General features: G+C 35.5%; 4 protein-coding genes across 4 annotated transcripts; 2 read left to right on the forward strand and 2 right to left on the reverse strand.

Moving 5' to 3' along the window:
* The first annotated feature begins 15,411 nt into the window (after positions 1–15,411).
* Positions 15,412–18,778, forward strand: LOC111918260 (purple acid phosphatase). The gene is made up of 8 exons (XM_023913951.3): positions 15,412–15,802; positions 16,333–16,533; positions 16,684–16,795; positions 16,880–17,109; positions 17,461–17,599; positions 17,688–17,908; positions 18,178–18,299; positions 18,391–18,778. Exons 1-8 carry the CDS (start codon positions 15,623–15,625, stop codon positions 18,584–18,586), a joined length of 1,401 nt encoding a protein of 466 aa, XP_023769719.1. The 5' UTR covers positions 15,412–15,622; the 3' UTR covers positions 18,587–18,778.
* Positions 18,779–33,446: 14,668 nt separating this feature from the next.
* Positions 33,447–35,128, reverse strand: LOC111918198 (uncharacterized). The gene is made up of 4 exons (XM_023913855.2): positions 34,527–35,128; positions 33,736–34,171; positions 33,560–33,673; positions 33,447–33,485 (listed from the first exon to the last, which is right to left on the reverse strand). Exons 1-4 carry the CDS (start codon positions 35,126–35,128, stop codon positions 33,447–33,449), a joined length of 1,191 nt encoding a protein of 396 aa, XP_023769623.2.
* Positions 35,129–35,594: 466 nt separating this feature from the next.
* Positions 35,595–36,284, reverse strand: LOC111918196 (uncharacterized). Its single transcript, XM_023913854.1, has one exon. The coding sequence runs from the start codon at positions 36,282–36,284 to the stop codon at positions 35,595–35,597; it is 690 nt and encodes a 229-aa protein (XP_023769622.1).
* A 15,585-nt stretch (positions 36,285–51,869) lies between these two features.
* Positions 51,870–56,068, forward strand: LOC111918259 (uncharacterized). The gene is made up of 13 exons (XM_023913950.2): positions 51,870–52,009; positions 52,117–52,342; positions 52,631–52,740; positions 53,018–53,087; positions 53,181–53,322; positions 53,409–53,546; positions 53,660–53,799; positions 54,265–54,312; positions 54,574–54,684; positions 54,784–54,965; positions 55,142–55,263; positions 55,371–55,447; positions 55,778–56,068. The coding sequence occupies exons 2-13, from the start codon at positions 52,142–52,144 to the stop codon at positions 55,895–55,897; spliced, it is 1,461 nt and encodes a 486-aa protein (XP_023769718.1). The 5' UTR covers positions 51,870–52,009; positions 52,117–52,141; the 3' UTR covers positions 55,898–56,068.
* Positions 56,069–72,089: the final 16,021 nt, after the last annotated feature.

A 72,089-nucleotide genomic window follows, 5' to 3' on the forward strand; every position in this document is an offset into this window, starting at 1 on the left:
GCTAAATTAAATAATCCAAAAAGTTACTTATCGGTTTGGGTTATCATCTAATTAACGACTTGGATGAATAAAGCCATTAAACCAAAAAATGCATTGATTTTTAGTTTTATTGTCACACAGTCAGATTACAAGTAAGCGTACCAAGTTTATAATTAGTAAAAATGATTTAAAAGAGTAAAAGTATTAAAATTGTATAAAAAGATCGTTGATTTTTTTTTTGTACACCTATTACCAACCAATTTAGTTTTTATATTTATATGACGGTTGAACTTTACCTTTTGTTCAAAAAAATATTATTATGTTACCGATAATAATAGGTTACAACCTCATGGTTGTTGGCGAATTTTAATGTTTATTATGTACACATTTAATAATTAAAAATTTTTCCTACACATTTTACCATAAACATTTTTATATACATGTTATCATTAATCTTATATAATTTATATAAAGATATATCATTTACGAATAAGCTCGAAGTGTTTCAATATACAAATATATATTTTTACATACATATAATATATATTTATAATAAATGTGTTTTTTATGTATAAAGAGAAATTACAATGTTTATATATATATATATATATATATATATATATATATATATATATATATATATATATATATATATATATATATATATATATATTGACATTTGAAAATCATAGTATGCTCATGTAATATACACTATTACATTTAAATGTATAAATACATATATATACTCAGTTATCCATTATTTTAATTGAAATTAAAATGTTAATCTAGTTCATAAATATAAAACCTCCATAGTTTGGATAATTAAGTATTTATATATTTATACATTTAAGTATAATAATATATATACTACATGACCATATATGGTTTTCAAATATATATATATATATATATATATATATATATATATATATATATATATATATATATATATATTTTGAAATGTCTATTTATATACAAAAACATATATTTATTGTAAAAATATTCTATATGCATGTAAAAATATGTATTTATATGTTGAAACATTTTGCTCTTATTTTGTAAAATATTGTATATGAATGTAATAATATGTATTTTTTGAACAATTTATATAAGATTAATGGTAAAATATATACCAAAAAGTTTAAAAGTAAAAATGTGTACAAACTTTTTTAATGATACAACATGTACATAATAAACTAGTAAAATTCATGTCGGCACCCATATGACATGTCAAATGACTAGCAACCTGCTATTACTGGTAACATAAGAAAATATAAAGTTTAACGATCATATATGTATAAAAGCTATAATTGGTTGGTAATATGAGTACATACAAACGTTCAATGATATTCTCTTTACATTTTTAACAGTTTGTTACCTTTATAAGTTATTTTTATAGTTAATTTGATAGGTTGGTCACATAGTTTAATTAATGTCTTAAACTCTTTGTTATATTTTTTCACCTATCAGTCGTGCCAAAATCTCTTAATATATTACACCATTAGGTTATAACCCGTGGACACCACAGATATGAAAGGAAAAAAATTATAAATAAATCATAAGCTAATTATTAATCAATGATAATAAAATATTTATTAATTTATAAAGATATGTGTTTTGAATATCCAATCGATGTTTTTTATTTGTAGATATTTTAGAAAATTTGACTTTTGTAAAACACAATATAAATATGAATAGAGTAAAAAAACATAATAAATATAAAAAATCAATTCAATGAAAAAACATTTGGTATTTGTCTTTGTTAAAGAACGATTTAAGGGACACTTTTAGTGCAACCTTTACTCTTAATAAATATAAAAAAACAGTTTAGTTGAATTATAATGAATTAAATAGATAAGAAGAATAATAATGAAAAATAAAAAGTATATTAATAAGATCTATCCAAAAAAAATATCATTAAATGAAAAACACTATAAACAATACTAATTGTGCATTATTTCCTAATTGATCAAAACTTATGGTTGTAAACAAAATAAGCATAAATGCCTCTGTTTATTTCATAAAGTAAAATAAAAATTCAGCAACAACAGTACATGTTTAATCATAAATTTGCAAACAGTTGAGAAGATACAACAATAATAATGAAAATGAAAAACACAAAGTTAGTATATTACACGAATAGTTCATGTCAAAAATACATGAATGGTCAATTTATCAATTATATCCTTCATCAATTCAAAAAGAAAGAAAGTAAGTTGCTATTAACCTCCATGTTAATCAATAGTAGCAAATAAACAATAAGATTACACCATCCCCTTATATTTATAACCTGCATTTTAATCAAAAGTAAAAATAAGTGATAATATCATACCCCCTACCCGATAGCCACAGTAACATACAAACACACGAACAGAAACACACATACACATGCATACATTGACATGCACATCTTAAAACAAAAGGCAAAAATGACATTATTTAAAAGATTCTTTTTACAGTAATGGTTCAATTCTTTTTCGATTTTGATGTACATTTAAAATGGTCATTTTGAGCATTTTTAACGTCTTGGAGTTATTTTACTAAACATATTCCATTTTACTTATAATAGCATCATATGTTTAAAGTAGATTGTTATTTATTGCATTTAAGTTTATCATTCACAAGTAATGGTCCATGCTATATAACAGTTACAAAAATGGTCCCTATTTAGCGGAGCTTACTAAATTAAAAAAAGACAGAAATAAGTAAGTTGATATTAACATGTGTAGTAATCAAAAGTTGGTTGCTATTACTTGTAATTTTCTTCTTGGTTGTACAACTTGAGTATTGTTGTTCGGAACATATTCACATAACTTTTTAATATTGTAAATTATTAAAATATATTTATTATTTTATTTTCATATTTTGTATATTTTGGAAATATATGTGATTGTGTTTACAGCTACATAAAGTTCAACAAAAAAAATTACTATTATATGATAATAGTTAATTTGCATATTTTGTTATGTTATTTCTCTTTATCCACGTTATAATAAAAAAACATGTATATACATTTATACTAAAATAATATTGGATTTAAAAATTTCGTTGTATTGAAGAAAAATGGATGCTTAAATGGTAAACTTTTGAATTCACTTTCATTTCTCACTCATTTGAAATAATATTATAATCCTTAGATTATTATGTTTTTATCTATTAAAGTTACAGATTGAAACATACGAGCACATTTGAACAGATTGCTGCTACCATTTGAGCACATTTCCAACAAAGATCTTTAATATAAAAGCATATACAACAACCAGCGAACACTTAGATTTCTAAAACTTCATCTGAAATAAAGAAATAAATATGTATATAATTATGATTTTCATAATTTAAGTATGTGACTAACACACGCAGCAGTACCCACACATCAATTATTAAGTAAAAAAAAAGGAACAATCGCTTACTTCAATCTCAACACGTGGAGTAACAGTCAACATATAGTCGAAGCAAATGAGATCAATCGCCCCAGATCTACATACACGGTCTGCAATCCGAGGAAAAAATATTTTTTATTAATAAAAAAAGTTCTTTATTAGTAGCGTCTAGGTTTTCCACATGAAATCCACATAAAATTAAAGAAAATAATAACGCATAGACAAACATACATTCAAATAAGCATTTTCATATACCAACCTGAAGCTACAAAACACAAAATTGAAACCTAAAATCAAAATACAGTATGGATGACTTACCTCACAATAATCAACGTCATAATTAAAACCTAATCGGATCATAAGGAGCAGCACACGAATCACAAATCACAAAGTAAACTAATAAAACCCAACGATCGAAGTTGATTTGGGAAATCGGTAAAAGATGCAATCGGTTGGAGGTGTAATTGCGATCTCATAAAAACTATAATACAGAGGTTTAAATTTGGATAATATTACGATTGCTTAAATTTTGTGACAATCAATATCAAAATTATGGTAGTTGATATATCGAAATCAAGGGATATTCCTGATTTTATGGGATCGTGATTTGATTTAAATGAAATTTAAAATTGAGTTTGAATGTATTGACTTTTGACTTAGACTCTTAGACTTCCGTTAATAATGCTTTAGGCGAGAATTAGTTTCTGAGAAAAGAGGAGGAAATGACAAGTGGATTGTTATGGGTTATTAGAGGGACATGTGGCATCTTAGGGAGGTTTTTATTAGGTAGAGAGATTCTAAGGGAGCTTGGTATTGGTCACGGAGGATCTTGCGTGGACACAACATAACACTGATAATGTTTGGATGCATTTGACCATTCCAAATGGTCACATTGGAATAAAAAGGTTTATGTTTTTCTATAAATATTTACTTAACCACATTAATTTTTCACACACATCTTTCTTGTATTTTTATACAAATTTCCAACAAAACTTTTTATGGATCCGTTTGATTGGTCATCCGATGATGATGATGTGTTCATCAATATTATGTATGTTTTCGGTCTTGTGACTTCTTTTTTCACTTTAAATGATATGTTTTTTAATAAATTTAATTTATTTTTATTATTGAAAAAATAAAAAATAAAGAAAAAACTTAACACTCCATAAAAAAAAAAGAAAAAAAATATGAGAAGAAAATTGAAGTTGCTTAGAGATATGATTGTCATTTCTTACCTAAAATGATATGGTATGGAGAATGATATGAAATGTAAAATAAAAAAAATTGTTAAAACATGAACTCATACCCATTGGTCTAAAAAAACAATCAAATGGCGTGTAATAAGATTGCACCAACAAGGATGTCAAAACTTTGTGCTATAAAACTTGACATTGATGTATAAGATCATATAATCGGAGTTTATATTTAACCTTGCCTTCTATTTAAAAACTTGAAATATAAAGTTGTTTATGAAGTAGTCAACTCATTTGTTCGTATCTACCACCGGGGACAATCTATTAATTGAGGTGAGCCCCTCCTCGTGTACCTTCCTTGCTGACTTTTGATGTAGCTTTTTGGGGGTTGACTTGGTAGATAAAAGAGTACCGTTTTTAATCAGGAATATAGGATTGCAAGTATCACAAGTTCAGAATTTTTATGAAGTTTTGAATAGAATTTAATCAGGTTTGAGAGTAAATTTCAAATTCGAAACAGTCACGACTTATGTATGTTGAGAAAAACTGATTTCCGAATAAGTCGACCGACCCGTTTGTGATTTAGATAGATCGGATCAAGTTAATCGGGTTTTGGGTATGAAAAAATGGGTAATCGGTTTAGCCGTATCATTTTCGATTCATGTATGATATGAAATTTTAAATTTTGGTTTACCTGAATATCCTATTTATTTTCTAAAAAACTCACGTTGGCATGGTATTTAACCATTCCTAAAACCCATACACAGTATTCATTGGATCTCATTAATTTTTAGTTATTATATTAAAAGAAAATAACAAATTTAGCTATTTTTCAATTATTGGAAAATGACTTACAAGCCCAACTAAGTTTTTAAACCGTTTAAAAAACTTCAATCATTTTTTGTCTGTTCAAAAAAACCCAACAAACTTAACATTTGTCTAGAAAAACCCAACAAAGTTTCCAAATCGTTCAAAAAATTTCAATCATTTTTTGTCTATTCAAAATGTTAAATTCATTGGGTTTTTTTTAACAGACAAAACTTGATTGAAGTTTTTTGAATGGTTTTAAAACTTCGTTCGTCTTACAAGTCATTTTCCAAATCTAGAGACTTTCATATAATTGAATAAAAATGTAACATAAATTCAGTTTTTTTAGACAAATGTTAAATTTGTTGGGTTTTGACAAAAATGATTGAGGTTTTTTGAACGGTTTGAAAACTACTTTGGGCTCGTAAGTCATTTTCCCAAATATTAAAATAACTAGTTAGTTTCCAAGTAAAAATGGTGATCTAGGCGTAAGCTTTTGTGGTTAAGGGACAAAATTGTCAATTGAACATACTTAAAGGATTCCCTTGAATTAATCAAGACTATATTGTTAGGGGTAGGAAATTAAAGAAAAAATGTGTGAATATAATAAGCTCTGTTAAAAAGACCGTTAAACGGTGTCTAAACTGCAAAACTTAAAAATCTAGGAGCCACATATTAAGGTAAGATCCATAAAACCCACTAGACTCTACTTTCCCTCTTATTATCCATGGTGGACGATTTGAGAGCTAAGGAAATGATTCCATGGGTGGTTTTCAACCTTTTAAGCAAGATTTAGAGCTAGATTTTGAAGACGAAGAAGGTTAGTGAAGCTAGAAATCGTTCCCTATTGGTTTGAGGTATAACTTTGTCTCTTCCAGCTTAAATCTCAATCTAGGGTTTGGTAGTTTCACCAAATCCTAACTTTCTAGTCACTATATGTTTATAATTTGACTTTCTTCTCATTTTGAAGTATACTCCATATTTTCAACTTGAATCATCATCTCCTTTGACGTATTTGAGTTTGGGATTGTTTGAATCATAAATCCTAAATATGGAGAAACAATGATTTTATCGAATTACCATTTGGACATGTGATAGCAACTAAGATCATTTTACATGCCTAACATTTACTAACAGGTTAATTTTGACTTCTGCAGTGTATCTAGTTGTATGCCGAACTTATACGGTGAATCCCCAGTTGCCTTATCAATGAGAATTACCAAACGATGTACCGGTCGTTTTACTCCCATTGTAACTGAATAATTTTATTGAATCAAGTTTAAAGCTTAATATTATGCTAATTTTACTTTTTATGCCCTTATTTCAACAATGCATAGAAGAAGTACGGCATCCTGATATCCATATGAAAAAAATGTGATGTTTGAAAAAAAAAATCAAAAAACATCAATTATCATACTTTGAAGCCCCTATTACAGATGAGACAACGAAAAAAGTATGTCAAATGGAATTCGTATGCAAAGATTATGAAGATTCAAAGTTGGGCCGTTTTTTATGTGTATTGATAGCCCTTGTTACAAAGAACATAATGAACAAAAACCATTTCTAATAGAGCTCGTGTAAAAGAGTTATGAATATTTAAAGTTGGACAAAATACATGATTACATGGAAAAATCTTATATTTTAGCAGGTGTTGCGAAAATACCATGGTTGAGGTTTTTTGATCAGTTTGAAAACTTAGTTAGGCTTGTAAGTCATTTTCCCTTAATATTTACATAACTAAGCCATTCTCGTGACATTCAAGTCTTATTTGTTCAACAATAGTCAAATCTCAACTTTTATGAATTAAAAACTTTGGCCCCTACATCTTAACTTTCTCAAATTGAGTCTATTATACTTCTAGTTTATTTATATCATCATATTTTTCATATATTATTTTTTAAATTTTAATTATTTATATTATATTTTATTTTCTCAAAAGTTTTAAGAAGAAAAAAAAAAACTTCTAAGCCCATTTTAAAGATGTCACACAAAGTACCCTAAAACTGTAGATGATCACCTATTGAAATAACATGGATCTAGACACATTGAGCATATATCTATGCCTCCTCTCGTCAATACTATTTTAAGGGTATAGTTGTATCAATGAGTGTACCTTGAATTAAAACCTTCATTACAATGAAATTGTTTCTAGTAACAAAGTTCCAATGGAATATTCAGTAATATCAAAGACTCAATCTTTGAGACTTTGGAATATTGATATCATAGGAGATTAATACATTTTAAGTTGGAATTCCATCACATCTTGGATAGTGATAAGAATTTGGAAATGTGAAATGAGCATCATTGATATCTACTTGATCTGTTCACAAAGGAAGGACCATAGAGGCATAGTATGCATGTTCATAACATGACATGACTTATGTTTAATTCAAGTGGTTAGTTGATTACTCGAAAAATTATACAATGAATAAAGTTGTATTATCATGGTGATTAAATAATAGAGATTATTTATATTCAATAGTTTTGAAACCATAGCTAATCAGTTTATTATTGTGTTTCACTTTGCATGTTTTACTTCCTGAATGATTTGATTATTCGAAATTCCACAGTTGCTCATACTTTTGGAAGTAAGTAGTGAATTAAGGTTGTCATGAATTTGATTGTAGATTGTGTAAGGAGATTAGACATAGCAAATTGTGTTGCCACAATATTCATAAGTTGTAACATCCCAAAAATTGAGGCCAAAAATTTCATTTTTAAATTAAGTAAATCATAAAATATGTTACCAAAACATTGTCAATATTACATCAGGTTTAAACCACAATGCCGTGTCTCAAAATCATAACATCATAAGTGATGGAAATCAGAGTACAATCCCAGAAGCTCATTTGCAGTAATCATGTGTGACTGTGTGATGCGTTGCTACACCGCCGACTCTTTCCCCTTAGACAAAGAGGTACCTGAAACCAAAACTGAAACTATAAGCACAAAGCTTAGTGAGTTTCCCCATCATACCACATACCATATAATATCATTGGTATCTTTCAACCGGTAACTGTCATCGGTATCTTTCAAGGGTAACTGGGGACTATTTCAACCCTACCACTATCATACAATAATAAGATATAATCATACAGTCAGGCATAGCTGGGTACTGACCTACCCCTCAATCCTAAAGACCGATGCCAGGGAAAAACTAATCCCTACCACTACCATTAACACACATAACATATCACACATGCATATCTCATGACCAAAGTATATCACCATACCAAGATAATTATCACAAAGATAATTATCTACCAAATACCCTTGTCGGTGGGCCGTCATTGTGGCCTTAGACCCACCCCTACTGGAAGGTAACTCACCTCGAACGAGTAGCTGCTGATAATCTGCGCGGGAAATCTCTGTCTGCTGCTGCTCCGGAAATCCTCTGGCTATAATCCCCACAAAACATTTAATCAGAGTTTGATATCTATTCTTAGGGTAAAATGACCATTTTACCCCTGACCAAGTCCAAGTCAAAGTCAAAGTCAACTTCCAGTTGACCAGACTCGCCGAGTTGGGCCGCCAACTCGTTGAGTCCCTATCCCTTTAACTGTCCTCATCCACGTCTCTACTCGTCGAGTTTAGCAATGACTCGACGATTTCTCCTTCTATATAAATCATCGAAGGATCCTTCATCCGACTCGCCGAGTTGTATGAACAACTCGTCGAGTTTATCCTTATCCTATGAACCAGTCCTGTCCTAGACTCGCCGAGTTGTAAGAACAACTCGTCGAGTTCATCTTCAAATGTTGGGAAATTGCCTTGGACTCGCCGAGTCGGCTCATGCACTCGCCAAGTCCTATGAACTCCAGGACTATGGCTTAGCCCAATACGTTGGGTCACTCCCCTGGACCCTCTAAAACCTTTCCAACACTCAATTGGGTCTCTTTGACCCATAACAGAAAAGGGGAGTCTAACCTCAGACTCGCCGAGTCCCAAGAACGACTGGCCGAGTCGATACTGTCTAAGTCTATTTCTTCGATTTTTGGTGTACAACTTTTGTCCAAATGATAGATCTAGGTCCCTAAACTCGATCTAGCATGTAAACTTACGAACTTTATGTGCATGCATGGGACTTCGAGCCTAAAAGTCTCTAAAAGAGACTCTTAAGTTGCATGGGGGCTTCCATGGGTGCAAAAGCAGCCCTTTTCTGCTTTGTAACTCCTCATGGACCTAGATCTGAAGCCTCAACCCCCAACCATGCTTGCAATCATGGTTGGTCTCCAAGAATGGCTTATAAAAGCCCTAAATCTCCCCAAAAAGGGATCTAGCAAATGAACAAGCAAGGTATCGACTTTATACCTTCTGCGAACTGCAAATGATGCACAAACTTGAACTCCCTTGGTCTTCTCTTGATCCCTCTAGGCCCTTCCTTTTTTCTTGTGATCAAAATCACCAAAAATCACCACAAATGCTATGACATCCCCAAAATCACGGCCAGAAAAGACCGATTTTGTTTATGCTTTATAAAAATCAGAGTACTTCATTTTATAAAAATGTTGCGGAATTTGTTCCCAGAAAAACACGATAAATACGTTATTAAAACATTTTCGAAGAAACGTATTTATTTCATTTTAAAACGTTTGGGATGTCATTGTTAATACAGAAACATAAGCATAAACAGAACTTACAATTATTTACACTAGTGATCTATATCTCTTTAAATCTCTCAGTGTAATGTCACTTCATATCGTCACCTGTGATGTAAATAAACTGAGTGGGTTAGGTTGGGAAACCTGGTGAGTACATAGGGTTTTCAACCCACAATAATATAATTATTATGTTCAATCAAACAATCAACCCAATTACCCATCCCCATTATCTTCTTTACTCTTTAAGGATTTAACCTAAGAGTCATCTATCCTGCATTCGTTTATTCCGAAGTCCCTTACTTCCAGGGTTATGGGACTGGCACTAAATCCATAGCTGCCAATGTTCGTTCATAAAGCACTAATTCCATAGCTGCTATAGTCTATTCATCGGGTACTAAATCCATAGCTACCAGTCTTTATCTAATAGGTACTAAGTCCATAGCTACCAATGTTCACCAGATACTAAGTCCATAGCTACCAATTCCTACAGGTACTAAATCCTTAGCTACCAACGTCTAACTAATAGGTACTAAGTCCATAGCTACCAATTCCCAACAGGTACTAAATCCATAGCTACCAACGTCTAAAAGGTACTAAGTCCATAGCTACCGATGTTTGTCCCATAGGCACTAAGTCTATAGCTGCCAATGTATACTCACGTCATCTTCTATCTCTCATCATTCATCTACCCATCTCATACCCAACATTTTTGTATATATAAAATACGTATACAGTTTAAGTCCTTTAAAACATGTATAAAACGTTCAACCAACATAGACAGCAAGTATTCAGATAATGTGCACACATAGCACGTAGTTTATATAAAATACTTCATATCTATGTGTAAGATGAAAGGGACTATGCACTCACAACACATAATATATATTAAATACTTCATATCTATGTGTAAGATGAAAGGGACTATGCACTCACCTGAGTAGGTGGTGAGTCGGCACTCGGATAGCACTTCGTTACTCTTAAAACAATTATCCCTTGACGAAACCTAGTATCATTACCACTAGAGTTTAGTCTAACGCTTGACGAGACTAATTTAATAGTCTAGCTATTATTACTATTATATAAGCGTTAAATAACACTCAATATAACTCATAATAATAGCCTAAATAATTATTTTAAGGTCCTAACAATGTTACTATAATTAAATAAAATCTATATTAAATATACTATAGGCGTAGCTCACTTACAGCGGGTTTTTATTAAAAACCGGGCTTTGCTGGAGCAACGTTTCCAAGCCGAAAGCTTTTCTTCTCGGAGCCGTCGGGCGCTCCGGGGCTTTCTTCTCGTGCTAGGGAGGTTCCGTAGACTTGGGAGGGGTTTAGGGAGGCTAGAGAGAAGTTAGAGAGAGAAAGAAAGGCTTATGGTGTGAAGAAAATATGAGGAGTTCACCCTTGTATTTATAGGAGTTTTATAGTAAAGTAGTCTCTAAGCTTCGTCCGTAACTTTTGCATACAAGCTCCGTTTTTGTCTGTCTTTTTACCGTTGAGTTCCTATTAATGAGATCTTCAACTTTCATTTAGACCTCGTTGGCTAATTCTCATTCTATCTCGGATTTACAAAACTGTATCGAATTCGCCGCGCTCGAAAAGTAGGGACTAAGCTTCGTCCATAACTTTTGCATACGAGCTCTATTATTGACGTTCTTTATATCCACGCGTTGGTATTTACGAGTACTATAACTTTCATTTAGATCCCGTCGGCTAAAAATCGACCGATCTAAAATTCAGATTTCGGGCTGTGCACTGCTATGCTAAATCTTAGAAAAATCATAACTTCCTCATACGAAGTCAGATTTGGGCGTTCTTTTTATCGATGTTCTTAGTTTAACATATTCTACGACTTTCGTTTAGATCGCTAAGGCTAAATCTCGCTCTATCGTAAATTCACTATTTACGCTTCCCGGTATCGTGCCGGTTCCGTCGCGAAACTTCAACGGGTCATAACTTCTTCGTTATAACTCGGATTTTGGCGTTCTTTATATGTACGAAAACCTTGTAACATACTCTACAACTTGGTTAAGATTATTTATTCTAAATAATCTTTTGTCAAAAAGTCGTTTTCGACCCCTAATGCCTCTAATTTGACTAGCCCGGATTTGCGGGCGTTACAAATGCCTTTAGATCTTCACACACACAGTTAGGGTTTGCTATGGGGGGTTTCTAGAAGCAATAGGGACGAAGGTTGGCTGAATGAGATGCTTAAATAGGGTGCAAACCCTTAGATTAGGGTTTTGTCTAGTCAGAGTCTACTTGTCGAGTCTGGAAGCCGACTCGACGAGTCCGTCATTTAAACCTCGTATCCAATCTGCTTCTACTCGACGAATTGGGCCTTCAACTTGCCGAGTCACAGTCCAAAAAATGCAAAATACTTAAATAAAATACATACCAGGAACCAGGTGCTAAAAATCTCCCCCACTTATTTTAGACTTCGTCCTCGAAGTCTGCTGCTCGTTCCTGGAAAAGCTATGGGTAATGCTCCATCATCTCATCCACCGGTTCCCAAGTCCATTCCGAGCCCTTCCGGTGCTTCCATTGCACCTTCACCAACTCGACCCTCTTGTTCCTCAGATCCTTCGACTTCCGGTCGAGGATCGCTACAGGTCGCTCGATGTAATTCAGGCTGTCATCGACCTGAATATCCTCTAAAGGTACCACTGCCGAATCGTCCACCAAACATTTCTGTAACTGGGAGACGTGAAAAGTGCTATGAATCTGACTGAATTCTGCTGGTAGGTCCAGCCTATACGCCACTTTGCCCACCCGGGCTATAACCCTGAAGGGTCCGATATACCTGGGGCCCAGCTTGCCCCACTTCCTGAATCGAATGATGCCCTTCCAAGGCGACACCATGTCCCCGACCTGGAACTCCAGGTCCGACCGACGCTTGTCAGCATAACTTTTCTACCGACTCTGAGCCGTCTGAAGCCTGCTCCGGACCTATTGGATCCTCTTCGTAGTCTTGAGTACCACTTCGGTACTCCCCATGACCCTCTGCCCAACCTCTCCCCAGCATATCGGGGTCCTGCACTTCCTCCCATACAACATCTCGAAAGGAGGACAGTCGATGCTTGCATGATAACTATTGTTATAGGAGAACTCTGCCAATGGAAGGTAAGTATCCCAACTACCTCTGAAGTCTAGAACACATGCCCGCAACATGTCCTCCAAGGTCTAGATGGTCCGCTCACTCTGCCCATCTGTCTGCGGGTGAAAGACGGTGCTAAAATGCATACGAGTACCCAGCTCGTCATGAAACTTCTTCCAAAACCTGGAAGTGAACCGCACATCTCTGTCTGAAATCACCTAAACTGGCACCCCGTGCCTCGCCACCACCTCCCTGATATAGATATCAGCCAACCTTTTGGCCGAAATACTCTCCTGAATCGGAATAAAATGGGCGCTCTTGGTCAATCGATCGACGATGACCCAAATCGAATCTAAGCCTCGCGCGGTCCTGGGAAGCTTCGTGATAAAATTCATCGTAATATCTTCCTATTTCCACAGCGGGATGTCCAATGGCTGGACCTTGCCGTAAGGTCTTTGGTGCTCAGCCTTAAACAATTTTATATACAAAGTGAGAAACCCTTTTTACCTTAAACTATTTATAAACAATTTTACAAATATGCAACTTCTTTTAAATTGTTAAGTATTAATATTCTGAATTGAAAACAATAATAACAAATATGAAATGACCATATGCAAAGTAAAAATATACAAGGAGACATTTAGGATTTTAATGCTAAAAGCATTACCATCTCCTCCACCTCCACCCTTAAACAATGTCGTTAATATTATTTTTTCATTTAAATGCATTTATATGTATTAGTAACAATATTAATAATAACAAGTTCAAACAATAGTATTCTTATTTATATTTTTAATAATAATAATAATAATAATAATAATAATAATAATAATAATAATAATAATAATAATAATGTTTGTAGAAAAGTCCTAATATGTTTGTTTACAGAAAAGCCATATTATTTTTTATTTACAGAAAAGTCATAATATTTTTGGTTAGTTTACGAAATAGTTCCAAATTAATTTGGTACTAGTTTCAACCGGTCAAAAATGGTCAAACTGCAAAATTTTGCTGGTTTTCAGAACTTTTTCTTTCAAAAAAAAATATTAGGACTTAAGTGTAACTTTTCCGTAAATATTGGGACTTTTCTGAAGATTTCCGTATTTATTACTTAATCTAGGATTTAGTCAATCGCCAGCTCTAGCAATTTAGGATTCATAAACAACTAGGTAAACAAGTTCATGCAATCAAAGTGATCATCTAACCACACTAAACTTGAAATCTAAGCAACAAAGATTAAAATTTTTAACATAATAGGTATTGATCTATCAAACACAAGCTAAACCAACTTCAATAAGTCTATGAAAATAGAAACTAACACATAATATTAGGGTACATCATCACTAAACGAAAATATATGGTTTTAGGCTTTTAGCTCATGATTACAAAAGAAAAACACACAAAATCTGATTTAACTAGATAAGACATGGTAAAAACTAGTAAACCGAATGATTTATGTGGAAATCTTGCTTCAATCTCTTAATCTCTCAATCTATAATCTTCTTCTGCCTTCCAAGGGTAATTAGAATGTATTTTTTTTTCGCTTTTCAATCGTAGCTATTTGCTCTCACTCTTCTGATTTCAATTAAAAGATTGATATTTATACTTTCCAAAATTCAGCTCTTGCGGCGTGACAATAAGAGTTTCACGTCGTGATAAACGTAGTAATCTCGTATGCGCTAAGGAAATTGTGCAAGTCTGTAGATGATTCTTTTGTTGACACGTGGTTACATTGTGACCAATAGATGGTCATGTCGTGAGAAGGGTTTAATGTAGGGATCAAGAAGATTCTTTATGCCGGGCCATGGGAATCAAATGTCCAAGTCATGGGAGTTTCCATTTTCTTGATTTCTTCTTCATTCTTCTCCTAATTTCAGCTCTAGCCCTTACAAGTATCTAGCTTTTTTTTTTTTTTTTTCAATTTCAATCTTTTTTCCTTAAGAATGTCATTTTTGGCTGCAAAATAGAATTCAAACATTATAAGTACCAAATATTTTTACATTTCACCAGAATACAGCTCAAATGTATTAAAATAATATATAAATAAATGTATAAATACCAAACTATCAATAAATCAATTATATATATATATATATATATATATATATATATATATATATATATATATATATATATATATATATATATATATATATATATATATATATAGCCATATAAAATGGAGTATGGACAAAATCATTAAAAACTTCAAAAAAAGAAAGACCAAAATTGCAACATGATTCTTTAGGAACCAAAATTAAAAAATGTACTAAACTCATGGATCAAAGTTGTATAACTTAAATTGATTTTCTTTTAAACGTGTTTCAAGATTATACACTGTCTAGATTTAAGTGTCTGATCCTCCTTAAAGTTAGCTAGTTAGTACCTATCGAGATCCCGGGTTAATAGAAAAAATCGGGGGTTTTAGTTGCAATCTAGAACCCGTTGACAAATTATGGAATATCTTGTTTGCATATTCCTATTCGTTTTCTAATTCTCACTCTATAAATATATATATCTTGGTTACTCTCTAAAGAAAGAGTGTGGTGCGTAGGGTAAAATGGGTGTCTACTCGTGCTCTGTTTTTGCTTATGTTCTTGGTGTTTTGGTGTTCGCATCTACTCTGTATGTTGATGGTGGATCAACCAGCAGTTTCGTAAGAAAAGTTGAAAAAACCATTGATATGCCTCTCGATGCTGATGTCTTCATCACGCCACCTGGCTATAATGCGCCTCAACAGGTCTGGTTTTTATATCATATTTTCTTTCTTCTTCTTCTTTCTCATTTGCCATGTTCCTAGGTTTCACCGTTTCAGAATCTGGTTTTCTTTTTTTCTTTATTTTTCTAAAAGATCTTTGTGATTAATATCGATGGGTTTTTATCAATTTTCAAAACCCATTTTGTAAAAACAACATTTCTTTGTTAGTTTGTATTGATTTAAGGAATCCATTTGTAATTTTCTCAGATTTTGCGATACATCTTGATAACCCTTTCTGCAAATTTTCTTTTATTTTAAATTTTTGAGATAAGTCTTGATGGGTTTTGGACTTTTATTAATCCACATGCAGTTTTCATTGATGGGTTTTGTTCTTTTGTGGTTTCTATTAATTTTGGGTTTGAAAAATTAGGAGCCAACTCGGCCGGCAAGAATCTTGTGAACCGGTTGAACAAAAACCCTTTATATACCATTTAAAAAAAAAAAAAACAAAACTATCTTTATAATTGTCTTTTTCTTACTTTTTTTTAATATAGTTTTTTTTGTCTTTTTAGGTTCATATAACACAAGGCGATCATGTTGGAAAAGCCATGCTTGTAACATGGGTGACAATGGATGAACCCGGTTCAAATACTGTTATCTATTGGCCTCAAAACAGCAAAAAAAAGAGAAAAGCCGAAGGCATGCTTACTAAATATTCATTCTTCAATTACACTTCGGGTTTCATCCATCATTGCAATCTCACTCATTTGAGGGTAATTTTTTCAACAAAATTCTTAACTTTTATAATAATTTTTATGGCAAATATCACAAAAAAACATTATAATAAAAGACTGAAAATATAATAGTAAAAACTTTGAAATCCAGTCAAAATTTGACTAACGGTTTTCGGATGAATATGGCAGCATGATACGAAATACTTCTATTCTATTGGGCTTGACCACACAAAACGGACTTTCTGGTTCACAACTCCACCCGAAGTTGGACCCGATGTTCCTTACACTTTCGGCCTAATTGGTATTGTGTTTCTTTACAGAATTTCTACGATGCAACTTGAAAAAGATGGAAATTTGATTCGTGTTTTTGTGTTATAATTTGCAGGGGATTTGGGGCAGAGTTATGATTCGAACATTACACTTACGCATTATGAGATGAATCCAACGAAAGGTGAAACTGTGTTGTTTGTCGGAGACCTTTCCTACGCTGATAACTATCCGAATCACGATAACCGGAGATGGGATTCGTGGGGAAGGTTTACGGAGAGAAGTACGGCGTATCAACCGTGGATTTGGACTGCCGGAAATCATGAAATCGATTTTGTTCCTGAAATCGTAAGTTTTTTCCCCCTTTATGTGAAAGATTGCGTTATTAATTTATGAAATTGATGTTGATTAAATTGTGCATTTGAAATTAAAAAAAAAAAAATTAACTAGTTTGTTGTAATGTTATCCACTACCTTCTTTCTCATCTCATTTTGACTTCTAAGGTCATTAAAAGATTTTCAAAATTCAAAATTTAGATTTGATATTATCCCAAATTCCAAACAAAATTAATACATTGCACTTATTTGTCAATTGTTTCCAAAATTGTACAAAAGACAAATTCATTTGACTCAAAAAGTCAAAGTTGACATTGTTGACCTTCTTAAAATCTCAATTCCATGTTTGATGAATATTTTGTAGGGAGAGGATGAACCTTTCAAGCCTTACACTCACCGGTATCCTGTCCCTTATAAATCATCACAAAGCACCGCTCCTTTTTGGTACTCCATCAAGAGAGCTTCATCTTACATCATTATTTTGGCTTCATATTCCGCATATGGTAACACCCCAAAATTCCATATTTACTTTCTTCAATTATATTAAATCATAAAAATGCAATATATTTGAAATCCAACATATTTTGTTAGGTAAATACACCCCTCAATACAAATGGCTCGAAAAAGAACTACCAAAAGTCAACCGAACCGAGACTCCATGGTTGATTGTTGTAATGCACTCTCCATGGTATAATAGCTACAATTATCACTACATGGAAGGTGAAACCATGAGGGTTATGTATGAACCATGGTTTATTAAATATAAAGTTGATGTTGTGTTTGCGGGCCATGTTCATGCCTATGAACGCTCGGTAAGTCATCTTTTATATCTGTATTATAGCATCATACTTTCATTTCTCTGTATTACAACATTGTACTTATTAAAAAATTCTACTTTGAAAAATCTACCCAGTTATTAACAAGACGTTATGTTTTAATTCGGTAGATTTTTTGAAGTACAATGTTAATGTAACACGAAAAAAAAAAGTAGGGTGTTATAATAAAAAAAAAACAATGAAAATATGTTGCTCTAGATGACATTGCTATATATATAATAACATTTGTTTTTGCATTTGTGTAGGAACGTATATCGAACGTTGCTTACAACATTGTCAATGGTATCTGCAAACCTATAAAAGACCAATCCGCCCCCGTGTACATAACCATTGGAGATGGAGGAAACCTCGAGGGTTTAGCAACTAAGTAATGTTTTTTTTTTTTTTTTTTAAATTTATATAATACATATTTGACACTTTTATAAAAAATTGTGATTTTATTTTATGGTGGTGTGTAGCATGACTGAGCCACAACCAGATTATTCAGCATTTAGGGAAGCTAGTTTTGGGCATGCTACTTTTGACATTAAGAACCGAACGCATGCATACTACGCGTGGCATAGGAATCAAGATGGATATTCAGTGACGGCTGATACGATGTGGTTTTTCAACAGATATTGGAATGCGAAAGATGAATCGATAACTGGTGCTTAAATGCTAAAAAGATTTTTTGTTGATGCAAAAACAAAACTCTATTTATTATGCATTCGTAGGTGAGATTTAGATTTTTTTTTTTTTTTTTTCTTTTTGTTGGTAATTTAGATTGTGTTCTTTTTTTTATATGTGTGAAAAAAAAAAATAATGAAAACGTTGATTAGGTTTTCAAGTTTCATTTTATTTGAGCAATTATGGTATGTGGACTAAAAAGTTTTCGTTATTTACTTTAAGAAATGTATACTCTAATATCTATATTTGACAACTAGCTTTTACAAACTTATACTTTAGCATTTAAAAAAAATTAATTAAAGAAAAAGGTCCGTTCGAAAGTATGAATTTAAAACTTTTATTTTAAACAAAAAAGTTTAGGAATTTTGGGTTTTATGTTTTATGTCAATATTTCGTTGCTTTTGTTGAAAGTATAGAGTTTAGTTTTAATAAACTTTTGATAATAGAAGACTTCTTTTTAGAGAGAAAAGTAGGTTATTTTTTTATTCTATGAAAACGTTTACTAACATTGATTTAATTTCGAGCCATTTTAAATTTTTTGAGATACAATATTGTCAAAGTGATAATTATGTCGGTTAATTTTACAGAAAATTACAAAATTAGTGCTAGAGGTTTGTTGTTTTCTTTGGCTTTTGTGAGGATAGTCTAAAAGTCGTAAATTTTGTCTTTTGAGTAGTGTGTGGATTTGATTCCCATCAAACTTGAAATGACTATATAATCCATAATATATATTTTTCAATTCTTATTTAAATGTAATGTTTTATTACTAATAAAAGAGAAACAGTCACACATATATAATAAATTAAATTCCACAAGCTTTATTTAGTATTTACACCATCAAATTCAAATTTCAAGCTTCAACGTTGTACTCTGAGCATGAATTCCATCACAACATGTTTAATGAAGCTCTTTTCCAAGTTTCTCATTCTTCCTGCATTCTTCTTCTTCATCAACATGTAAATCATCATCAATTGTAATTGCAACTAACTTCGTGCCATTTGGACCTTGCAAAATATTCTCATTCACCTTCAAATGCTCATCGATATGCACCATTTCACTTTTTTCAGCCATTTTGTTGCATTTAGACTTTTTTAGGATGTAACATAAAGCAAATAAGGGGAGTGCTAAGAAGAAAACACAGCCAAATGACACAAAAACAACGAATATGACTGTCATTGTTGAATTTCTCAATTTCTTTGATGAGATTGATTAAATTTTGTGGGTTTTTTGAGAAGAGTTTGATGTGAAAAAAGAAGATTGAAGGTTGATTATTTGTAGTAGAGAAGGGTGTGGGTAGTGTTTTGGAAGAGCACATGACTTCAAAGTTTCAAGAAACTTGACTTGACTCTAATATTAAGCAAGTTGGTTTGTTGTATTGTAAAACACTTCTGAAGATCTGGATGTGGATTTACTTATTTGTTTTATTATTTATTGTCACCATGGACATTACAAGGATAATGTTCTAATTAGAGCATCCACAAGACATAGCTTAATAGAATATAGAATGGTTTAAAAAGAATGTTCTATTGAGAGGCTAATATATCAAGATAACCACATTTTTAACTCATATAACAAAATATCAAGGCTAATATATCAAGATTACCATATTTTCAACTCATACTACAAAGTATTCATTGCACACAAGATTAAAGAGTCCGTGATCTCAATAATTGTTTCAACTCATATTACAAAATATTCATTGCACACAAGATTACAGAATCCGTGATCTCAATAATTGTTTCAACTCATATTACAAAATATACATGCACACAAGATTAAAGCATTCGTGATCTCAATTGATAGTCCCACTTTATAAATAAAATAACGTGAGCTCATTAGAATAGTCATACGGCTTCAATATTAGAATAAGGTGTTCGAGTTTTTCAACAAAATAGCATCACTAACAACTAAGTGTTCACTTCTTCACTCAAATTTTACCAAATTGTGAACCGCCATGTTAAAATGCGCGATCCACGAAGATAAAATTGTTTTGCGAAGTGCCGTTTTCCATGTTATCTCATCATATTCTTTTAATTTTCACGGTTACATCACGAACTAAGTTTGTGTTCCTATTTTTCTTAATCAGACTTTACTTTATATTTTCCTAATTATACATCAAAAGGTTTAGTCGAACTAGTATTTTGTATTTAGCTTCGATTTTTACACTATAAGAAATACATTCATTACCTGCGACACCTTTAGTGGCGACGCAGACAATAGAGACGACCCTTTCGAGTCTCGCTGCTAAAGGTGTCCAGGTGTTAGTAACACCTGGTAACCACGATCATTGTGAGTGTTTTTGGATGAACTCCAACCGTTGATTAATGTCGTCGATCTAATGGTTGGAAATCAATTGATCATCGCAAAAAGGAAATAGCAGCGACGAGTGTCGATGTGTACATTTTCCCCTGAGTAATTCAGTTGTTGCCACTAATACTTGTGTGTTGCTGCTAAAGGTGTTTGCAGTAGCGACGGAGAGTGAAGACTTCCAAGAAATGGGATTAGAACTCAAATTGATAATATATGTAGTGGTAGAAGGGCCATTATAGCGATTTCCTCACAAATAGTATGAGTCAGTAAATGCATTTATTCTAAATGTAGCAACTTTATAAAGAAAAAGACCATTATGGATTATACTCATTATATAACATATAACACATTTGAGTCATTGAGTGAAGTCCAATATAATTCAGTTGGGGAATGCATTAACTAGGAGATGTGTAACGACCCGTGTCCGGTATGGTAATTCCTTGGTATTTATTTTGAAGTTTTGCAAGAGGGACTCGGCGAGTTCATAGCCTGACTCGCCGAGTAGGGTCGCGACTTCGAGCACGTGTGAGCCGGGGACTCGGCGAGTCCATATCCCTGACTCGGCGAGTCCATCCGTCTGGGTGAAACCCTAAATCCCCGGGTTGCCCACTATTTAAGTCACCTTATAGCCCCATTCTCGCCTCCCTCACCCTGAGAACATTGTGAGAAAGAACCCTAATCCACCCTTGTGTGAGCTAAGTGTTTTGTGCCATTTTGTGAAGGTTTGAAGAAGGAGAAGAAGAAAGGAGCAAGGAGAAGAGGTGTAGTGCAAAGATCCAAGGGCAAACCTGAGTTATTTGAGGTATTTCGGATTTTCCCTCTTGTTATATGCTTTAAACCTCCATTAGAGCTCTCCTAGGATCTAGTTGATGCTTGTTCCAAGCCTTATGTTTGCATGAATGCCTTTATAAGTCGAGATATCTTTAGATCTGAATGATTGGGTGTTGTAGAGCCCAGATCTACTACCTTTTTGGAGTTACTTTGCATATTAACCATAGATCTACCCATCTTGTGCATCTTTTAGCCTTATTTCCCTTATTCATGAGGTTGTACACGTAAAGTAGGAAACTTTACGTGGTAAATCAGCTTATTGGACTCAGATCTATCTATTGTATGTGTTGGATTCAAACAAAATCGAGTAAAAATCAGTTGCATGGCGGCAACTCGGCGAGTCGGGAAGAACGACTCGGCGAGTTGGGTCGCGAGTTCCCGATTCCTTCATTTTTATCAGTGTCGAGTGGATCCAGTGAGTTAGAGAGTGGACTCAGCGAGTTGAGAGTAGACTCAGTGATGGAGGGACTCGGCGAGTTGTTCATACAACTCGGCGAGTCCAAGGCAATCTTCTTAAGCTCAAGAACAACTCGTCGAGTTGTTCATATGACTCGGCGAGTCGGATGAAGATTGTCTGAGTTCTTGGATCGAATGAGTACTCGTCGAGTCGATGCCATGCTCGACGAGTAGCAGCGAGTAGGGTCGAGGAGTGAGAATAGGGACTCGGCGAGTTGGCGGCCCAACTCGGCGAGTCAGGTCAACTGTGGGTTGACTTTGACCGAGAGTTAACTTTGGCCAAGGGTAAAAGAGTCATTTTACCCAGTGCAGTGTTTAGTATTTGATTGAGTGTGTTTATGGACTTGTAGCCGGGGAGATACCGGAGCAGCAGCAGTTAGCCCTCAGAGTTATTCACTCAGCAGCCAGTTCACGAGGTGAGTTCCTTTTCAGTAGAAACGGGTCTAAGGCCACAATGCCGGCCCGTTTAGCTAGCAGTAGTATCCGGATTTTTATCCGATGCAGTAGTTAGCATGTTTGATGCCTTCGTGGCTCAGACAGGGTTATGTGTGTTCATGTTAAGTGATACGTTTATGTTATGATCAGTCAGCTTCGGACTTCGGTCCGATGTCAGCTTCGGACTTCGGTTCGATGTAGGGGACAAGGTCCCAGTCAGCTTCGGACTTCGGTCCGATGTCAGCTTCGGACTCCGGTTCGATGTAGGGGACAAGGTCCCAGTCAGCTTCGGACTTCGGTCTGATGTGAGCTTCAGATTGCGGTCCGATGTAGGGGACAAGGTCCCAGTCAGTCAGCTTCGGACTTCGGTCCGATGGAGGGGGGGGGGGGCAAGGCCCCAGTATGCGCTTGATATATATATATATTATTGTATGGTATGTGGTAATTTGGGGGAGCTCACTAAGCTTCGTGCTTACAGTTTCAGTTTTGGTTTCAGGTACTTCCGCTTGTAGAGGGAAGAGCTCGGGATGATGGCATCGCACACACCACATCTTCAGCTTTTATCCTGGGAGTTGATTTGGTTCTTGATTTTTATATGACATGGATATGATACAGTTTTCCGCACAGTGTTTTTATTATTATTTTGAGATACATCATGTATGGTTTATGATATGACACTCAGATTATGGTTTTTGGTTATGTTGAAAAACGAAATTTTTGGGTCGTATTTTTGGGTCGTTTCAAGTTGGTATCAGAGCCCTGGTTTGAGGGATTCGGATACACTTCCGGGTGTATCTGAACTCAAACTAAGGGGAAATAAAAAGATTTTTAAAAGGAAAATGTTTTCTAAAAGAATTTTGAAGGCACTTAGAAAGAAAGAAATTTTTAAACAAGATAAGGGTGTGGTGCATGCGATCAGCCGAGCTCAAGTAAGTACTCCCAAATTACCCATACAAGTTATTTGTTCAGTTTCAGTTTCAGTAGAACAGCATGCTAGTATAGGACTAAGGATCTAGGAGGATGCCTTATGTGCCTGCTTTATGTGTTACAGCTTTATGAGTATTGCATGCTAGTATTGAGTAGACAGCAGTAGGATAGCCTGTTTAGGTTATGCCTGATAGTATGAGCTTAGCACTGTATGCTAGATCAGTTTCTCGTTTGAGAATAGTTTTGCCTGAGTATGTTTCCTTTATCCGAATGTTGCTTGCTTCGTGCTTTGTGGGAGTTCTGAGTGATGGAAGTTAGCCATTAGGTGAACACGTTACACCACATGTGATCAGGGTTGAATAATCCCAGAGTGCTGGAACTGGCCCTATTGCGCAGCTCTTGTTTGAGTCCAACCGTTATAGGGACGGGTCTTTTACTTGAAGGATTATATGATCTTCGTCACATGTGATGGTGTTCAGGTGGTGGTTAATTAGCATTATAAGGAGACCTGCAGCAGCTGAGGACTAGTTGAGTTGAGTCTGAGGTTTCCCTGGGGCAAGCCTAGGATGAGAGTAGCAGAGATCAGTAGTAGTAGAAGTGACTTGGTGGAGTCAGGGCAGTTCTTGAAGAAGGTACGGATAGATGTGGAAGGTAGTATGGGCCCGTACTACTGGAAGCAGAGGATCCGTACTCGAATCAAGAAAGGCTGAGACAAGACCAGGAAGCTAGTTGTAGTATCAATGATCCCTTGAGATATTTCTGTTGTCTGATGTAGTTGTGATGTGTTTCAGAATGGTGGTTTTGCGTTCGAGACCAGCAGCCGGCAGCGGAGGTGCCGGGGAGGGATCAGGTTCAGGTTCGGGGGATGAGCGCATGGATGAGCAGACCCGAGAGTTTCTTTCTTCGGAGATTACGCGCATCATTATAGAGCAGACTCCTGTGATCTTCGGTTCGATCAAGGAGGGGATTCTAGAGCTGATGGATGAGAGATTGGGCACCTTCCGTGCCGAGGTGGCGGCCATGATGGGGTCGCGCACCCTTACTTTCAGGGAGTTCAGGGCATGTGGAGCTCCGGACTATCATGGGGCGCGAGACCCCATAGCGAGCACCAGATGGTTGGCGGATGTGGCCAACGCTTTCCGTACTAGCAGATGTCCCGAGGGGGACAAGGTCAGATTGGCATCCTGTCTTCTGAAGGACAGGGCACGAGATTGGTGGGAAGAGGTCGGGCATGCCATTGGGGATGATGCAGCATTGGACGCCATGACTTGGGCTGATTTCTCTACCAGGTTCAGGGCGGAGTTTGCACCGGTCATTGAGGTGCAACAGCTAGCTAGGGAGTTTCAGGACCTCACCCAGACTACAGAGACAGTGGCGAAGATCACCGCCAAGTTCAGGGAGAGGGCTCTTCTTGTTCCTCAGTATGTAGCTGATGAGGAAATGAAGAAGGCCCGTTATCATGAGATGTTGCGGAGCGATATCCGCCAGTTTGTGAGCCAGTCCAGCTGTAAAACGCTGGAAGATATGATTGCTAGAGCTCGGGAGAGGGAGATTGATCTTGAGATGGAGAAGAAGAGGAAACCGGAGGCGGTTTCGGGTTCAGGCGGTTCGGGCAAAAAGCCCAGGGTTTCAGATCACAGGTCCAGGGGACAGCCGAGCCACGGTCGATGTGGTAGGTGTGGGAAGATGCACGAAGGAGCGTGCAAGGCAGGGAGTTCCGGCTGCTTCAAGTGCGGTCGGATTGGACATTTGAGTAGGGATTGTGCGGCTCCTGCTACTGCCGTTGCAGCATCAGATCTGATTTGCTTTTAGTGTAATCAGAGGGGACATAAAAAGTCCCAGTGTACGGGTTTAGCTGCAGCAGGGAAGGTGGTTGCACCTGCCCCTGCTACTTTGAGGATTACAGATGGCTGGCAGGGCCGAGCTGATGCGCCAGTGGCGAAGAGTAGGGCGTTTCAGATGACAGCAGAGGAGGCGCGAGCGACTCCTGATGTGGTGACGGGTATGTATCTTCCCTTTATCTCTTTATTATTATTGATTGAATATTGCTTATGATTGTATGTTTTATTCAGGTTCGTTCTCTGTGAACGGCATTTCTGCTATGGTATTATTCGATTCGGGGGCTACCCGATCATTCGTATCACTTGCGCTTAGCAAGAGATTCAGTAGAGCTCCAGGGGAGCTGGATTGTCCATTAGAGGTTGAGATAGCGGATGATAGGACCGTGAGGGTCGGCAGAGTGCATAGAGGGTGTTCTCTTCAGTTATTTGATGAGCAGTTTTCAGTGGATCTGGTACCTATTCCCCTGCGAGGGAATAAGGTTATTGTGGGTATGGATTGGCTAAGCCCCAATGGGGCGGTGATTGATTGTGAGCTTCAGCTAGTGAGGGTTCGCACTCCCAGTGGGGGAGAGTGGGTGATTCAGGGCGAGAGGCCACAGCGAGGACCGACCTTTTGTTCCGCCGCAAGGGCGAGGCGCTATGTTCAGCAGGGTTGCGCCGGTTTTGTAGCTTACGTTTTGGATGCCCGGGAAAAGGGCAAGTCGACAGTTGATGATGTTCATATTGTTCGAGACTACCCGGACGTGTTTCCCGAGGATTTGCCGGGGATACCTCCTGAGAGACAGGTTGAGTTCAGGATCGACCTCATTCCTGGTGCGGCTCCGATAGCCAAGGCACCGTATCGACTAGCTCCCCCTGAGATGCAGGAGTTGTATACACAGCTGCAGGAGCTGTTAGACAAGGGTTTTATTCGGCCGAGCAGTTCGCCTTGGGGAGCGCCGATCCTGTTTGTGAGGAAGAAGGATGGGTCGCATCGTATGTGTATAGATTACCGGGAGTTGAATAAGGTAACGGTGAAGAACCGTTACCCACTCCCGAGGATAGATGATTTGTTTGATCAGCTTCAGGGAGCGTCTTGGTTCTCCAAAATCGATCTACGCTCCGGATATCATCAGATGCGGGTTAGAGATGAGGATGTACAGAAGACTGCTTTCAGGACCAGGTATGGTCATTACGAGTTTGTGGTGATGCCATTTGGGCTCACCAATGCTCCAGCCGCGTTCATGGATCTCATGAACCGCGTGTGTAGGCCGATGCTGGATCGGTCAGTGATAGTGTTCATAGATGACATCTTGGTATATTCCAAGACGCAGGAGCAGCACGAGGAGCACCTGCGGGAGGTGCTGGAGGTTTTGAGGAGGGAGAGACTTTTCGCAAAGTTCTCCAAATGTGAGTTCTGGTTGCGCGAGGTGCAGTTCCTTGGTCACCTCGTCAACCAGAAGGGTATTCTGGTAGATCCGGCCAAGACAGAGGCCGTGATGCAGTGGGAGGTCCCGAAGTCTCCATCTGAGATTCGGAGTTTCCTAGGGTTGGCAGGGTATTATCGGAGATTTATTCAGGATTTCTCCAAGAAAGCAGTGCCGCTCACCCGACTGACCAAGAAGTCAATGGTATTTCGTTGGGGTCCGGAGCAGCAGACAGCATTCGAGACCCTCAGGCAGAGATTGTGCGAGGCTCCGATCCTTACCTTGCCAGAGGGAGTAGAGGACTTTGTAGTCTATTGTGATGCCTCGATCACAGGTTTGGGAGCAGTTCTGATGCAGCGAGGCCATGTGATAGCTTATGCCTCGAGACAGTTGAAGCCTCACGAGGCTAATTATCCTACCCATGATTTGGAGCTGGGGGCAGTTGTGTTTGCCCTCAAGATTTGGAGGCATTACCTTTATGGGGTCCGTTGTACTATTTACACGGATCACAAGAGTTTGAGGTATCTTATGGATCAGCCGAGTCTGAATATGAGGCAGAGGAGGTGGTTGGATGTGCTAAAGGATTACGACTGTGAGATCCTATACCATCCAGGGAAGGCCAATGTGGTGGCCGATGCCCTGAGCCGCAAGGTGTCGGCGGCCCCTATTAGGGATCTATGTTTGAGGATGACAGTGATCACTCCGTTGTTGGAGCGGATCAGGAGGCTCAGGTAGAGGGTCTCAAGGAGGAGAGACAGAAGTGTGAGAGGATCGTGGGCCGAGTAGCCTCGTTTGATTATGATAGTCGTGGTTTGCTGACGCTTCACGGGAGAGTGTGGGTACCGTACTGGGGTGGAGTACGACAAGTGTTGATGGATGAGGCCCATAAGTCTCGGTTTTCTATCCACCCAGGAGCGACGAAGATGTACCGAGATCTTTGACCTGATTATTGGTGGCCCTGCATGAAGCGGGACGTCGCCTGGTACGTCGAGAGATGCCTGACCTGCCGGAAGGTCAAGGCGGAGCACCAGAGACCTCACGGCAGGATGCAGCTGTTAGACATTCCCGTGTGGAAATGGGAGGACATTACCATGGATTTTGTCACTAAGCTTCCCCGGACCGCACGTGGAGTGGATTCGATATGGGTAGTAGTGGATCGGTTGACGAAGAGTGCCCATTTTATCCCGATCCAGGAGAGTATATCAGCGGAGAAGTTAGCCGATATCTATGTACGTGAGATTGTGGCACGTCATGGAGTGCCGGTATCGGTGGTGTCAGACCGAGATGTCCGTTTCACATCCAGATTTTGGAAGCGGTTCCACGACGAGATGGGTACTCGTCTCCATTTCAGCACCGCTTTCCACCCTCAGACGAACGGGCAGAGCGAGAGGACGATCCAGACTCTCGAGGACATGCTTAGGGCATGTGTCCTAGATTTCAGTGGCAGTTGGGATACGTATCTTCCGTTAGCGGAATTCTCGTATAACAACAGTTATCATGCGAGCATTGATCGACCTCCCTTTGAGATGCTGTATGGGAGGAAGTGTAGGACCCCGATTTGTTGGGGCGAGGTCGGTCAGCGGGTCATCGGGAGCACGGAGGTGGTGCTCAAGACGACTGAGTTGATCCAGCAGGTCCGTTGTAGACTGTAGACTGCTCAGAGTTGGCAGAAGAGCTACGCCGATAGGAGGCGTTCAGATTTGGAGTTCCAGGTGGGGGATATGGTCCTTCTGAAGGTCTCACCTTGGAAGGGTGTCATCAGGTTCCGGAAGAGGGGAAAGTTGGGCCCCAGATTTATTGGTCCTTTCAGGGTTTTGGCCCGGGTGGGTCGGGTTGCTTATCGGCTAGATCTTCCTGAGGAGCTTAGTCAGATCCACAACACTTTCCATGTGTCTCAGTTGAGAAAGTGTCTGATGGATGAGTCAGCAGTCGTTCCCCTAGAGGATATTCAGGTTGATAGCAGCCTGAATTATATTGAGAGACCGGTCGCAATTCTGGACCGGAAGACCAAAACCTTGAGGAACAAAGAAATTCAGTTAGTAAAGGTGCAGTGGCAGCACCGGAAGGGGTCTGAGTGGACGTGGGAGGCTGAGGAGGAGATGAGGGAGCACTACCCAAAGTTATTTGCAGATTCAGCCGTAGCAGACTTCGAGGACGAAGTCTGAGATAAGTGGGGGAGAATTGTAACGACCCGTGTCCGGTATGGTAATTCCTTGGTATTTATTTTGAAGTTTTGCAAGAGGGACTCGGCGAGTTCATAGCCTGACTCGCCGAGTAGGGTTGCGACTTCGAGCACGTGTGAGCCGGGGACTCGGCGAGTCCATATCCCTGACTCGGCGAGTCCATCCGTCTGGGTGAAACCCTAAATCCCCGGGTTGCCCACTATTTAAGTCACCTTATAGCTCCATTCTCGCTTCCCTCACCCTGAGAACACTGTGAGAAAGAACCCTAATCCACCCTTGTGTGAGCTAAGTGTTTTGTGCCATTTTGTGAAGGTTTGAAGAAGGAGAAGAAGAAAGGAGCAAGGAGAAGAGGTGTAGTGCAAAGATCCAAGGGCAAACCTGAGTTATTTGAGGTATTTTCGGATTTTCCCTCTTGTTATATGCTTTAAACCTCCATTAGAGCTCTCCTAGGATCTAGTTGATGCTTGTTCCAAGCCTTATGTTTGCATGAATGCCTTTATAAGTCGAGATATCTTTAGATCTGAATGATTGGGTGTTGTAGAGCCCAGATCTACTGCCTTTTTGGAGTTACTTTGCATATTAACCATAGATCTACCCATCTTGTGCATCTTTTAGCCTTATTTCCCTTATTCATGAGGTTGTACACGTAAAGTAGGAAACTTTACATGGTAAATCAGCTTATTGGAATCAGATCTATCTATTGTATGTGTTGGATTCAAACAAAATCGAGTAAAAATCAGTTGCATGGCGGCAACTCGGCGAGTCGGGAAGAACGACTCGGCGAGTTGGGTCGCGAGTTCCCGATTCCTTCATTTTTATCAGTGTCGAGTGGATCCAGTGAGTTAGAGAGTGGACTCAGCGAGTTGAGAGTAGACTCAGTGATGGAGGGACTCGGCGAGTTGTTCATACAACTCGGCGAGTCCAAGGCAATCTTCTTAAGCTCAAGAACAACTCGTCGAGTTGTTCATATGACTCGGCGAGTCGGATGAAGATTGTCTGAGTTCTTGGATCGAATGAGTACTCGTCGAGTCGATGCCATGCTCGACGAGTAGCAGCGAGTAGGGTCGAGGAGTGAGAATAGGGACTCGGCGAGTTGGCGGCCCAACTCGGCGAGTCAGGTCAACTGTGGGTTGACTTTGACCGAGAGTTGACTTTGGCCAAGGGTAAAAGAGTCATTTTACCCAGTGCAGTGTTTAGTATTTGATTGAGTGTGTTTATGGACTTGTAGCCGGGGAGATACCGGAGCAGCAGCAGTTAGCCCTCAGAGTTATTCACTCAGCAGCCAGTTCACGAGGTGAGTTCCTTTTCAGTAGAAACGGGTCTAAGGCCACAATGCCGGCCCGTTTAGCTAGCAGTAGTATCCGGATTTTTATCCGATGCAGTAGTTAGCATGTTTGATGCCTTCGTGGCTCAGACAGGGTTATGTGTGTTCATGTTAAGTGATACGTTTATGTTATGATCAGTCAGCTTCGGACTTCGGTCCGATGTCAGCTTCGGACTTCGGTTCGATGTAGGGGACAAGGTCCCAGTCAGCTTCGGACTTCGGTCCGATGTCAGCTTCGGACTCCGGTTCGATGTAGGGGACAAGGTCCCAGTCAGCTTCGGACTTCGGTCTGATGTGAGCTTCAGATTGCGGTCCGATGTAGGGGACAAGGTCCCAGTCAGTCAGCTTCGGACTTCGGTCCGATGGAGGGGGGGGGCAAGGCCCCAGTATGCGCTTGATATATATATTATTGTATGGTATGTGGTAATTTGGGGGAGCTCACTAAGCTTCATGCTTACAGTTTCAGTTTTGGTTTCAGGTACTTCCGCTTGTAGAGGGAAGAGCTCGGGATGATGGCATCGCACACACCACAGCTTCAGCTTTTATCCTGGGAGTTGATTTGGTTCTTGATTTTTATATGACATGGATATGATACAGTTTTCCGCACAGTGTTTTTATTATTATTTTGAGATACATCATGTATGGTTTATGATATGACACTCAGATTATGGTTTTTGGTTATGTTGAAAAACGACATTTTTGGGTCGTATTTTTGGGTCGTTTCAAGATGTGGTTTACGTCAAGTGAGATGATAGTTTCATTTTATTTACTTCTTTTTATAGTTTATTTTAGCATATTTCATCCATAATCTAGTTAATTTTCATGCATATTTTCCTTTTTGTTATTTTATGACTATTTCGGGCACTTTCTAGTTTCGTGAGCTTTATTGCAGATTTCATGGAGACTAGTGGAGCGGGAATGTTCGGGACGTATGGGAAGCGATGAGATTTGGTAGAAAAAAAGGATGTTAGGCTTGGTGATTGTGGAGATGATGCATGGAGCGTGCTTGATGATTATTTGAAGGCTTGGAGAGAAATAAACATTTAAATTTGCAAGATGCGGGAGTGTATTCAAGCATGCATAGATTATTAATCGGGCGAGTTTACGAGCTATGAATCATTTGGAGAAGCCAAATTGGGCTTAAATTGAAGAAAACTTGAAGAAAAATGGGCTAGGAGCTGATTGGGCTCGCACTGGGCCAAGTGGGCTAAGCTATGGAGGCCCAAAACCTCAAAGATGCTACATTCAGGGACCACTCGCGCAACCCACCCGCGCAACAGCACGCGGATCGCGCAACCTCCTACAGGGGCAGTTTCGGAAATTCTTCTTTTGAGCTATTTGAGGAAGGTTGGTGCCCATCTTTTGGATACTCTTGGACATCCGATTTTTGAAGATTCTCTCTGGAGTTTTGGAGACTTTTGAAGGCCAAGAACCCTTGAAGAACATCATATCTTTACCTCTTGATTCTTGCTTAATGTTTGGTACAATTTTCTCTAACTTTGTTTCTTTGGGTTTAGCCATGCTTGGCTAAACTAATCTTGGTTGACTTTTGGTTAATCCTTTGAACTTTTGTTGAATGTTGAAGAATCCATGAACATGTTCTTAAATCTTTATGGGAATGTTTTGTGTTTTAACATCTTATCACTACTTGTATGTTTTAGTTCATGAGTTTAAATATGTTTGTGGTGATTAGTTGGCTAATTTCTTGATTAAGTAAAGGATCTTCAAATTAGCAAGCAACAAATGATTTTTGTGTTGTTTTTGCTTCACACAATCATAAAAACATTTCCTCCAACATGGTGGTGAAAGCATTTGACCCCTCTTGGATTTGGTGACTTTTTGGTTCTTAATGCTAGTTGACTTTCACTAATTACATGCTATTTGGAATTAGTGACTTTGACTAAGGAAATTGTTATGAGCTTCTCTAGCCATTTCAACAATTAAGAAAAGTCTAGGTAATCTCAAGCTCCTTGGATTACTATAGCCAAATTAAGGATTTAAATCAAAGTATTGCACCATTGGATTCTAATGATATGTTCATCAAAAGTCAAAGTGAGGAAACTTTAAGTCAACCATCTTTCCCTCATTGGTTTTACATCAAATTCTTATCTTTGTTGCAATTGTCTATTTAAATCATAGTTAATTCTAGTTGTTTCAAGTATTTCAAAACACCAAAACCCCCCATTTTATTTTTATTGTCATTTTCAAGTATTTTTACAAAGAGATTTTCCATAGAGTTATAAATTGAACCAATCTCCGTGGATTCGATCCCTTTACCACTATACACTATTTTAGTGTGTAATATTTAGGGTTATTATTTGTGTTGGCCTCGACAACCACCATGAGACATCATGACGCACCTAGGAGAGATAATGGAGACTTCCAACATTTTTTTGTAAGGATTGTATCAATAGGATTAGATCCGTCTTTAAGAAGTAACGAAGTCATATAACACGTTAGCTCTGGTCATAGAGAAAGTGTCTAGGAGATCATTGATGTGATGAGGTTGAGAGAGAAAAAGACTAGAAGTGGTGTGAATAACTTCAATACCCAAAATTGATGCAACTCCCCAAGATACTTCAATGAAAAACAACGACCCTTCGACCAAGTTGGAGTATGAAAGAGTTTAGGAACTAGTTGTCATTTCAGGTAATGACAATTTCATCGACATAGATAAGAAAATAGACAAACTCCACTTTTGTTGTAAATAAAGAATGAAGAACCAGCCATGGAGTTTGTAAACCCGCAACGAAGAAGGAAGCTTTTAAGTTATTGATAACAAGGCCGTTGAGCTTGTTTTAGGACATGAAGTGTTTTCTTTAACTTACTAGCCGTTTACCCGCGCTAAGCGCCGGGCGGCAAAGAGTTTCTTTCGGAAGATAGTTTTAATGTGATGATTAGTTTCGTTTAGACGTGAGTTATTCATTGCGGCCATTTGGTAGCTAGACTATTTTGTGGCGAATAGTTCATTTCAACGCATAGTTTCTTACTAGGTACATAGTCATACAATACGACAGAAGATGATTCTACATTTGGAATTTCATCTAATAGTTCATACTTTATTTTACAAAATATAAATAACAACAATCTGCAATCATATAGTTTTGTACATTTATAACATGTCCAATATATAAACTACACCAATCTGCAATCATGTTGCTTCATCTGCAAACTCTGCATTAAACATCAAATGAGCATCTAAGATACATATTTGAAGAAATTGTAAAATAATAAGTTGTTGATTGTACCTTGTTAATTACATAAAACTTCTTTGTACACAACGTTTGATGTGTAGATTCCATCATTATCAAACGTTTTTTTCCGGCTTTACTAATACCTTGGTATTGACACGTGATATTCCTCTGGACAACGCCACATAAAGTTGGTCATGTGAGAATACCGATTATGGCAGATAAACACCTACATTTGGAATTGTTTGTCCTTGAGCTTTATTGATTGTCATAGAGAAACTAAGCTGAATTGGAAATTGCTTTCTCTTTAGTTTGAATGGGAACTTCTCATTGTCAGACGGGCATAGAGGAATTCTTGGTAAAAACACTCTTTTTCCAGCATGTTGACCAACAGATATCTCTGCATCAATGATATTTTGTTGGAAAGCTCGACATATCAATCTGGTGCCATTACATAACCCATTTGAAGGATCGATATTTCGCAAAAGTATTACTGGGCACCCAGTGTTTAACCGAAGATAATGAGGGGGTACACCACTAACATTTAGCGAGTTCAAATATTCTATCGGATATAAGTTATTTTTGTCATCTTCCGCTTCATCAAAACTATAGTAAACTTTTTGCTCGCCAGAAAATCGTTCGATCAAATTATTATTAATCTCATCAACACTTTCATTTTTAGTTGACAATATCGCCCTCTAAATGATAAATTTTGAATCGGCGCCGTTGGATTGCAAAGAAGGAAATATTGCATCAATCAGAGCGTCCACTGAATTAGGTTTATCAGTGTATGGAATGGACATGTTATCAGGTATACGAATAAAGGAATCGTCCAATGTTTCCTTCTTTCCATCAACGACTCGTAATAAAAAATCAGAAAACCATGGGTCATTTACCACTCTCATGTTGATATTTAATCGAAGCCTTTCAACTGAAGCCCATAGAGGTGACATTCGTAAGCTAGAGTCCACAATTTGTGCTCGAGTGCCACGTCTCACGACCGACAACACTTGTCTAAATTCACCTCCCATAACCATTATCTTTCCACTGAAAGGGAGCTTTCTCGTCTGTGATGTCTTGCATTGTCCGATAAACTGCTTCTACTGCCTGCCTCTTAGCCATTGTTGCTTCATCCCATATGATTACCTTTTCCTCGCGAAATAGTTGAGCCTTCCCGCTTTGTTTAGTGATCTTGCACATCGAGTTATTATCAAGATTAAGAGGAATTCCAAATCGTGAATGAGTTGTTCTCCCTCCTGGCATGTTGTTAGCCGCAACACCTGACGTGGCAGTTGCAAGTGCAATAAGACCACGGGCACGAATATTGGCCAACAAAGCTTTGTACAAAAATGTCTTTACAGTTCCACCAGGACCATATATGAAGAATACACCAGAAATATTTTCATCCACATGCCTCATTATCTCATCATATGCAAACTTCTGGTCTGGATTGAGAGAGTCCCGCGCAAGTAAGTCTTCATTTTCCATATTTATAGAGTATTCTTCTTGCACCTCACGATAGCTTCTTGATTGTAAATCAATGTGTGCATTGACATTTGGAAGGTCGTAATCACTAAGCTTTTTACTCATAGATTCTAGGAAGACTCTAATGTCAATGAGGGCCATATTTTGCACTCGTTTGGCCCATCCATATTATTTCCTATAATCTTCAGAAAGAGAATCACACTGGTCGTCCCATAACTTGCGAACATTTCCTGGTTCACAAAAAATCAACATCGTCGCAAATAACCTTCTAAGTGCGCTGGGAAATTGAAATAAGGAAGCCTCTACAAGACATTGTGATAAATTATCATCGGTCTCTATTAAACCTCTTTCTAGAGCTGCTTTTCAAAATATAGGGTGTAATACACCATTGGCTGTGTATAAATCTTCAAAGCATGTAGGTCCAGTAATATGACATACAAGCAGGCGTAGGTAGTATCTCTCTCCTTCAGTTGGATTAGCATAAACAAATCGACCAATCATTGATTTATGTTCTCTGGTCCTCCACCAATGGTTGCTCCGATTCCATGTAAAATGTTTGGGAAAATCCTTATACAAATATTTTTTCGCATTGGAATCTTCTTTATTCTTATTGAAAAATGCCGTCAACGTTGAATTTTTTTCCTTTCTCCGTATCAACAATGTCTTCCATTTTGTCACCGTCTTTGAACCTAACCAACTGTTGATTCGGGAGATGTATTTGCAAGGCTATCACACAAGGGTGGATTTTTGAAAGAGGAAAGCTAAAAACTCGCCATAATGCCTCAGGAGGGGGTACATAACGTGCGTCTTGAAACTTTCGTATCTCATTAATAACAATATTTTCTTGGTCTTTATCAATACGGATAACTTGTTTGTCATGGCCCTTATAAACATATTTAAAGAGGTACTTCACAGACTTTATACTCGAACAAACCTCAACGTTGATATGACAATTAAACATCATTAACAACTTTGGGTTGTATGGAGCCACCCATCTGTTATCCAATGTTGTATTTCTTACAGTCACCTCAATTCCATTAATTCTCCTTCTATATAATAGATATGAGTCCTCTCCTTGTGATGTCTTTTCATTGAATTGCCTAGGATATCTGAAACGACATATTTTTGGCACACCTTGCATACATGGACTTTTTTCTCGTAAGCTACCACAAGGACTGTGCATCATGTGACTTTTGACAAGATCATGCATTTCAGGAAACCTTATTGGGTCAGGAATTTCCGCACACACAAGTTTGTCATAATCGTCTGGATTATTCATCTTATATCCATGTGTCATTATTAAGAGGAAATGTGCATGTGGCAATCCATGCTTTTGAAACTCTATCACATACACATATGACCCCACCACACCGATTATATGTCTCTAGAATAACTGTACCCTGAGATCCTCTAACTTAGCATGAAAAACTCTTGCAACAAGGTCCAGTCGATCTTGAGCTGACTATCCAGGCAATAACTCGTCATCGATTTCTTTCCATTTCGGGTTGCACTTCATTGTAAGAAATATATCAAGCCTCTCATCATCTTGAACTAAATCCATGGCATCCAGAAATCTTCGTCGCATGTCACGTGGACCTCCAATGAAACTTGCAGGTAACACGACTCTTTGTCCAACCTTACTTGGTTGAGCCTCACCGACATTAAAGCAATCAACAACGTCCTGGTATAAATCGGCTCTAATTTTGTTTTGGTTCTTTTCAACAAAAATCAAACGTGTAGTCTCAATCTTTATATAGATATCTACTGCAAACTGCTGGAAAAATCTCCCTCCCATCAAAATCATATTATCATTCGACCGTATCTGGAACTTGTAACAATAGTACTCCCGCATACTTACAGTATTTCTGCCTTTTTTTGAAGTAGATTCCGTGATACCATAATCTATGTGAAAAAATAAATTTAATATCCATATATTTAAGGCAATATCTGTTACATGTTTTAAATATGTAAAAGAATGTTAAAGGCATACCTTCTGAACCTTCATCATTTTCTTCATTGTCACTATGAATTTCATCCATGGCTACCCCATATCTTGGTATTTTAGGATGCCATCCAGACTCACCATTGGGAAAGAATAAATGATACGACAAATGATCATAAAAACCAAAGTGAGGTTGAATTTTAGTACTATAGTTAGACCTCCCATAAACAATAATACTTCTTTTATATGCAGTGATGTTGTCATTTCCTTCAACCCAAATACCAACAATTTATGTAAAGGTGCAGTTCAATAGGGTGATTAATATGATATGTATAATAATGAATATAGATAAATGTTAATATTCACACCTCAGATTTGGTCGGCTTATTGTACAGCCTTTGGTCAAGTTCCACCGATGCATTCAAAGTCACTCTATAATTATCAAGCGGTCCTAGATCAAAAAGACGTTTAAATGTTCTAACGTACGGATTCGAAGCAAGAATACGTGTTAGTTTTTGAATTATTCTTCTATCAACATTCTTCCAGGAGGATCTCTGTGATATTTCAGCTTCACTATCATAAAAATACAACTGTAAATACCTCGATTTCCCATCCCTTGAAATTAACTGATCGATATTATGATAGAGTGTTCTGTGCGCACAAAAAGTGTAAACTCCAGAAGTCATATTGGCCAATTCTTCATCCACCTTTACACCCATTGATGCGAAATAAAAGTTTGAGTTATATGCCCTTATATTGTACTTGGAGCTTTCTTCTAGCTGCTCTTGCCTTGTGAAGAGTTGGTGCAATTCTGTGGGAATAGGGGAGTATGCCAGTTTTGTCTTCCCACTCATGCAACAAAAGGTAGGGAATTCATATTGATGTCGCTTTGCTCCATAATAAACACAAGGGTTTTGAGCCTTTAATATACGATGTTTCATATGGATGTTTTCGTAAACAAAATCATATGGATCCTCCTGAAAGGCGTATACTCTTCTTTTTGTCATCATAGTTCGTTCCTTTCTTTGTTGATAATATTCTTTATTATAAGTACTCGTCCTCTGAGCTGCACTTATAACACTCACAGAGGAATCTTCGTTGATATGTTTTCGTTTGTCTCCATTGTAGTGCAACTTGTGAGTGTTGTAGGTTGACAACATCCTTCACCGTTAGCTATCATTCTCATTTTGTTTTTCTCCTTTTTTCATGCATAATAGTTTCTATTGTATCTTTTTCGATTTTCTACAAATATGTTATTTTTATAAATAGTCATATATTATAAATGCAAATATATTCTCATATAAATGACATACCTTTTTCTATATCTATCGGGTTTCGGGAATCATCACAGTTTTTGTTTCCCTTATCTATGGTCCTCATTGCACACTAAAATGAAAATTTTAAGAATAAGCACATATTATATCATCAAGAATGTAACATTTTGTAATGTAGACCATGTGATTTAGTAGTCATATATGTGTGTGTTCGGTAGGCCTGTTGAAAATACCCAATACCCGATTACCCGACCCGACCCGTTTTGAATTCGGGTAGATTGGGTCGGGTAAATCGGGTTTCGGGTTTGAAAATTCGGGTAATCGGGCAACCCAATATTTAAATAGGTCGGGTATTGGGTAGGTTTAAAAAAATTCGGGTATACCCAAATACCCGATTTTAAAAAAAATTAATTAATACACTAAATATTATTGGGATAATTTCATTTATATCCTTATAACCTTTAAATATTACATATATATCCTTATAAATTTTAAAATTACATATATATCCGCCTCAAGCTATAAAACTCACATATATCCAAACTCATATTTAATTAGCTTTAAATTTTTTTAGTATTAAAAAAACTCATTTTGAAATCAAAATTCCATTCAATTGTACTAATATGCCCTCTTCAAATTAAACTTTAACATTAAACCAATTTAATTATAATTAAACCTAACTAAATATTACAAAAACTTCATGCCGCCATTTCTTCCTTGTCGAAGCTATGATTTCAATTGTTGCCTATGCCCAATTATCCTTTTCTCTTCTTGATTCCGCTAATCGTTGGAACAATTCGTTAATCTTATATATTATTATTGACTTTTTACTAAATGAAATTATAATATAAAAATGAGAAAGTATCATCGAAAGTAAAGTCAATAGATCACACAAGAGATCCTCATAAAAGTCATAGTGCTTACGAGATTGGGGTTATGATATTTATTCAACCTTAATTGGCCAAGTAACATTCCATGGACCCAACATTTGTTTCACGTTAAGTGGCTTCATCATTCTCGAAAGAATTCTTTTTGGTTTTCATTTCTAACAATGCTCGCATATAATAGGTTTAGCCATTTCAAAATTAGGTTTAGCCGATTCACATTCTGCAAGTAGTTGCTTTTAAATTGGTTTAATGCTAATTTTTAATTTGAAAAAGGTATTTTAGTATAATCATATGGATTTTTGAATTTTAGATATGTTTTTAATATTAAATTAATTTAAACCTAATTAAATTATATGTTTGGATATGAATGTGAGTTTTATAGTTTCATACGGATATATGCGTAAATTTTAAATTTCCAAGGATATAGATGTAATATTTAAAGTTTTCAAGGATATAAATGAAATTATCCCAATATTATTTTACATAATTATTGTTCTTTATAGTTTAACCAAAATGTTATATGACTTCATTATTTGAACGGTATGTAGTAAATACAAAAAAATTGTTGAAATGAAATGGAGTTTTGAAGAGAATGTTACAACAAATATAATGAAAATGAATGAGATGTTAGATTCCCCTTCGTTTTCTTTGTGCACAACCGATCTGGTTCTTTTTTTCAACCATGCACATTTTTCTTTTATGTCATTTCTTCTTTGTGCATTGAAATATAGTTATATAATTGGTCCCTGCAATTTAGATAACATGCTAATTTTTTTTTATTTATAACTTTTATGTATTCACCTTTTGCATTAAATCATGTTACATGTTTGGTTAATCCAAATATGATCAAACACTCATCATGTACTCCATAAACTGTTTTTTTCTTTTATCAAAATTTGAAATGGAATGCAAAAATCACATAACATATTATAATGACTTGTATTGTTATCGTATATGTACTTGTTAATTGTTGTTACGTAATTTTTTATTAAAGCAACCGAAATGCAAAAAAAAATTATAAAAAAATCGATAAGTGACATTTAAGTAATTTTCGGGTATACCCGAAAATACCTGACCCGACCTAAAACCCGAATACCCAAAACCCGAGAACCCGAATTACAATATAGGTCGGGTATCGGGTATTATTATTTTAAGAAAATACCTGAATTACCCGACCCGTTCTACCCGAAACCCGAAAATTTTACCCGATCAAAATCCCTAGTGTTCGGTCGGTTATATATAGTTTCATCTTTATTATACTCCCTTATTTATAATCAAATATTTCCAAAGTCACCTAATTTTGTTTTAGTGTAATAATAATAATAATAATAATAAACACTTACGACCCATCTTGGAGATATAAAGTGAACGAAGTTAACGTCATTAAACCAGAGTAACGAGAATAGTTTCGCTTGCCTTTGATGATTTTTCCAACAATATTTAAAAATAGCAATAATTAAAAGGACAATTTGTTATTATTTTAAAAACTTTAGAATGCTAAAAATATATATAAGTTATTAAATTTACCGATCATCATTTTTCTCTTTGTCCGATCCTCTACTAAACTTTTTATTGAGGGAACCAATGGAACAACCGGAAACCATGATATGATAGCATCGGCCAAACGATTAAACCATGTGTTATTGCTGATCTTAATCATCAAATCGCCACGTAATAAACTACATTCTTGATACCTCGGATACTCAGCATTGGTTGGTTCGATTTGGAAATGGTTTAAAGAGAACACACCACCCGATAGATTCCCTCCATAAATAAAACACATCATTTGTTGTGGAACAACTGCTAATAATTTCTCTCTCTAATAGAAAATGTAATATTTGTATAAACAGAATGCTTATGATAAAGTATGAAAATGAAAATAAGATATAAATAATTTTTTAAACATACATTTTGATCAATGAGAACGGGTGTCAAAATATACCACAAATGGTAGTTTAGTAACAATGAAAATGAATCAACATAAATGTGACCATTCATGATTCTACAAAACGAAAGTCAGATGTGATTGATATAGAATTGATTTACATCATTATTTATATAAAAAACTATGTCGATTTGAGATGCCCAAAGTATAATAACATATGTATTGTAAATTTGAAATATCCAAGCAATTAGAGTTTTTATTACATGATTTATTCATTAAATATTATAGAAAACCCAAAGCATATATATACAACAACAAAAAAGAAAATATGGGGGTATAATGGACCTAATATGAATCAATTATTATCTCGATCCAATTGAATATATCAATATTATGTTGAAATATGAGATCTTTACTATTAGTTCTCTCTAGTTTTAGTATTCTTTGGTTAATACTTTGCAATATTTTTAGTTTTAGTATTCTTTAATTAATACTTTATAATATTTTTATTATGTTCTTGTATTTTTCTTTACAAATAGCTAGGTAGAGATAAGACTGTATCCATCAGATTATGAATTTATGGATCTGTGTGTTGTTCATTTTGTGTGTTGAAATTTATACAGTGCAATATATTTTATATTTATGTAGTTAATTGTACCAAAATGGCTCCAAATTCTAGAACTGGGCTAAGGTAAAATTATATTTATATACAAGTTATGACAAGGAAATAACATATAATAATTTTAAAAAATACGTTGTGAGTACATTGACGAATCAAACATATAAAATATTTGAGATCTCTTTTCACATATTAATAATTGGAAACTTGGATTAAAGTTTGACCAAAACCATTATGAGTCATTCACATGGATCATAACACCATATTTTTTTTACCATTACATATGTTTATTATTATTATTTTGTTTTGTTTTGAAGGATGTGGAAAATATATGGTTAACATAAATAACACCAATAATTCATAAAGCCTAAGATGATTATACTATTACATTCTGTGTATGTCTTATAATGATCTAACAAATACATCTAATTGATTATCACGCCATAAACTTTATTTTGATCCTTAAAATGTAAGAGATAACTTTGTTTATTCTAATAGAATAAAATTTGTGCAATAATCAATTAACTTAATTCTTGCTGAATTGAACAGTTGATGTGCATAAATCAAAACAGGGACAGAAACGGAAAAAAGATAACAGGGAAGAAGAACCGTGGGCTGTTGATTATAACTTCTTCGCCAAGGTATATGTGAGATAATCAAACTAAAATCACAACATGAACAATACTTTAGACCATTCATGAACAACAATATATTAAATTGATAATCATACAAACAAGCATGATGCAAACAACAAATCTAAACCTCATCTTGGATGCAATTTTTAAAAAACAATATTCACATGATTACACCAACTTCGATCTAGCAAAGTAGAAAATCAAGAATTGTATTTGAGACAAAATAATTTTATCATTTCAAACAGAATAAATTTATCACTTTAGACAGAAGATAGAAAAAGATTCATCAAACAGATAGAAGAAGTAAAGAGAACCTGAATTCGTGTCACGAAATGTAATGCAATGCAATGAAGTAATCTTCTAGTTCCTGATTCCTTGTTGGTGAATTGTAGCACCTGGTTCTTGGTACGTGTTCTTTTATTAAATCTTTAAATATTTTGCATTTAGTCTTGGACTCGGCGAGTTGAAGGACCAACTCACCGAGTGGAAGCGGGATGAGGCGTAGAGTTTAAGTTGTGGACTCGGCGAGTCGAGTCCCGGACTCGGCGAGTAGACCCTGTTTGGGCAAAAACCCTAATTCGAGGGTTTGCACCCTATTTAAACACCTTAACTCGACCTCCTTAGTCCCATTTGCTCCCAGAAGACCCCCATAGCAAATCCTAGCCGTTATTGAAGCAATCTAAGGCATTTGGAGTGATTTTTGGTGCTTTTGTGATCCAAGGAAGGAAGGAAAAGCTTGAAGGATCAAAAGGAGGCTAGAAGGATTCGGTTTTGAGCATCATTTGCAGAATTCAGAAGGTATAAAGTCTATACCTTGCTTTCTCTTTTGATAGATCCCATTTTGTGGAGTTTTAGGGATTTTCTAAGCCATTTTGGTCACCAACCATGATTGCAAGCATGGTTTAAGGTGGATGTTTCGGATCTAGGTCCTTAGAGGGGTTACAAGGCAGAAAGGAGTGGCTTTTGCACTCAAGGAAGGCCCCATGCATTGTGAGAGCTTGTTTAAGGACATTTTGAGCTTAAAGTCCCATGCAAGCACGTAAAGGTTGTAACTTTACGTGCTAGATCGATTGTAGAAGCTTAGATCTACATTTTGATCAAGGGTTGTACATCAGAAATCGAAAATTCAGTGAGTGGTTGTGACCAACTCGGCGAGTCCATTCTTGGACTCGGCGAGTCCAAGGTTTTGTCCCATATCAGTTGAGGGTCATAAGGACCCAGTTGAGTGTGGAAAAGTTTTAAGGGGGTCCCAGGGAGTGACCCAATGTTCTGGACTAAGCCATTGTTCTGGAAATTCATGGGACTCGGCGAGTGCATGAACAAACTCGGCGATTCCAAGGCAATCTTCTTAAGGATGAAGATGAACTCGACGAGTTGTTCATGCAACTCGGCGAGTCAAGGACATGACCTGTGTATCAGTTGATGATGAACTCGAAGAGTTGTTCATACAACTCGGCGAGTCGGATGAGGATTCAGAAGAGGTTCATTTAGAAGGAAAACTCGTCGAGTCATCGCCTAACTCGACGAGTAGAGACGGGTATGAGGTCTAATGGAAGGATAGGGACTCGGCGAGTTGGCGAGCCAACTCGGCAAGTCAGGTCAACTAGAAGTTAACTTTGACTTTGACTTGGTCAGGGGTAAAATGGTCATTTTACCCTAAGAGTAGATGTCAGTTTCTAACTAAGTGTTTTGTGGGAATTATAGCCCGAGGATTTCCGGAGCAGCAGTGACAGCAGTCAGAGGATTCCCGCATAGTTCAGCAACTACTACGAGGTGAGTTACCTTCTTGTAGCGGTGGGTCTACGGCTACAATGCCAGCCCACCAATAGGGATCGTATGTTAGATGTTTGTCTTTGTGATATTCATGTGTGTTGTTACTACCTGATATGTTATATGCTAGCGTGATATGGTATGTGATAGTGATAGAGTTCGGTTGTTAGGATCGACCCCAGATATGCCTAACAGTATGTTATGACATGTTTAGCTGCTAGCATGATATGTTACATGAGATAGAGGTAGTAGGAGGGGGAAGAGTCCCCGAGATTCGATTGTTAGGACCGAAGGGTAGGTCGGACACCCCAGATATGTCTGACAATAGATTATGCTATGATATATGTGATAGTAGTAGTAGGGGTGAAATAGTCTCCGAGGTTCGGTTGTTAGGACCGAAGGGTAGTCAGCACCCCAAAATGGCTCGACATGGGTAGGTCAGCACCCCAGAATGGCTCGACACGGGTAGGACGACACCCCAGAATGGCCGTACCGGGTAGGTCGGGCACCCCAGAAATGCCTGGCAGTATGTATGTGATGTGATTGTATGGTATGTGGTACGATGGGGGAACTCACTAAGCTTCGTGCTTACCGTTTTTAGTTTTGGTTTCAGGTACCTCTTCAGCGAAGGGGAAGGAGCTGGCGCGGTAGCGGCACATCATACATACACACATTGGTTTTCCGCATTATGAGATGTTATGGGATTGTACTCTGACATTATTATTATTTTCATGTTTTGGGTTTTCAGACACGAGATATGTTTTATGAAATGATATGATCGGATAATGTTTTACTACAAATGTTTTACAAACCACTTAATTTAAATGAAATTTTTGGGCGTGAAAATTGGGTCGTTACATGAATTGTGTTGTGAAAGTAAAAAATAAGAACATGATATATTAGATTTATAGACGGAATAATGTATCATATGATGTATTTTCGGATATTACTAACTGTCAAAAGTTATACAAAAATATTTTAAATCATACCATAAATACTAAATGTCAAAAATTCATACCAAAAATATTTTAAATCATACCATAAATATTAACTGTCAAAAGACATACCAAAAATACTTTAAATCTTACCATAAATACTAACTGTCAAAAATCATATCAAAATGAATCATATTATTATCATATTTTCATTAAAATAAAAATAATTCCTTCTAGTTATTTTTAGAAAAGAAACTTATCATTTAATTAAATGTCATGAAATTCTAAAAAAAATTAAATAAAAAAAGGTTATATTACAATTTTCATTCCAATCCAGGACCGAATGAAAATTGACAAAATGGAAGGAATCAAAATTCAAATGCCTTTGGGAATGCTCAATTTCATTCCATTCTTCCGATTCCATCGTACAAAAAAAACAAAATAATTCTTAATGCAAAAAAATAACTCAATAATAACTGAAATAAAAATAAAAATATTACCAGGACTTCAAATTTGACCACATTAGGGGAAGTCAATGCACCGTCATTTTCAACAATAGTCAACTCATCTCCAAAATAATTTTGACTACTTTGCATAAAATCATTCACCATGCCTTTGGCATACCAGGACCCACCTACATTTCATATTGTAATGACCTATTTTTTTTTTCCAACACACACTCTTGCAAAGCTTTCAGAACCACTGTCATTATCTAATGAGGATGTGCTTGAGACTGTAAAAAGAAAAATAAAAAACAATAAGAAAAAATGTTTAATTTATTTAATTATTTCAAGAAACTTAAACTGAAGTCCAAGAGGCCATTTTCTTTCGTCTTGGTTTCTGATATTCATTCCTTGATAATCCATGTAAGCAGATGGGCGTTGTTCATAATTGGAGAAGTAGGAGCTTTGTTTGAAGTCATGCGGTTGAATCCATCCTGTATTTTTTTTTTCAGCCAAGGGCAAATCGGTAAATTGACAAACTTTGGATATATCATATCATATATGTAAGATTTATACGTGTATAGACCATATATATATGAGTAAACAATTTTTTTTTCACATTTTATAGAATACATGACAAACTTTTTAAGGATGATTTTCATGATTAAAGAACACCAAGAAGTTAAGTTCTTACCTGTAAAACTTCTTGTTGCAAGATATTTTTAATAAACTAATTTCATCTACAAATTTAATAAATAAAAATCAAAAAGAAAAAGAAAAAACAATAAGAAAAAAAATGTTTAGTTTATTTAATTATTTCAAGAAACTTAACCTGAAGTCCAAGAGCCCATTTTCTTTTGGCTTGGTTTCTGATATTCATTCCTTGATAATCCATGTAAGCAGATGGACGTTGTTCCATAATTGGAGAAGTAGGAGCTTCGTTTGAAGTCATGCGGTTGAATCCATCTTGTATTTTTTTTCTTCAGCCAAGGGCAAATCGGTAAATTGACAAACTTTGGGTATATCATATCATATATGTAATATTTATACGTGTATAGACCATAGATATATGAGTTGCAGTGAGTGAGTGATGACTCAATATCAAATGTTGGTTAGAGGAAATAGTTACAATAAAGATTTTACAATTTAGATGATTTCACTCTATAATTCCATCACAAAAGAGTTGTTTGCCAGGCTTGTTCACTAACCTGTTCAAGCCATTGTCAATCGATAGTTTGTATCAAGTAAAAGCAAATTACAATGGTTATATATTCATAATCAAGAACACTTAGAAATATAAAAGAAAGTCTAACCTCTCCATTAGCCTTCCATGGTTTCTTTGACTGAAAATAATCAAAGAAAGCAGGAAAAAAAATACATGTAAGAACAAATATTAGTCTTAAGGATATTGCCCATTTTTTCCTGAAAATAATCAAAGAAAGCAGGAAAAAATACATGTAAGAACAAATAATAGGTAAAGTTGGAAACCTTACCACAGTCAACCCCAGAAAATCATTATTTGTTACTACAGCTTGTTAAGTAAAAAAAAACAGTTTGAATTCAAGAACTATGAGGGTAGTGATGCACAAAATCCTCATTACAAGAATCTTCGATCACCCCAAGTTAACTAACGAAAAAATCCAACTAATGTTCTCTCTCACTTTCTATCCCTCTCTCAAAATACTCATGTAAACAAGAAATATTGTGTTTTAGGTCAAAAAAGAAATGGTATACAGTTTCTCCATTAATGTTTGTAAATATGCTTCATGATTGAGTATTTTGGGAAAACTGTAGGAAGATACTTCAAGAATAAATAAGAGTGGTTAATTAACATCAACAAACACTCGATAAATTTAAATTTTGGCAAAAACGGGGTTGATTTCATTGGGGTAAACAATAGCTTTGGGGATGTAGGGTAAGAAAAATTGGAGGTGAATCCTCGCACCTTCTAAAACTTAGATCTAACCATCATCCGAACCAATAGATTTAATACATGAAAAGTTGATTTGGGTATAAGAGTTTTCTACAAACATTTGCATATTTGTAATACCTATGTGATCGATTTTTGCGTACCTGAATGGTTCGTAGTCGTTGCCGACGGAGTTACAGATTGGAGTGGAGATTCCGACAGAGTCGCTGCCGACGACATAGGCGGAAGCTTGGCAGGTGACGTGGATCAGGTATTTGCACAAAGGAGGTAGTGGTGGACGCTCACCACCATATGCTCGGTTGATTAGGGTTTTTTGATGCACACCTAAATCCATATACGAATTCGATCCAGTTTGAGCAATGAAGAACTTGTTGAGGTGATTGAAATGGCTTGAAATGTCTTCTGGTTGATGGGTTGTAGATGATTATGTCACGTGTGCCATCTATTAAACATACTATTCCATTGCAAGAACCCAGAATCTTGATTGAAGTTTTAGGGTCCGTCTCAGGTGGCTTTGATTTGGTGAGCAGTGTTGTGTGTAGGAAGGAGACGGAAAGAATAGGCTTTCTATTTTGTGATGACGGCTGTTGTGTGTAGAGAGAAGATTAGGGTACCATCTAATACCTAATATCGTGTATATTTATACTATGTGATTATAGCTTAATATTATTAATAGGTTTTGTACCTCTTAATTTTCAAGAAATGGACAATATTCTTAATAATATAGTAAAGATAATAAATAACATCTTAAAAATAATTATACTTGAGTTAATTGATTTATGGCCTAAATAAATATGTAAATATGTAGTAACATTTTTAAGAGACATAATTGGGCTTTGTCATGAAATAATGAAAACACTATTGGGCTTTCGTGATAAAGAAACTAGTTTATGTATTTCCTAGTTTATAAAACCAAAATAAACATAGTATTTTGTTAATTGTAGTTTTTATTATATAAAAAAAAGACTTTATCATATGTTTGTATTTTTAATAAAAATCATTATCTAAAAAAGTGGGGTTTATGTCAAATTAATTAATACATATGTATTAATCAAAACATGATATAAAATATAATAATGTAAAAAAAGGACGTGCATTGTATGTGAGGTGGTATGAATATGAACTTGGTCTACTATAATATAACAGCGTTGATCAAAGAAAAGCTTTCCACACATTTACATTGGTGTAAAAAATTATGAAGGTTACGTGTTAATATTAAGGTTATGTGTGAATAATCAAGGACCGACTAACGTTTTTCTAATGTACGGTATCGTTATCATGATTCACAAATTTATGTATAATTATCGACATTTGCATAAATTTTTATTTATTCATTTGTGTTAGTATATTCATATATTTATGGATATTGTTGTAAGCCCATTATTATGGCCATAAGTCTTTTATATTTTATATACTCTTTATATTTTGGTGTATCGGGCATTATTCAAGGAATGAAGATTATGTTCCATATAATATCGTATCAGATCTAAAAATCCTTGTCGTCTGCTTCTTTTTCCAACGCTTTCTTCCCAATTTTTTTTCTTCTTCCACCTTTCTCTTCTAATGGCTACCGATAAACCTTACGGGATCACCACCATTCGTTCGTTTGTCCCGTTGATCCTTGATTTGGACAGCCTCAACTATGACGCATGGAGAGAACTATTCTCCACTCACTGTTCCAAGGCATTCCAACGCGATAGTGAACTCCGTACTATCACCATGGGAGACTCCTCCGTCACTCGAATCAAAACGCTAGCCGACTTGTTGGAGAATCTTGATGCTAAAGTTCCAGAAATGAACCTGGTCATGTATATATACGGTAATTAAATGGATTGTCTTCAAAGTTTGATTATATCACAACTTTTATACGCCACAAAAACCCGACACCCATGTTTGTTGAAACTTGCTCCATGTTACTTATTGAGGAGCAAACAATGAAGCTGTCTCATCCGGTTCCATCATCTTACTCAGATCACTCCTCCTCACCGACTCTACTTTTTCACAGACTCTCGAGGAAACTCCGGTAACAATCGTGGTGGTCATTCTAGTTATGGCGATAGTTGTGGTGGAGGAAACAAGCAACAATGTCGACCACCTGTTGATAACCTTGGTGGTGAAGTCCGACATCACCCAGCCTCCGCTCCTTGGGCTCCTCATGTCGGCTACACTTGGGCTTTTAGTCCCTTCTGGATCTGCGTCCCACCTTAACGAGATGCTACCTACTCCTCAGTCAGCCCAACACATCAATTCTACCCAACAACAGCAACAATGGAGACCAATCTCCCAGTCGGCACAACATCATCAGGCCCATATAGCTGTTTACCCCAACTCGTAGCCACATGCCCAATCTTGGTCTGATTCTTCTTCTAACGCAAGCTACACTAATACCTTAGTTTTTTTGGTGCCATGAACATGAGTGATCCGACTAATGGTGGTTGGTTCATGCACATGGGTGCCACAACTCATATCCATGCAGTGACGGACGCAGACTGTTTTAGTACGGGTGTTCCTCGTCCTTCAAGCGGGTGCACCTAATAGAAAAAACCAAAAAAAAAAAAAAAAAAAAATTTACACTGCGTGCCGGAAATTGAGCAGTGGCCCGGGACCCCAAATGCCCCACTAAGGTCCGCCGGTGTATCCATGCAAACGAAGGTATATTAAATTCTTCTACTTCAAAATGCAATACACGTGCTCCCATAGTTGGTAATGTATCATCTATAATGTTACTAAGACCAGGTCCTCTAGTATTTGCACCATTGATCCATATCGTACTCTTCATCTCAATAATATGTTAATTACCCCTGATATGATAAAAAATCTAGTCTCTGTTCCTAAATTCACTAGAGATAACAATTGTTCTATTGAGTTTGATGCTTTTGGTTTTTCTGTGAAGGACTTCAAGACTCATCAAGTTCTTCTCCGCTGTAATAACTCGGGTGCTTTATACTCCATTACTGCTCCTTCTACTCAAGTTTTTGCAACTCTTAATTTTTCTGTTTGGCATCAACGTTTAGATCACCCCGGTGACAATGTTTTTATACAATTAGTTTCCATAATTTTATCAAGTGTAATAAAACCAAGTTGCCTCATCTTTGTCCCACTTGTCAAGCGGGCAAACATGTCCGACTTCCTTTCAGTCTTTCGGATTCTAATGTTTCTTTTCCTTTTGATATTATTCATTCTGATGTTTGGACATCTCCTTTGATGAGTGATAGTGGTTTAAAATATTATGTTGTTTTTTGGACCATTTTTTCGCACTATGTTTGGGTGTATCCATTGAAGCGTAAATCTAATGTTTTTGCCAAGTTTGTCAATTTTCGTGGCTATGTTCGAAATCAGTTCAATCGTGACATTAAGGCCTTTCAATGTGATGATGGGAGAGAATTTGACAGCCATTATTTTCATGATATTTGTGACAATAATGATATTTCCATTCGTTGTTCGTGCTCGTACACCTCTCAACAAAATGGAAAATCCGAGCGACAAGAGGGAACACTGGTGATCGAAATGATTTGAAAAGTAGCACGACAAGAGTCAATTGATGTGAAATAGTTTTAAAAAAGGAAAGACTTTACTGGTTATTTGAAATATGGATTTGATGTGTTATATGTTTTTGGATATGAGCAATTACCTGTGATGAGTATCATATGTTTGGGATTTGGTTACTCTTGTTGAGTTTTCACGGTTTTGGGATTTAATTAATTGATTTGGAGTTGGTTACTCGTGATGAATTTTCATGTGTTGTGAAATGAATGCGTTCATAAATTTTCATGTGTTGTGAAATGAATTCAATCAATAAGTAAATTTAAAAGGAATAATTTTTTTTTTTTTTTTTTTTTTGGAAAAGTTATGTTTGGGCTGTGACTTGCCAATATACTGGATGACAGGCTATATCGTTATAGCCCTGGGACGGGCAATGGATCTCATAGACAATGTTTTAGGGGTATAGATTCACCATATATGCAAAAGTTGTGTTTTTAGGGTATAGATTTCATGTATGCACATGTTACCTACATAATTTATGTTTTGAGGTAATACATCCTCGTATGCATGAGTTATGATTTGAGGTAATGAGAACTCGTATGTGTGAGTTATATATTTTTGAGGAGATAGAGTTCCCATATGTGTAGTTTATTGCAATGTTTATATTATGACTTGTTTGTGTTTACAAAGTTGCCAATGTATTTCAAATATGATTTTGAAAGCATGTTTTGAACTGTAATATCAAGTTAAAAACCCATATAGTTCACGAGTCTATTAACTTACGTAGTATTTTTAAATGGATATGTATTCCGGTATGAAAATTAAAGCTTAGAGATACGCTGCTAAGAAAACTTATGGAAGACTTAACAAAGTCTTTAGGTATATAATCTTTTCATTTTTACAATGGTTGTTTATATTATTTTTGTAAAACCATATTTTTCTATGAACATCTCCGAACACCCCTTTGGCTTTATTTTAACAGTGAACATCTCTAACTAGATTTTGTTTTCAAAACTTTAAATACAAGTACTTATATGCATTTATTTAGAATATGAGGGGCTTGAAATGTAAATATAGGGTGACACGCAGATGGCTCGGCTCACGTCAACGGAGCTCGAAGAGATGCACATGGTGTACGACCATTTTCAATTTTCACGCGAAGTCTTGAACAATTTTGTTCTTGAAAAACTCGAATTCAGATGCAGATGCACTTTGATTTGTAAATTAAAATTTAATAAACCTATAAATTCCTGATCACCGATCTACATAACCTAGAAATTTTCATCGATATTCAGAGAAAAAGTTGATTTTTTTTTTGTAATGAAGGATTCTTCAGAAGTAGTTTAGAACGATGAATCAGATGATGGAAAAATGTTCTTCTGACAATGAAGATCCAGAGAAAAAGCAGAAGGAAAAAGAGGATGTTACTGCAGATCCAGAATTCTTTAGCTGCATGCTTCAGCCATGTTCCGCGAACTCCGATCCTAATTACATCGGGGCCCGCCGTCTTCTACTATCTCGCAAGGCTCGATCCGGTGTTCTTCAGCGAAAGGTACTATTACACTTTGCTCAATTTTACTTTTTCTATACTGAAATGTAGTTAAAATCGAAGTTTTTTTCTCCTGATTGTAATTGATACACATTGACGGAAAATTAGTGTGTGTAAATTGCTATAGCAATTGTCGAGTGAATATGTTTTAAAAGACATAGTGCGCCTTGAAATCAAACCTCATTAGAGAATGGAGAGAAACATCCTTACTCGGACTTACAAATGGAGTTCCCAAATCGGCAACTATTATGTTTAAGCAGCAACATAAACTGTTATGATTGTGGTTTGTAGGATTGGAGATGCAATGGCAAAGGCTATGTTGGTTATCGCAATTTTATTACCAAATTGGAGAATCGAATGAAGTTGCAGTCACCTAGCCACCTGAGTAGTCCTGGAACCAGGTGATTGCCATTTTTACTTGATGTTCTACTTGCTTCAGCTTCAAATTTCATAAATTCTCATTATTGGATTCACCAAATGAACTTACACGCCAGAATTACTTGCAAACATCCATAATTACACAAGTTCTTTCAGGAATTTAATGTGGTTAGATCAATGCAGAGACACAAGCTTCAAGTAGTACATTAATCATGAATGTGCAACTATATGTAGAGTGTAATGTGAATCTTGGTTTGATATAATTCTGACATCAGGTTAATTTACTGGTTGATTCATCAGTGGGCAATGGGCACCATCTTCAGGTCCAGCCTCCATTACACATGACATAGACAGCTGGAGTTTTAGCAGGGTATGCTTCCTTTCTTTATTTTCATCTATCATCTATACTTACCTTTTGATTATTATACCATATCTTTTGAGGTGTTAAATTGTATTATTACAGGATCCAAGTGAAAGCCAAACAGTGAGTCGCACAAACAGTATAAGATCAAATTTAAGTGAAACTGATCATTCACGTAGAAAAACTGAACCAGCATATTCTTTTGTGGGAATGCATTGCATATTTGATGAATGCAAATCCATGGGTAATTAATTTTCCAAGATCAATCTGTCTCCCCAATCCTTGTTTTATCATTGTAACATTGATTTATTTTTTATAATATTTCTCCAGTTACTGTTATAAAGTTTGGGAATATGAGCTCTGATTTACTTGCATTTGGAGCAACTGATGGAACTTTGTCAGTTTGTACTGTTTCTGAGCCACCTTCAGTTATGAAGAAGTTAATTGGTCACTCAAAAGATGTCACAGGTCGGAATAACTGGTATTTGCTCTTTAGTCTTTTCTTTAATGATACTTGTTTTATTTCTAAATGATCCTTTATATTGATTATTGTTGTTAATTATGATCATGTTTGACTTCAGATTTTGACTTCACAATGAACAATCATTACATTGCATCATCTTCACTGGATAAAACTGTGAGAGTGTGGGATATACCAAAGGGCCTTTGCATTCGAGTAATTTACGGAGTTGCCCCTCAGCTATGTATCCGATTTCACCCTGTAAGTGCACTTACACACAGACATCTATAAGTTTTACTTTAGGGTTAAATGCAAGAAATAGAAAATTACTTTCACTTATTTATGTATTGTAGCATTCTACTTTCCATTTATTCTGTTACAACATTGTACTTTTAGGCATTGTACATTGAAATCTACCCAATTATAGCACTGAAGATTACTTTCTATTTTTAGACATTGTTATAATTTGGTAGAATTTTCTATGTAGAATGCTATCATAATAAGAAATAAAAGTAGTAATTTTTTTTATTAATATTGCGTATTATATTAGTAATTTTTCTCCTGTAAGTGCTTATCAAAATTTGTAACTTCTACTTGTCTTTTATATAAAAGTAAAAAATAATCAAACTAAAATTTGTAATTTAAGCTTCCCTGTAGGAATATAGTGATTTAGTGAGTATAAATTTTGATTATCTTTTTTTTTTTTCTTTTGTTTTCCAATTGCAGGTGAATAATAACTTCCTTTCAGTTGGCAATGCAAACAGAGAAATTTCGGTAATAAAAAAATTCACTTGCTGATGTGGCTTTTTTAATTTTACTTTTTCTCTTTTATCAATATTTCTAATTAAAAAAAAAATCATTTCAGATAGTTGGTTGTTTAAAACAACATTCATTAATCATTTAATCATTCAATCATTTAGTATATATGTATAAGTTGTCTCATCATCAATTATTTTCTTTTTGTGAAATTCTATTTTACTTTGTACATTTTAAAGACTCATATATATTTTTTTTAAAATATAATTCTTGTCTCAGGTATTGAATTTTAGCACAGGAAGATTAACAGATAAAATAGTTGTGGACAGCAAGGTTACTGCGATGGATTATGACAATACTGGGCAATTTATTTTTTGTGGGGATGCACACGTGAGCATGTCAAACTGATTTTTCCATTTTTATAAACTCTAATTAATCTAAAAAGTAAAAACTTTTACAAATTATTGATTTTTTGATTTTATTTTTCAGGGGTATCTATATACAGTATCTGTTAACTCCCATCAAGGTACCTTATCTAGGTCCCATCGTGCTAGAAATAGTAGCAAGAGTAAATCTGAAATCACTACTATCCAATATAGAACTTTCTCTCTCATGACACGTGGCCCTGTTTTGCTCTCTTTTTCAAGAGATGGAACTTTGTCTTTCTTCAGGTATTTATATTGCTTATATTTATATTTATATTTATATTTGTTTCACCCACTGTCCACCATCCACTATGTCTACTGTTGTCAATGAGACAAAAGTTGCAAAAAGACGTAAATGCCCTTCTCATCATCATCTTGAAAAAAAAGTTGTAGAAAGTTTAAATTGTTTGTTGTTGTTGCAGTGTTTCTTTGGAATTACAAGGGTATTTGACATTACTATGCTCACTAAAACTGGCTCAAAGAATTCATAGCATTCGGGCTTCTTTTTGCCCTTTGCTTTCTCTTGAAAAAGGAGAATTTATAGGTTTGTTTGAAAATTATAATTAATTATCATTCTTAATTTTAACCCAAAAATAATATGCTCAAATATTTACTGAGATAAAGATGCATTTTAAATTTTTGATTGTGAAGTTGCTGGAAGTGAAGATGCGTCTGTTTACTTCTATGACTTAACTCGACCAAAGCATGCATGCGTTAACAAGTTACAGGTTTTTTTTTTCATTGATCCTATAAAATTACCAATTTACCCTTTTAAGGATTTAACAGATTTACGCTAACAGTTTAGTTTTGGGGATCAAAAGTCAAAACCCTGTCATAAGGACGATTTTTGCAAAAAGATTCCTTTGCAGTTTACTGTTGTATTTATATATAGTCTAGGGACTATTATTGTCATGTATGCATCTGTGAAGGAAAAACATATAAACCAAACATAAATGCAAATATGGCGATAATAGTCCCTTGACTATATATAACTACAAATTATTTCTTTAATAATGTTAAAAGATTCATTTTTTAATTTATTTTTATTATGATTACAGGGACATGGATGTCCGGTTATCGGGGTTGCCTGGAATCATGGTGAGAATTTTTTGGCCTCCTCGGACTACAGTGGCACTGTCATTGTGTGGAAGAGAGCAAAGACAGATGACAAAAAGTAGACATATGTCTGAGTAAAGTTACAAAAATACCCTCGATTTAAAGCTTACAGATACGAAAGAAACTTTTTTACTACTTCAACACACTTGTTATCTCCAGATTGATCTAAACTTTGTAAACCTTGTAAAATGTTGTATGTGAAGAAATATATAATATAGTATATGTTGATGTAATTGTTTTATATTTCTACCTCATCTGATTTTTTTTATTATATTTCTAAAAGAGTAGTTGATTTGTAAAATCATGATGTTAGTTAAAAGGATGAAATTGGTTTTTGTAATTATAGCATCTTCTAGGTTTTCATAAATAATTACAATTTATGGTTGAATACAAGAAATAGCAACATACTTTCGGTGATTTATAATATGATTTTTTAAAAAGTACAGCGATATAATTCTATAAATTTTTCAATGTATATTGTCTTGATAAGATAAAAACAATGAGAGAAATAAAAATGTCATACAAATACAAAGTGATTTTAGATGATATGTTATTGGGTAGATTTTTCATTTCTCAAAATATGATGTTTTATTAAGAAAGAAAATGAATACAATGCTACAATTTTGTAGATTTTTGAAGTCCAATGCTTTAATAAGGACAAAAATGGAAATACAAAGCTGTAATAGATATTTGTAACAAAGTGTGGGGGTTGTACTTTTAACAAAAACTAGTCACATAAAAATGGCAAATCCAAATCAAGTTATTTATTTATTTAATTTTTGAATGAACACATTAAATGCGAATTAGCAAATGTGGTCTTTATTTTTCAAATGAACATTTATGATTTTACCAACTCAACTTAAAAAATGATTGCTATGAAAGCCACTAAATATTTGTTTAATATTTTATTTTGTGACGTGCCAAATATTATTAAAATATTATAAGCCATGAAATTTAAATATTAGATGATGGGGATGGTAACAGATATTGATTGCAACGTAGTTGTTTTGATGGAGACAAATTCTAGGAGAATTTTGGGGAATTGGGGTTCAATTAATCCAAGTGTCACAATGGAAACTCAACTTGCTTTTAATTTAATTATGTATAAAGTAATAAAGTATCACTTTAGATTAAAGAGAATATTACAATTAACTAAATATTGTTGTTAAAATGACTGAATTTAATAAATATGGAGATTTGGTAATTTAATGACATCAAGTTTACTCACCAAACAAGTTATTTATTTATTTTAAATAATACAAACTAGATTATAGCCCGTTGAAACTACGATTTACAAATTAAACAAATACTGATAGTTACAAAATGGCCCTGTGATTTTAGTGAATTGTCATTACCCAAAATACAAACACAAAAATATGATTGTCATTTGTATTTCATCACCGTTTCACATAAGTCACTCAATATTTGACTTGTGATTCTCAAGTTACAAAATGACTCTATAAATAACTCAATATTTGACTTGTGACACTCAAGTTACAAAATACTCTTGCTTTTAGTGATTTGTCATTACCCAAAATGGCCCTATGATTTTAGTGAAGTGTCAATATTTGACTTGTGATACTCAAGTTACAAAATTTGTTAATTATTTTTGTGAATTGTCATTACACAAATTAAACGAATATTGATAGTTTAAAATCATAATCATTAATCAGTTATTTTGAAACAGTTTTAATTTACATATTTATATGATTTGTTTTAACACCCATATTGTATGACTTCTATTGAACACCATATGTCCTAAATCTATATAATTGCACTAGTAAGGTGCACTTTGACAACTACAAGCATTGTAACACTTAGAGCGACATTTAAACACTGACTTTGACATTTAAACACTTAGAGCGACATTTAAACACTGACTTTGACATGTTATCTAACTAAATGTTTAAACATGGGAAAAAAGATGTGGCATACAAGCTCTGCTACATCATAACCAATTGCAAAATGCAGATAAGAAATTAAGAATAATAAAAAAATATCCACAAGAAGTTAACTAATGTATATTGAAGAAACTCAACATACCGCAAGAAGTTAATTTCACCATGGATGAAGGAAAAATTAGAAAAAAAGACTATCATATAGAAATACCTTTTTGTTTCCTCAGTAGCCTTCGTCATATCTCCAAAATGAGACTTCAAAAAAAGCATCAGATACGCAAATGGAGAGGTTCAGTGATGGTAAACGTCATCATGACGACGTCGGTGAGCGGTGGTGTGGCTTAAATTAGAGTTTTCTTAGTGAAATTGATTAGCCTTGCTTCGACCCTAAATCGAATTGAAAGAAAAACTTTGATCTGAAATCTAATCATATGAGTTTAAATCTTCTATGTAGAGCCCTAGCTTCATTGTAGATGGATTCATAGTTCAATTACTCCGGTATATAGTGCAATTTCATGAACATATGATGTAAGAGCAGGGGGCGGAACATGATCAATAGAAGTGAGGGGGCCAAAACCATATTCACTTCTAATCGTATCAATAAAAGCCATTCAAGGTTTTTATAGTCTTTTACACCGAACAATTTTGTTTTCTAATTTATGTTTATACCAAATTTAGATCAAGCGGTATTAATTGTACTAAAGAAGTTTCAGAGGTCTAATTGATCTTGATTATTCGACTCACTACAAAATAATAATAGATTTATTAGTATATTAAGTTGTATGTTTCAATATATTTTTGAACTCACCACAAAATAAAATACAAATATAAAACTTTTCCTTTCTAAACAAGCCTTTACAAAAAATCATACCTTATAAAAACAAACGCATGGAAAAATTAAATGTTTTTATTCACTTCTCGTAATGATTATCAAAGGCATTAGATTTATATTAAAATTAAAAATATATTATATGAACGTCCCTATTTAATGAAAAAGTATTTAACTCCAATTTTGCTTCAATATCATATATATGAGACTAGCATAGGTAAAAATAATTTTTATTTTTATTTTGTCCCACATGGTGATCTAACTTATAAAAGGGCTTACATTGTATATTTAAATGAAAACTAGAATTGTATCTCCTTGATTTGGAAGCTCATCGATAAAGATTTTAGTACAAATATTTATAATACTATCTGGTTAAAGCATGTCAAAATTAAATTGTGATATTTAGTGGAGCAAAAAGCTAGGGGGCTATGGCCTCCCCAGCCCCTAAAGACATCCGCCACTGTGTAAGAGAAAATGATGGCCTCCCCCAGCCCCTAAAGGCATCTGCCACTGTGTAAGAGAAAATGCATAGGTAAACCAATTCAATTTTTGATGAGATTTTCTCTTGATTTATTGCAATCGTTGAAGATTACATGTATCTTATAGTTTTTTAATGCAAAAGACACCTCTAGGTCATTTACTTTTATGTAACCTATTATGTAACTTATATGTAAAAGTAATTAATGGTTCTTTAAAATGGAAAAAAACAAGACATGTATTAGAATAACATTTGACAAAATAATAAATAAGGTTCTATTAGACTGACATGTATATATATATTTTTTTATTATTATAATAGGAAGATTATAAGCTACATATTATTCTAATGTGATTAAAAGTTAAGAATAGAATTATGGTGTTTATTTATGACTCAAGGGTTGGATGGTAATTTGAAAATAATTATTTAATAAAAATAATTAGAACTATGTAATTGCTTTTTGTACGAAAATGTTTTGATATGCTTTTTTTCTTTTGTCTATGTTTAATTTAAGAATAAGATAACCAGTTGTTTAAATGAGTTGATAAATTTATTTCATTGATCATATATGGTTGATTGTTTAGGGTTTATTTAAACATATATTGATTTTTTTCTCTATTAAGCTCTCATAATGTCTCCGGGGATCGTATAATCGTTTGCTCTATAAAATCTTTTGTTTAATACAGTGGACAAGCATTAATCTTTCACTTACCACTTATTTCGGACAAAGCATGTATTGAAATAGAACTTTTTAGCTACACACAATTTATTCATAAAGTTTAAAACGGGACCCAAAAAGTTTTCAAAGTTTATTATATATCTTATATTATAATTTTTTGTAAAAGAAATATTTGTAAAAAAGTTTGTTAAAGTATCTTACTTTTTAATATGAAAGTGCAAGTGTATATAAACTAAGAGACAAAACTTTTGTTCTCTAAATCAATAATCATTTTAAAGGTTTTTTTTAATATATCTTTATATTTCGCAAAAATATGCTAGCTTCATTTTCTTATTCTATTGCAGGTTTACTGTTGGTGGTTAGAGGCATATATTTTGTTAGTTAGTTCACGTCTAATGTTATTTGATGTATATATTGGATAGTTCTTTTGTACTCTGCTTCTTAGTCGATGAATGTTATTCTTTCAAACCTTTCTCATTTCTTTCAAAGCTTAATTCACAACATGGTATAAGTGTATGGTTGATCCATTCTTCATCACATTTTGTTAAATGTGACTCGGGTATTTGGAGCACTTAGATCTCAATGGAGCATTTGAGGTTCATGGAGCAAGTGACAAAGGAACGGATCATCTGACATGGCTTTAGATCATCTAACAAAGGAACAGATCTTCTAAAAAGGGGTTTGGAGCAATATGGAGCGACTTGGAGCAACACGGAGCAACATGAAACACTTGGAACAACATGGAGCATTTGGAGCACTTGGAGCAACATGGGCAACTTTGAGCACTTAGAGCAACATGGAACATCATGTTGTGCCATGTAGGAGGAAGTTGCGCTATCCTTGGGGATGTTGCACCAAATGATAACATGATGTGTCATCATGTTTGAAGTCGCGCCAAGGTGATGTTAAGCCAAGGAGCTGTTGAGCCATGAAGATGATGTTGCTTTATCAAGAAGGGAAGTTGTGACATAGAGGAGATGTTGCGCTATCATGGACCATATTGGTACATGATGTGCCATCGTGATTCCTTTGTTGTGCCATATTGATCCACGTATGATTAGAAGATGATGATGCTCAAGAAATACACCATGTTTTGCCACCATGATGGATGTTGGACCATTAGTGATCATGATGCTCCACCTGTACATCATGTTGCTCCACTATGGTCAAGGTGGTCCATTATATGTGTTGTTGATGCTCATGGATTGTATGACATGAAAGAATGTTCTAGAAGATGCTACATGGCGGAATGTGATTGGTTTTCACCTTTTATGGGCCTATAGGCCAATGGGCTTGGCCCATTAGGATTTTAGGTCTGATCCCTTAACTTTTAATAAGAAAGCATGCTTGGTCATTTGGTGTCTGGGATCTTGTATCCTTAGTGAGTAGGACGAATCTCTGGTGAATTATACTTGTAACATCTGTTTGAGAACTATGAAATAAAAAATATTCCCCTCCTACCCGTGGATGTAGGTCACCTTGACCGAACCATGTAAATATTGTGTTTTTGTGTGCTTATATTTTTTTGTTTGTTATCCGCATTACTTCCTAACAAGGGTCATCATAACTTGGCAAGTGGCATCAGATTTGTTCTGATTCTTCACAAGTATCGTTTGATTTCCTAACGCATTTCATTCATCTTCTTCACAAAATTTCCATTATGTCTTCAATTCAAATGATTCCACAACTCTCAATGTTTCCAGTCCTTATTTCATTGGATCTTCTGATAATTCAAGTTTTTGTCCTTGTTTCCAACGTCTTCAGTAGCGTTGGATTTACTTCCTGGAAAAGATCGATGACGATTTCTTTAGCTGCTAAATTGATGGCACAATCATTCTGCTATCTGTCATATCTTCTGATTATTCCAGTTGCTATTACTTGCTGTTATGCTAATTCCATGGTGAAAAGTTGGATCTTGAATTCTTTAACCAAGAATGTTGTTGTTAGTCTTTTTTTTCCTTGAAACAACACATGAATTTTAGACATAGTTAAACAAGAGATACGAGCAAGCTCATGGTGCCTTAATTTATCAAATACAACAATAATTGTGTTCTCTATCTCAAGGATCATATATTTTTCTTCATATTCTACCAAATTAACTCGAATTTCAGACTAGTTACTAATTACACATGGTTCAAGGTTTTCCTTTGTGTTCTTGTTTTGTTGCATCATGAATCAACAAGTACCTTGAATATCAATGCCTAATTAAACTTTTAATGGGACTATACAATTCCTATAATATAATTTGAGGCCAAATCCTCATAATGAAACTATTTGCGAGCATTGCTAATGTTTATTTCTTGATTCTTCAAAGAGAAAGACAATTAGATATTAACAAACCTTGTAACATCAACACTGATGCTATTTCCATGCATGCTTCTGTTAAAGCTTTCAATTATTTTAAGAAAACTTTGACGTACAATAATTGTTATCGTCTTAATGGATTTTCTAGAAATTCCAAATTCACCAAATCAAAAAAGAATGATTTTAAATCCATTGTAAAAAATGCAACAACTATCTTTACTCACAGCATCTTTCATGAACAATATCAACATCTCCTACAAGTTCTCGGTAACAACATCAATTCATTTGTTCCTTCAAGCCAAGTTAATTCTTCTATCATTGATGGATCCATGAATGCTAAAGGTAATACTTTCTCATTTAAACATTTTGCATCAAATGTTTACAACTTTTCATCATTTTTACAACAGTTCTCATGGACCATCAATTCAGGAGCAACTGATCATATGCTTTCTAATAAATCCCTCTCTTCCTTATTATCTAAATTTCAACAACTTCGTTTCATTGGGTCTTGCTGATAGTCATGCCACTTCTGTTTCATTTGTTGGTGATTTTCAGTTACATGAATTTTTTATTCTTCATGGAGTTTTATACGTTCCTTGTTTAAAGTATAATCTCAGTTCAATTGTCAAACTCACAAAACCTTCGTGCTTTATACCAATCAAGCGTGTCTAATGCATGACACTTCATTGAGTAATAGGTTTGCACTTGGAATTCTTGGCAAAAGAGTCAATAATTTGTATGTTTTTTATGATCATCGTATCAAAAAATTCTTTCATTTATCTTTCACGTATTCAAATCACATAGTACTTCTAATTCATTTGTATTAAATACAAATTTTAATGCAAACCTTAACCACTTGGGTTGTGGTGACTTGGTAAGACACGTGGAAGATATGGTGGATAACCTATTGACTCATTTTCAAATCATGACACTACTCAATCCTTGTGGTCATGGAGGTTGACTTGAAGTGATTCTATGACATGAAGCATAACCTCATGTTTGCAGCGGAGGATTATTCGGTTCGCGAAAGCTGGCCTGAAACCCTCGTTAAGGAAGCTCCCTTTCAAAAAAAAAAAAAATCTAATGCAAAGCCATGGCATGAATATTTTGGACATATCCCTTTGAATAAACTACAACATCTTTTTATATATATATTTAAAAAATTTCCCTAAACTATCATTGATATATCAATTGATTAATGTATCATATGTTTTAAAGCCAAACATCATCGATCGGCTTTTCCAAAATGTAATGCATGCTCAAGAGAACTCTTTGACTTGATTCACGTTGATGTATGGGAACCATATAAACATTCTTCTCACAATGGTTATAAAGAGCTCCATTATAATCGTTGATGACTTTATTCGTCACACTTGGATTTGTCTGATGCCACAGAAAGGGTATGCGTTTTCTCTTATCAAGGCATTTGTTGCTCTTGTTTGAACTTAGTTTCGGTAAACCTCAAAGTCATAGGTCTTTTGTATCCTTTCCAGACTCTCACTGGATTTGTTTGGTTTTATAAAATCTATTGTCAGTTCTAAAAAATGCTTTGGAATCTAAAAAAATTGCTTTGGAATTGAATACTTCTTGTCTTGTCGATAAGAGAACTTAACAATGCAAATATACTATTTGAAAACATGGGATGATGGATGAATTTGTAAAATTGCCATCCTTGTGTGATGAAATACATTTTTCGAATGACGATGATAAATGAAATTTGATCTTTTACTTAGCATCCACAATGCATGGTTCACTAGAAGATCTCAATGAGATGACAACATTAGTTGTCATTCAATAGATAAAACACTATCATCATGAGATACCATCTTGACATTTAATGAACTTTAAGTTCAATGACCATTAAATTCTTCAATATGAAAAAAGAAAGTTATCTAATTTATAAATAAATATTTAAAATATGTTTCATTACATTTGGTAGAATTCATTGTATTGTGCAGAAAAATTGATAATACATCTATGTAATAATGAACGATGATGTGATAATCTATTGACCTTTATAACATTCAATAAATTAATAAATTATGGACGTCAAATAACCATATGGAAAAGGTCTACATTTGTGATGTAATCCAATTATTGAATGTAACATTTGTTTGCTTTTTTAGATTTTGACATCTGTTTTATAGTAGAATATGCTAGGCCTTCAAATATAATTGAACTTAATACTATGCGCTATGCAGCCTTAATGCTTAGGTCATCCATGACCTTATGATTTCGTATCTCCCGGGACTTTTCTTTAAAGTAAATCACTGCCTACTTTTTGTCCTTTCTTTCACCATAAATTTAATTTTAATGTTGGTTTAAATAACAATTTTAGGTTAACATTTAAAACATGTGTTTATCAGTTGAAAATAAAATAAAAGACAGAATGTAAAATCCGACATTCCGACTTATAGAAAGTCTTTTCTTGTGAGTTACTTTCTATAATAGTAAAAAAAAAGTTAGTGATGGCGGACTTGAATCCTATACTCAGTAAAAGATAAAATACCATAATTTCCAAAATAAATAAATATGTATGTGTAGTGTTTAACCAAACGACTTTGACCAAGTGGATTAATATGCTATTAAGCCGGATTTGAGAGTGTTCAATTATTGTGAAGAAAAGATTTTGGGTATATTTGTCAAAACTAGCAAAGAACTGAAAGGTAGAAGTTATAATCTTTGAAGTTGACGTTTTTATTTGTAAAGTGTTTGAAAAAATAATTGTAAGTTTTAAAGAAGTTTAAAATAATATGAAAATAAAAGTTAAATTAAAAAGCTACTACTTAAGTGTTATTTCTATAAAATAATAGTATTAAGCCCGTACTTATAAGCAATGATTTTTCGTAATTCAAGTTTTTATTTATTTATTGTTTCTATAAAAACTGAAATTTCACAATCTTGTTACCAAACACATAAGTATGTTCTCAAGATTTATAGAGAGAAATTGGTTATTATAAAGTGCAAGTATCATCAAAAGACAATGGCATTTGATATTTTTGTTTCCCACAAATCGAAAAGTGACATCATTTCGTAATTTCATTTCAGTCACTTTTGTTCTTTGCTTCTTTCTCGATTCTATTTTATTTTATAAGTCATTAATTTACGTTAAATACATCAATGAACACATATTGAAAATCGTTGCTTATAATATTTATATTATTAGTCTTTTATAATAATAATTATCATATTCATAAAATGTTTCATGCAGTATTGTTTTAAAATGTAATATGATATTAACGATTATACTTTGTCCTTTTTCTTCTATACATCTTTACATCTATTGCTGTTATATTTTGTTTTATTCTTCTTTTTACCGAAATTTTCGTAAATAATGACATGTGAAATTATAAAAAAAATAATAATAATAATAGTTCAATTGAATTTTTGTATGTGGTGACATGTGAAAATTATATCTATTTAAATCGAATGCTAATTTTTAGGTTAAAAAATGATTGTTGGGTTTAGGCTAATTTTCATTTTCTTTACTTTTTCTATATAAAAACAATGAATGACATAATCAATTATAACATTATATTACTTGGTAATAGAATTTTTAGTTGTAGTCTATATATAAAGAAATTAATGACAATCAATTATAAAATTATATTACTGGCTAATAGAACTTTTTGTGTAGTCATTTTTTTTTAAACGATAAATATCATTATAAATTGACCACGGTTAGTAAGAAACTAAACCACGATTAAAAGAAACAGAACAATAACAAGTACACAAGCAAGAAGGAAAAGATATTACAAAAAGCTAAGATGTAAATGAGTAAAAGGCGAGACAATCCATTCCGTCCTGTTACCGCAGCCAAGAGAGCTCATGTTTTTGCACCACATATAAGATAAAGAGCTGATGTTGTCGGCTACCTTCATAGGGGATACCCTGATATTTTTGAACACTTTGTCATTCCTAGTCAACTAAATGTTCCATAAGAGGCAGAAAATTATCGAATTCCCAATTGAGTTCTATTTAGGACAATTCCTCCAAGAGATCATAAAGTCAACTAATTCCATGACATTTGAGAAACTTTATTCGTTAATCCATACCAGCGGAATATCCATGCTTGTACCTCCTGTGCAAAATCACAATGAAGAAGGAGATGGTTGAGCGTTTCCAATTCTTTGTTGCATAACACACACAATTGATTTGGAGTGTTTATTCCCTAAGTGCTAGTGTTTCAACCACCGGTATTCTGTGACATCCCCATTTCACGGCCAATTTTAAACTTTTTCTTTATGCTTATTTTATTCAGAGTGTGAAACTTATTATGGAATTTGTTCCTAAAATATGATCATATTATTATGAAAGCATTTCCGAGGAATTGTATTTCATTTATAATTACAACCGCGAGATGCATCGTCAATACATATACATAATCATAAACAAGTCTTAATAGGCCTTACAATATCTTATTATACTATGGCCTACGAATTCCTCAAATCACTCAACATCATTGGGGCTTCGTGTGTCTACCTGTGATATAAAGAAACTGAGTGGGTCAGGCGTGGGGGCTTAGTGAGCACATAGGGTTTTCGACCCACAATAATTAAGTTCTTTATGTAACATCCTGACTCCCAAGTATAAAATTTAAAGCTTTATAATCATATTTATAGACCTACTCGACGAGTTGGCTTCCTAACTCGTCGTGTAGAAATTGATAAAGCCGCGTGGATTCTAGAACCTACTCGACGAGTTAAAGGACCCAACTCGACAAGTTGAAGTTGGACATGAAAACCCTAATTTTTAGGGTTTGCATCCTATTTAAAGGACCTTAAGTCCTCCCTCCAGCCTCCTTACCACCTTTCACATCCAGAAACAAACCCTAATCGAGCCAACCTCCTATTTTGAGTGTGGGAGGCTAAAAGTGTGTTTTTGGTGCATTCCTTTAAGAGACTTGAAGATTGAGAAGCTTGGAACGAGAAGGAGCTTGTAGATTCAGCATCTACTTCGTTTTGGCATTCATTTGAAGGTAAAAAGTCATTAACTTGATCATTTTCTTGTTAGATCTCTTCATTCAAGAGTTTAGGTACATTTCTAGCTTATTCTTGAGGCATCTCTAGGATTGAGCACGTTTTGATGCGAGGAGTTTAGATTTGGACTCCTCTAGGCCCTCATGGATATAAAGACTCAAGCTTTATCAAGATTTGGCCTTTCTTCATGCCCTAAACCTCTTCCTAAGGCTAGTTTTAGGTGTTTTAGCCTATTGGGGCCTTGCATGCACGTAAAGTTAGCAACTTTACGTGGTAACTACACCCTAGGAGGCTAGATCTACAATTTGGAGCCTTGGTTTCACTTAAAAGCGTCTGAATGAGAAAATGACTGAAGGAAATTGACGAGTTGCATAGTCAACTCGACGAGTTGGATGAGGGTTTTCTGCTTTCTGGATTCTGTGTCAACTCGGCGAGTTAGTGAGGTAACTCGACGAGTTGGTTAGGGATTTCCCGATCTTCTGGACACTGCATGTACTCGGCGAGTTGACTAGGGTTTTCATGATTTTCTGAGTTCTAAAGGAACTCGACGAGTCAGTAAGCTGCACTCGACGAGTTAGGTCAACATGGACTGTTGACCCTGACCGTTGACTTTGACTTTGACCAAGGGTTGACCAAGGTTGACTTTTGAGGGTATTTTGGTAACTTGGATCTTGATAGAATTCGTCCTATGGTGGTTGTAGCCTTTCCTTTGATGTAACCTAGGCTCAATTACCACTAAGTCTTAGTTTATTATTTCTTATGACTAATTAATAGTATAAATTCCTCAACAATCCCAATGTCAACATCAAGATCTATCATGTAAGGAGCAACCATATAAGATCATATCGGAGATAGGGTTTGTTTGGTGTACAAAGTATATTGTTTGGAAATCTCACTTTAAACACCTCACTAAATCTTACCTAAACATCACCCCCATAAGTAAATCAATCAGTATAATGACTTGGAATAAATGAAAAATCTTATTTATGAATTCATAATAACGACTATGAATATAAATATAAATTACACTAAAATAATATAGAGTGTAATCTAATTTACAGAGATTCCCTAGACAAAATTCCGGAAATTGCACCGACAGAGCTCCACTCGATGACTACTACTTGTCGGGCACTCAGGGTTCACAGGGCTTCGTTGATATACTAGAAACTAAGGAAATTTGAATCTAATGCATAGAGAACTTGAGGTATTAAGCTATAGGGGTGAGATATGAGAAACATATACATAGGAGGGTATTTATAGCCAAAAAAAGATATGCACACCGCACACTCTGTCGGGGGCACCGCGCGAATGGTTGGGTAAATGATGTGTCGTTCTATGAGTGGTGCCACATGTCGAGATTTGGGTGGATGTCAAATGCGTGCCATGCATCTTGTCTGTGTGCGCGGTTGCACGTGAAAAATTATATTTTATTCAAAAATTCATATCTTCTTCATACGAGCTCCGTTTTCGATGGGTTTTATATCCACGTATAGTTATCGATGAGATCTACAACTTTCATTTTGAATATGTCGATTAATTTTAACTCTATTTTTAAAGTTATATTTTTAACATAGTTAGACTGTTAAAGTCCGTTATAAATTCATAATTCTCGTTCGACGTCCATTTCCGACTATCTTTATATCAATGGACTCCTATTAACCGGATCTTCGATTCTCATTTAGATTGTTTCGGCTAAAAATCAACTGATCTCAAATTCGATTTTTGTGCGAACATAGTTACGTTGAAATATTAGAAAAATCATAAATTCCTCTCATGAAGTCAGATTTAGGCGTTCTCTATATGCATGCTCTCGGGTTTACGATTACTACGCCTTTCATTTAGACTACTTATGCAAATAAACGATCTATATCTGATTCACTATTTACGATATATGTAGTCGTATTGGGTCGAACGTGAAACTTCAACGCATCATAACTTCTTTGTTATAATTCGGATTGGAGTATTTTGTATAACTCCAAAGTCCTAATCATGACTACTTACTCTTTTCATCAAGGTTATTCGTCCTAATTATTATTCTATTTTGGACGTATATTTTATTCTTATTTTTATTATATTGTTTTAAGCATGTATTGTACACATAACCATGTAAATCACATAATACTTAGATAATTATCTTTATTAACTTCATAAAAGGTTACAATTGTTGACCATTACAATTACATCATTTTATTAATGTCTAGTAAGAAACACATACATTACATATTCATCCAAAAAAAATCATCCATACAAAGCATCGTACTTTTAGTGGGATCATCTTCGACCAACTGATTATTGGCCCTTTATATGAAATCAGTCTTGCATCAATTGACCGCCTCATACAATTACCCATATATTCACCAGTAGATGATAACTCATGTCGAAAGCCGAATTTCAAGTCCCCAACATTAATCATATCACCAATGTCTCTATATAATTATATATTTCATTTAATCCGATTGAACCAGAAGTTTCATGTTTCCAATTCCAGGTAAATCCATCACTGGAAATACAATCTAAGAAGGTACAACATTTAACCATTTCGAGTTTATAGAGATTTGGTAACATTTTATGAAAGGTATGAGACCACACCACATGTCTTTCCAGAATATAATTTTTACTTTAGGCCCAGGGGTGATCTTGAACATCTGATGATGATCAACATCCACTTCATTTAGAAAGCTGGCCGCTTTTGCAATATTACACCACACACCATTAGAAGACTTCGTGGCAATATACTCGGGTGGTTTTTTATACAAGTTGTGGATGCTCACCACCGTTTGATTAATAACGCCATGTTTTGTGCCTCTAACGTGCCTACCTGTAACATCCCAAAAATACAAGCCAAAAATTTCATTTTTAAATACGTCATTATAAAACCAATAGTGTGATAAAACATCTGTAATACCATGTCATGTCAAAACCGAGTAGGAATAATCAAACGTTTTATCATAAAACAATCTCAGAGTGTAATCCCAAAGATCTCATGTGCGGAAAACCATAGTGTGATGCGCTGCGATCAAGCCGGTTCCTTTCCTTTAAACACGAAGTACCTGAAACCAAAACTGAAAACCGTAAGCACGAATCTTAGTGAGTTCCCCCATCATACCACATACCATACAATCATATAATGAACAACTAGGAGATACGGGCCTCGCCCACGCTCATGGAGGTACGGGCCTCACCCACACTCCGCTAGCTGGGAGATACGGGCCTTGCCCATACTCCACTATCTCTGAGATACGGGCCTCGCCCACACTCAACCACTAAACCATAGCATACAAGTATATACAATCATATACTAAATAGCTAGGAGATACGGGCCTCGCCCACACTCATGGAGGTACGGGCCTCGCCCACACTCCACTATCTCTGAGATACGGGCCTTGCCCACACTCAGCTACTATCACAAATATCATAACACAAACATACTATCAGACATATCTGGGGTGTCCGAACTACCCTTCGGTCCTAACAACCGAACTTGGGGACTATTCCCCTCCTACTACCACTATAACATATAACATATCATGCCAACGTATAAACATATCATCACATGCTGTCAGACATATCTGGGGTGTCTGACCTACCCTTCGATCCTAACAACCGAACTCTACTACTATCACATATAACATATCATGCCAGCATATAACATATCGGGTAGTAGCAAACCTAGATGATATCACAAAGACAATCATCTAACATACGACTCCTACTGGTGGGCTGGCATTGTGGCCGTAGACCCACCGCTACTGGAAGGTAACTCACCTCACACTGCTGAAGTCCCGAAGACACAATCCCACGCTTGCTGAAGTTCCACAGACTCAACCCCAGCTGCTGGATGACAGATTCCCGATCTGTCAATATCAAAACATCACCCAATTAATAATTGGGTCCCACTACATAACCATAAACACTTATAATTACATTACCCCAAGCTTGACTTATTCAAGCCCAAGGCCCAACCCGTAGGCCCAAAGTCAACTAGGAAATTAAAGCCCAACACATGGCCCAATTTTCCAAATTGGGCCTAGGCCTAAACATGGCCTCATTCTAAGGCCCAACACCATATAATCATTAAGGCCCAAACTATGGCCCATCTAAGGCCCAAATTTCCAAATTAGGCCCAAGCCCCTTACATGGGCCTTACCTCGGGCCCATTAAATTATTCTAGTTCATTGGCTTGACTTTGGATGGCTCATTAATTACCCAACCCTCAAGGCCCAAAAGAAAGGCCCAACAATAAACCCAAATGAGATTAGGGTTTCACATAAAATGACAATTAGGGTTAGGTTTCCTACTTAACCCATTAAGGACTTAACCCATTAAGGACTTAATCCATTAAGTCCATTATGGCTTAGATTAATCTTTGCCAAAGTTTATTATTTAATATCTCAAGTTATTAAATAATTCTGGTGTGCGTCCCGATTAATTCTCAAAATTAGGGTTTAATTGGCATTAGTGTTTTCCAACCCAAAGACTAACTCATTTATTAACTTGTTGGCCTTTTATGTCAATTAGGGCTTTATTGGGCCCAGTAGAGCTCCTTTGAGCCCATTAGGGTTTCACTAAGCCCATTAGGGCTAACAAGGCCCATTAGGGTTTTAGTCCCTTGTCCAAACATCCCCAAACTAGCAATCCCAACACAACTAAACACACCGCCACCCGACACGGCGGCCGGTGGTGGCAGCCACCACCTCACGGTGGTGGTTAGGGTTTCTTTCCATTATTTACATTTCTAATTACATTTTACAATAATAAATCTCAAATAAACACACACACACACACCTCCTAACACACACACATAAACACGGTGGTGTATGGTGGCAGCCACCACCTCACGGTGGTGGTTGTGGTGGCTTTTCTCATAAACTTCGGTCATATAATGAGCAAACGACTTCAGAAGCACCCTCATCTACGGATCCAATCCCACCTCCACCATCTCAAGGTGACTTATGGTGGCAGAACACGGTTTCAAGGCTACAACCACCATGGTCAGCCGCAATGGTGGGTTTTTCTCTCGATCTCTGGCTAGGCTAACACGCACACATAAAACATGAACAACACTGCACGATACAATGAACGAACAC

The sequence above is a fragment of the Lactuca sativa genome, chromosome 9 (genome assembly GCF_002870075.4).
Source record: "Lactuca sativa cultivar Salinas chromosome 9, Lsat_Salinas_v11, whole genome shotgun sequence".
Classification (NCBI taxonomy): domain Eukaryota; kingdom Viridiplantae; phylum Streptophyta; class Magnoliopsida; order Asterales; family Asteraceae; genus Lactuca; species Lactuca sativa.

Excerpts from the sequence above, each read along its gene's own strand:
- LOC111918259 (XM_023913950.2), top strand. The coding sequence starts at position 52,142 with ATGAATCAGATGATGGAAAAATGTTCTTCTGACAATGAAGATCCAGAG. Across the intron at positions 53,800-54,264 it reads TATGTATCCGATTTCACCCT|GTGAATAATAACTTCCTTTC; the intron begins GTAAGTGCACTT and ends TTCCAATTGCAG. Across the intron at positions 54,966-55,141 it reads GGAACTTTGTCTTTCTTCAG|TGTTTCTTTGGAATTACAAG; the intron begins GTATTTATATTG and ends TTGTTGTTGCAG.
- LOC111918196 (XM_023913854.1), bottom strand. The coding sequence starts at position 36,284 with ATGACACATGGATATAAGATGAATAATCCAGACGATTATGACAAACTT.
- LOC111918260 (XM_023913951.3), top strand. The coding sequence starts at position 15,623 with ATGGGTGTCTACTCGTGCTCTGTTTTTGCTTATGTTCTTGGTGTTTTG. Across the intron at positions 16,796-16,879 it reads TTACACTTTCGGCCTAATTG|GGGATTTGGGGCAGAGTTAT; the intron begins GTATTGTGTTTC and ends TATAATTTGCAG. Across the intron at positions 17,909-18,177 it reads TTCATGCCTATGAACGCTCG|GAACGTATATCGAACGTTGC; the intron begins GTAAGTCATCTT and ends GCATTTGTGTAG.
- LOC111918198 (XM_023913855.2), bottom strand. The coding sequence starts at position 35,128 with ATGGCCCTCATTGACATTAGAGTCTTCCTAGAATCTATGAGTAAAAAG. Across the intron at positions 34,172-34,526 it reads AAAGATAATGGTTATGGGAG|TGTTGATGAGATTAATAATA; the intron begins GTGAATTTAGAC and ends TAAAAATGAAAG. Across the intron at positions 33,674-33,735 it reads AAGGACAAACAATTCCAAAT|AGGAATATCACGTGTCAATA; the intron begins GTAGGTGTTTAT and ends GGCGTTGTCCAG.